Genomic DNA, 72,089 nt, shown 5'->3' on the forward strand with positions numbered 1-72,089 from the left:
AGCCTATGAACACAGTGACTGAGTGTCCTAGACTCCTAGTACAGTAAGAGTAAGTAGTAACAGTAAGTAGAACTAACTAATTACAATAATCAATCAGCGATCAGAAGGAAATAGAGTGTGTGTTGTGTGTGTACACTCAGACAGTGAGTGCGCACACGCAGGAGCTAGTAGCCTATATGAACAGTGACAGTGAGTGTCCCTACGGGTACAGTAAGAGTAAGTAGTAAGTAAGTACAACTAACAATAATCAATCAGTAATCAGAAGGAAATAGAGTGTGTGTACACACAGACAGTGAGTGAGTGCACACACGCAGGAGCTAGCTAGTAGCCTATAAACAGTGACAGTCAGTGAGTGTCCTACTCCTAGTACAGTATAACTACAATACTATTAGTAAAGGACAGCAGAAATACTGGTATAGATGATGAGAGAAATAAACAGAGGACAGCTGCCCACAGAGGCAAGGCCCCCCTGAGGCCTAAACCTGTAAGCTTGCAGCAGCTGCCTGTCTCTAATGTAACACACAAGCTACTAACTAAAATACAATGTCTATCTAAATAACAACAATACAGGTGTATATGGCAGGTGTAGGTGAGCAAAAACGCTAGGTAAATGAACACAATAGAGCACTTGCTAAGCCAAAGCACAAAGGAGCAGATCTCTCTCTGTACAAGTCTCAGGCAAGCATGGAAAACCCGAACATGGCGGCCGCTATTTATAGGGTAGGGGCTGGCCAGGGTCCCCCTCTGTGATTGGCTGCCGTCAGAGGGCCTGGGAGCCCTCTGATTGGCTCTAAGCACATCAATCTGGGCTATGACGCTATTCGAGCTCGGTACCGAGCTCGAATAGCGCCGGTTTGCTCGAATAGCTCGAATAGTGAATGGGCTATTCGAGTGTTCTCGAATAGCCCATTCGAATAGCTACAGCTATTCGGAGCTCGAATACCGAGCTCGAATAGCTGAAAAAGAGCTCGAATATTCGAGCTACTCGAATATTCGAGCTCTGCTGAGCACCACTACAAACCGCCCAAAAAGTTAGCATTTCATGGATTATCTTTACTCATCTCTCAACTGCTATACTGCTATATGCCTAGCCATAAACCCCTCCACCTCTGCCTAACGGTGTCCATAAAGGGTACAATTTTTTCACCAAATGCGATTTTTCGATGCGATTTTTATGATGAAATTGTATAGAAAATTTGCCATTTATGAAGCCAATCGATAGCGAACGATTCTTTGGTCAATTGCTAAATAGGATAAAATCGATCCGAAAGTTGGATTTTATGATCACATTTGAAGAAAGAATCATTCAGTAAATGTGGACAATCGATAATTGCCTTTCAATTAGTTACAATAGTTAAAATCACATTGAGAGATCGCATTTAGTAAAAAATTGTACCGTTAATGGGCACCTTAACATTAATTTTATATTAGCAAATGCTTAACTTTAACTCTCTCACCATAAAATGTATAACTTTACTAGTGATGATCATCATGTGTTAATTATGATTTCCTGAAATTTGGCATAATTTTCACAATCCTGATTACAATCGTAATGCAACCACAAAAAAATGATGTAAAATTTTGTGTAATTTCGAGCATACACAATTTTTTTTGTCAATTTTCATTACAAAATTTTCAGAATTATGAACATTTTCTAAATTACGACTATTTTTCAGGATACGTTTTCGTGTAAAACACGAATTTACAATTTCGTGTTACCCGTAATTTCATTATTTCATGTAGGAAATTACAAGTAACACAAATGTAAACACAAAATTATGATTTAATGTGAAATTACTGCACAAAATTATGAATTACGAAATTATGAATTACGTTTCTTCTGATAATTACAAATTACAATTTCAGGTTGTAATTGCAAATTTTGTGTTGTAATTTGGAAAACGCAAAATTTCGGTTCATCACTAAACCTTACCTCCCACTTATGCCTAACTAAACCTTACACCCTGAAATTGTAAGCAAAATCTTAAAATGTAAAATACATGGAAATACGAAGTAAGTTTATTCCAGAGTAAAATTAGCCATAAATTACTTTTTGTGCTACGTTGCTGTCGCTTACAGTAAGTAGCAGAAATCTGACAGAACTGACAGGTTTTCAGCTAGTCCATCTCTCCATAGGGGGTTCTCAGCATGGCCTTTATTCTTTATAAAGATACTCCTTGAAAAAGATTTATACATAGATGCTGGGCAGCCTCCCTGCTCCCTGCACACTTTTTTGGCAGTTGGACGGAGCAAATGCCATTCACTAAGCACTTTTGAAAATAAAGAAAACCCTGAGAATCCCCCATGAGGAGGTGGGCTAGTCCAAAACCTGTCGGTTCTGTCAGATTTCTACTTACTGTAAGTGACAACAACATAGGAGAAAAGTAATTTATGGCTCATTTTACTCTGGAATAAACTTACTTCTTACCTGTATATGTTTACATTTATTTAAAAGTTTAAGATTTTCGCAATAGAGCATAGAGGTCCCTTAAAACAACGCCTCGCCTTAAAGGGGAACTGTAGTGAAAATAATGTAATGAATAAAATTGCTTATTTTTTATTGAATATTAAGCTATACATGATTTACTCATTGTTTGTAAAATCTTTCATCACCCTAATCTACATTCTGAAATTTCATCACCGGTGGCAATATTTTTCGTCCGGTCAGGTGCAGCTCTGCGGAATGTTTGTTTACTGAGCATTCCAAAGCCAGTGAAAATAACGACTGGTCTCCCAGCATGCTCTGGACGGAGAATTCTGAATAGCTAAACAGCCTAGGCTAAACATCACTGGGAGGGCAGGACTACATAGCAATATAAACAGCAATATGTAGATATAGGGCGCGTTTTTTATGCTGAAACCAGGGAAATTACTGTAAAAGGGGTTTTTCTAAATAACGTACTGCATTCTACTTTGTGTCGCTACAGCTCCCCTATCACCCTGGCGTTCTATTAAAATTGCCAGGGTGGCGGCGCAGCAGTTTGTTTTTTTAAATCATGTAGCTAGCCTAGCGCTAGCTACATGATAGCCGATGTGCAGCGGCATCCCCCCACCCTTTCCGATCGCCTCCGGCGATCAGAGCAAACAGGAAATCCCGTTCAGAACGGGATTTCCTGTTTGGCTTCCCCCGTTGCCATGGCGACGATCGGGATGACGTCATTGACTTCATCCACGTCATGGCGTCAGAGGGAGTCCTGATCCACCCCATAGCGCAGCCTGGCGGTGATTGGCCAGGCTGCACAAGGGGTCTTGGGAGGGGGCCTGTAACATGCCGAGTAGCGGCGCATCAGCGGCGAGCGGCGGCGATCGATCACAACACGCAACACCACCATAGCCCTCCCTGTCCTTTCTAACCCATCATACTAGCCCTAGTACCCAAGTTCTAACAACTGAACATCTGATTAAAAAGCAGCAGAGCCCACTTATGAAGAACAAATAAATGCTAAAATAGGAAATGAATTTTGGGGGAGGGGTCACAGTATGATTGTTGGAGGCGTGTCTTCAAGGACTAATCTAAGCTACTTATCTTTGCGGGCTGCAATAAAGGACATTCCTTTGTAATCACTAAGGTCACTCTCTGCCTTTCTTTGGAGCACCTCACACTTTATGACGGTGAATCCCTCCTTAGCAAGGGCATCTTTCACGAAATCCTCATTGTGGTTAAACAGATGCATCCGCTGATTCCCCACCGTGAAAAAGGTCCCATTTACAGCTCCAACTAAAAGCAGGTATCCTCCGGGTTTCACACAATCCCCAATCTTCTTCAGGTTGCTCTGGTACCTGGCTTCATCTGTGCTGATGACTTCCAGAATCCAGCAGGAGCTTACGCAGTCGGCTTGTGGTAGCTGCAGGGGGTGGGTGAGATATTCTCTATCGCTGTGGCATTTTACAATCTGTTTGATGGCTGATCTCAGAAGGGCATGTTTCGTTTCCAACTGTTTGCTGAAAAATTAATCAAATATTTGATACAGATACGTTTCTGCAAATGTACTATTATAAGCATTTTAAAAAAAATTGAGGATGAATTGGGACTTTAAATGATGGCTTATAGGCCTTGTTCACATTAGAAATCGCCAGCGCAATCGCAAGCGCTGGGTGCTTTTGTGATCGATTTTCTAAGCGCTTTTTCTAGCACTTTCTGCACGATTTGTCTAAGCTCTTTTCAATGTGCTTTTGTTAGTCGATTTGAGCTTTTCTTCGGGAAGTTATGCAGGAGAACAGAGGCGCCAAAAGGATAAAAGGAAGCTAAATGATCTTAAGAAACCAAATTCTTGGTAATTAGAGGAGGTAGTGGTGGACTTACCTCCTCCAAGTAGACACACAACGACTGTAGTAAAGACAGTCAATATATTTTATTTATGAACTCCAAATATGCAACGCGTTTCACAGGCTTGATCCCGCTTCATCAGGCAATAACAACGGAGCAATAGCATATGTGGTCAGTAGAAGAGCCAGGCACCTCTGTTTTTTCTTCAGGAAGTGAGCTCTTTGACCTGGAACTGAATGTAACTAATGCACGCTTTTCAGAGCGCTTTTTATAGCGCTTAGTGATTTTCCTATACTGTGCATAGGAGCCCAATCGCCCAGGAAATGGTGCAGGACCCGCAGTTGCGCTTGGAAAGAAAGCTCATCGCTCATGTGAGAACACAAAGAGCAAAATTGCACAAGCGCTTTTAAAGCAATTTTTAAAAATTGCCAACGCTTAAAAAAAAAAAGTCAAAACGCTCATAGGGCTTGATTCACTAAACCGTGATAAGTCATATCACGCCCGTGCTAGCGTTTTCGCGTGAGTTGTCGAGTTTTGCGCGCAATCACAAATTTTCATTCCAGATTGTGCCCAAGAATTTGCGATTGCACGTGAACAAGCGCACAAAAATGCAAAAACGTGGCCGTGATATGAGTTATTACGGTTTAGTGAATCAAGCCCATAGTGTAAACAATTACTTTGGGCCTTGTACACATCTAAAATCAATTTTTTGCACGATATTTTTGCGCGCTGCAATTTTTAAAAAGCGCTTTTCTAAGCGCTTTTGCGGAGCAATTCTGTTTTTAATACTTCCTGGCGTCAGTCAGGAAGTGAAGTCTTTCAGCCGGAAATGAATAAATACAATGTATTTATTAATGAAAGCGCTGGGGAAACTGCTATACAAAGCGCTTGTACAAGTGATTTGTGATTTCCCTATACTTTCCATTGAGGCAAATCACCCCAAAAATGGTACAGGCAGCACTTTGGTGAGCGGATCAGAATGGAACAGCTCAGATGTGAACACTCCCATAAGGAATCATTACACAAGCGCTTAGTGTGATCAAGCCCTAAATGATGATTTGAAATGCTCAGCACTAGGAGCGTGACTAGAAATTGAGCACTAGGAGCGTGACTAGAAATTGTGGGGCCTGCAGCAAAACTTTGATGGGGCTCCCAGAGTCCACACCCTTTCCCTTGCCTATTCCTGGTGACCCTCACAGCCCAACTTACAAGCGTCATGAAACCATAGCTCCCATCTGTCCCTCTTTTGGAGGGACAGTCCCTCTTTGGGAGCCCTGTCCCTCTGTCCCTTTTTCTTCCTCATTTGTCCCTCTTTGAGGACTTTGTCCCTCTTTCTATGTAAATCTATATATTTCTCTACTAAAAATGTGTTTGATTGACTCTAAGCTTTATTCCCAACCTTTAAATTGATATATTACTAATTTTAAAATGTTAATATGAAGGAAAATGAACCAGGATAGAAAGGATCAGTGTGGTTTGAACTATAAAACAACATATTTTTCTTATGAAATCTTTATGGTATGCATGACTAGGGGTGTGACAGGGGGGGATCAGGGGTGTGGCTTAAGTGTCCCTCTTTCTCATCTCAAAAAGTTGGGAGGTATGATGAAACAAGTGTGGATTATAATCCCCACACCTGTAACAAGTGTAGCCACAAACACACCTGATCTGAAGGATGGGGCCCTTTATCAGAAAGAATAAAGTAGTAGTTGGGGCCCACTTGCAGCTCTGGGCCCCCCTGGCCAGCACTAATGTTTATGATCAAATTTAAATGTATTTTTTTAGTAAGAAGACTTTCTTTCTTAACTTTTTTTTCCACATTACAGAAACACACATTGTTCATCAATTTTAATATATTTTTTAATATATTTTTGTTAAGCGTTTTTCTGACAGTATAAGGCCTTTCGTATTTAACGTATTCAATACAAATGTAGGCATGAAGTCCTGCTGGGACCTAATTAAAGCGGACCTGAACTCAAAACTTCCTCTCTGCTCTAAAAGATAAGCAACAGCATAAGAACCTTTAATTATAAGACAAACATTTCTTTGTTCCAGCTGATAAAAATCCTGAAATAAATCTGCAGCGTGTCTACTTCCTGCTTTCATGGAAGCAGACATAGGGTTAAAATCCTGTGTTTATAAATTAGCTGCTCTGTCGTGGCAGGGGAGATTCCTGAGCTCACACAGCTGTAGAGATCAAATTACACTGGTGATTAGTCACAGATGAGGGGGAATTAGACAGGCTAAACTCTAAATACACACAGGACTCGTTCACACTAGCGGCGTTTTTGTCCTTTTTGCAAACGCAGATTTTCAAAATCGCCCATAAAACGCTTGTGCAATGAATCTCTATTAAAAGGTTCATATAAGCACATTTCGCCCGCTTTGCAGTTGGCAAAGCGGTGCCTGTAACATTTTTGGGACGTTTTTACTACAATGGAAGGTAGGAAAAGCACAAAGCACTCACAAAATCGCTTTAAGCATCGATTGCGTTCGGGTTTTTAAGAAACAACACATGGGGCTTGATTCACTATGCGGTGCTAACCTACTTAGCACGTCTAAAGTCTTTAGGCGCGCTAACCAGGGTGCTAAGTAGGTTAGCACTGGTTTTCTCAATCAGATCGCGCGCTAAGTACCGTGCGCAAAGTTTTGCGCGCGCCAAGTCCCACAGGCTTTAATGGGCACTTCGCTCGGAGCGCCCTGCGCTCTGTGCAATGCGCGCGTGCGTGCATAACTTTGCGTGCAATGTGGTTCGCGCGCAAATTAGCACGCGAAAAGCTCTTTTAGGCGTGCTAAGGGGGTTTTCACAGGCGTGCTAACAGTTAGCACCGCTTTGTGAATCAAGCCCCTTGTATTTATTCTTTTCCGGGTCAAAGAGTTCACTTCCTAACTTGCGTCAGGGAGTGAATTACAAACCCGCTCTGGAAAACCACTTAGAAAAGCATTTTTACCAGAAACGCAGCGTGCAGTGGAGCGCCGGGAGGGGGGAAAAGCGCACAAAATGCAAAACGCATTTTCGATTTTAGGTGTGAATGAGGCCACAGGGTGTATTTCTCTGCTACCCTGAGTTCAGGTCTACTTTAAAGGATAAACAGGTGGTTAAAGGATGTGGTCAATTTACATGCAAACAATCATTAACCATTTGCTATTAAAGTAGAATAACACTTCATATTAACTGAAAAAAAAAATCATTCAAGAAGAAATTCCTTATTTAGCTTACTTATCTGTACTTTACTGTTAGATTTAGGAGAAATGAGATTAAAAAAAAGAAAATAATATTTCTGCTGGTTTCCATCTTTATTGTTTCTCTGTGATGCCAAAAGTGACATCACTTCTGCCCTCTTCTTCTTTCTTCATCCCAGCTCAGTGTTAATTGCCTCTCCCTATTGCCACAACTTACTGTCCCTACCGCAGCAAATATCACCCATACAACAGGCTTACTGTACACCACTGTGTTAAGTCCTCAAGAGTGTGTGTGTGTGTGTGTGTGTGTGTGTGTGTGTGTGTGTGTGTGTGTGGTGGGGGGGGGGGGGGGGGATTCAATTACTTTCATGCTTTAGTGTTAGTGCTAAGCTTATAAACGTATCCAAAATAGGAAGCTTTCTGTCAGTTGCATGCTGAGATACGCTTACTACTGTAGCTGAAAAAAAAAACTTCCCACAATTCCATTGGCACTGCACAGTACATGCAGTTAGTACATGCCCCCAGGCAAGATAAAAAAAGAAGGTGACATAGGAGCCTAATTTTTAGAAAAAAAGTGTTTACATACAGTATACTGTATTTTAGGACACCATTTTGGCAATTTAATGTTAAATAAAAAATATATTGTTATCCCCTCTCTGGATGCTTATCTTAAGCTGAAGGAGCTTTCCAGTGCAGAGCAAAGTGCTGTGTTTAACTGTTTGAGTGCTGTTCTGCTACAATTTTTTTCTGGTAATAGTAGGTTTAAAGAGTAACTGTCAGGAATAAAATAAAAAATCATTCTTTATTTTTGCCTGGGAAACATGTAATGAGGATGCTAACCAAGCAATCCAAAAGTTAAAAATCACTCTTATTTTTCTTCTCCATAAAACATCATTCCTTAGTTTCCCTGACTCTTATTTGGTGCATCTGCTGCACAAAGGAAGTTGCAGGGCATGCTGGGTTATCTTTTTTTCTTCTTTACTTTCTCCTCAGACTTAACTAATGCAGCCTGACTGGCTGAAGCCTCTTTCCCTCCTGTTTTCTCCTCCCACACCTCTGTTCCTCTCTGATTGGCCAATATTGCTCAATGCACTTTCTACTGCAGAGCTGGGTGGGAGTGTATAAAGACTAGGAGGGGGCTGGGCAATGATACACAGACAGAGTAAGGGAGGAAATGATGTCAGGATTGGCTTTAAGACAGACACAGACAAAATGGAAAATCCTAAGAAGGATTTTCTCTTTTTTTACTACAGAAAAATCACTACAATCCAAACGTGGACAGTGCAATACATATGCTATGAAAGTAGAGCAAGTATTTATCTACTTATATATGTGTTTGTTTTCTGAGATAGCATGGCTGACAGCTCCACTTTAAGGTTGTAAATAATCTTTTAGAGCAAAGAAGAAATGCTAAGTCTGGTTGGAGGCTGCAGCTCTCTTGCTCCCATGCCAGCAATGCCCATTTATTTACTGGTGTCAGTGGTACAATGTGTCACTCCCTAGAGAAAGTAGCTGATTAATGCATGATGACAATTCCTTTGTTTAAAATGTAATAATCAGATTTGCCTTAAAGAGGAGCTGTTAGGTATAGGGTCTCAGAGAAAATAAGCACATATATCAGTAGCTAAAGATTGGCTGTACTTACATTACATATGCATTTCACTGCCCACGTTTGTACTTCACAGAATTTTTATATAGTATTTGCAGAGAATGATGCTCCTGACAGCTCATGGCAGGTTCCATGTTTGTCTGTCTCCTATGAAGCCAAATGTGTCGTCATGTCCTCCCTGCTTCCTGATGATTCCACTCACACAAAAGATCCGTAATGAATAACACTACTGTGCAGTGAATATTGATTAGCCATGTGGCTAGGAACAATAGCAGGCTCCTGCAGTGTACTCTGCCCGGAGATTTATCAGTGCTGTGCTGTTGTAACATGAGCCTGTACTTTCTCCCTAGCAGCCGAGGGGAGGACCCAAGCAGCCCCAGAATGCTTTGCAGTATGGTATGCAGCCTGTCATCCTTTTGAGAGCTTGGGTCTAACAGCTTTGCTGATAAGCACACATTAAAAGTAAGAGAGATTTTTAACTTCAGTATTGCCTTTTTGGCTTCCTTCTAAACTGTTTAACACAGGAGAATAGAGGTTTAAATTAGCTTTTGCAGCCTGACAGTTACTCTTTAAAGGGGTTCTCTGGAGTCCCATAATAAACAGACACTGACCTGGGGCTTCTATCAGCCCCCTGTAGCTGTAATGTCCCGCGCCGTCCTCCTCCAATCACTCGTTCCCCATCGCCAGCACCGGGCAATTATTCGTCTAACAAGACGAATAATGCACGCTCCCGCTCTCATCTCCGGGAGCTTACTGTGCAGGCTCAGTACGAGGTTTTGTTGTACTGCGCCTGCGCAGTAAGCTCCCAGAGACGCGAGCGGGAGCGCGCAGGCGCGCGGCCGCAGATGCGTGACATGCGTTATTAGACCGGGACCGGTGCCGGGAAACAAGTGATCGGAGGAGGACGGCGCGGGACATTACAGCTACAGGGGGCTGTATTATCTAGTGTCTGTTTATGTTCACTACACGACTCCACAGAACCCCTTTAAGCCTGAAACTGGGACTAGTTCTACAGAGGGATCTGCAAACCGATGAACTAGCCAAGTACAAAAGTTACTAGTCTTTTTTTGGAAACTAAGATCCTGCATTTGGTAACTCTCACTTGCCTGCATTGCTTTCAGTGTTCCAGCCTGCTGTGAGCCTGTGTTTAGCATGCAGAGGCTTTATCATTTCTTTCCCAGTTGGGTAAACATTCTTTCACTGGAATATACAGTATCTTACCTATCTCCAAACAGACCCGCAGCTATAGATTGAATGTGGGACCAATTAAAAGCTCCGGTGCCATCAATGCACCATTTCCGCAGCTCCAAGATACACCTCTCACTGAACCGCAGCAAGAAGAGCTGTTTGAAGATGTCGCACATCGGGTAGAGATGATGAATCAATGGGCCAATGCTGATGTCTGTTAAAACATCTCCTTTAATGTCACCTAGAGAGTGAAAAAATGTAAGAACTGTGTAAATCAGGACCATAGAAAAAACAAGTCAAGAGTCATAACAGTAGTTAATACAAGGTATGTATTAAAGTGGAACTCCAGTGAACATTTTACTGTTGGCAGGTGATGTAGCTGCTGCATGGTTTTGGCAGTTGGAAACAGCTGTAAACAGCTATTTCCCACAAAAGTTCGAACTTTTCTTGTGGGAGGGGTTACTTGTGGGAGGGGTTTCACCACAATATCAGTCATACAGCGCCTCCTGATGGTCTGTTTGTGAAAAGGAAAAGATTTCTCATGTAAAAGGGGGTATCAGCTACCGATTGGGATAAAGTTAAATTTTTGGTCGGAGTTTCTCTTTAAGTCCTCCTCAATTAACATCACTTTTTATAAAGAGACAATAGAAGAAATCAAGCTGTCATTAAAGGACCACCATCACAAAAAAAAATTAAACTTTAAATTCTATGGCCCATATGCAATTTACTTTTTCACCTGAGTTTTCTCCTCGGTGATATTTTTAAATCCGTCAATAAAATGCCTTTTAAGCCCCCAGAAGGCAAGAATATGCTCAAAATAATTTTAGTAGTACTTTTTTACCAACTTTTTGGTACTTTTTTAGTTGAAAAGTACTGGAAAGTTATTTAAAATCAAAGATGAAAAATTATCTCTTGGGAGAAAACTCAGGTGAAAAAGAGAATTGCATATGGGCCAATGTGTCCATGTACTAATAACATTAAAATGGATTGTAACTTACTTTTCTCTTATGTTTCTGTTGCTTAGAATAGGCACAGGGGTGGATCAATAGCCCCCATGACCCCTGCCATGAAGCAGGAGCTGGGGGCGGTCCTCCAGAGTGGCAGCATAGCGGAGAATTATACAATACCTGTTCCTGGCCGTGATACAGTTCCCATTCACTTCCTGTTTAGTTTACAAGTCTCGTGCACCCAGCCAATCACCATGCAGCTTCTGTCCCTGTCACATGACATTGGACCGAAGCCGCATGGTGATTGGCTGCCTGAGCAGAAGGCGAATAATAAGGTCCTGAGCAGGTCCTGTGCTCAGATTTTCAGGATGGCCTGTTTTCAAAAACAAAAAATTTAAGCCAGAAAACATGGGCGTAACAATAGGGGATGCAGCCCATGCACCCGCGGGGGGGGGCGCTCGTGGCCGTTTTGGGGGCTGGAGGGGTCGCAGCATGAGGGGAAAGCTATGGCCACACTTGGCGGGGACGGTTCCCCCCCTCCCTCACCTCGGGCTTTCCCCTCTGCGCTCCCCTCCAGCTTCAATAGCTATATAAGTGCAGCGGAGCTGCGGGCAGGGGCAGTCAAACATACCTTCCGTGTGTTCCAGCGCGGACACTTCTCGCTCTAGTGACTGACACGACTTCCTGTATAAAACAGGGAGTCGCGTCAGTCACTAGAGCGAGAAGCGTCTGGACGCACGGAAGGTATGTTTGCCTGCCGCTGCCTGCCGCTGCCCGCCGCTCCGCTGCACTTATGTAGGTATTGAAGCTGGAGGGGAGCACAGAGGGGAAAGCTCGAGGTGAGGGAGGGGGGGACCTTCCTCCCTCCCCGCCGAGTGTGTCCATAGCTTTCCCCTCATGCTGCGACCCCTCCAGCCCCCCAAAGCGGCCACGAGCGGGCCCCGGGGGAGGGGGGGCCTGCTCAGAATTTCTGCAGGGGGGCCCGGGGGCTCTTAGTTACCCCCCTGCCAGAAACATTTTTTTGATACTACAGAGGTGACATTTGAGCAATGTGGTTACTAAGCTAATAATTGACTACGAATGTGGTATGAGTGCTTGATAAAATATATATGGTACTAACCAGTAAAAATCTTCTTTTCTAAGCCCTGCCCCCTGTTCAGCAATTTTGCTATATTCAAGCATATATAGACTAGAGTTCAGTGCTGTATCTGTCTGATACCCACCTATGTGGTGCCATACTAGGGATTACCGGTAATTACGAATTCTCATTTTTGCATTTCAAGTTTGCAAATTCAAGTTAAAGTAGGACTATTACAAAAACATTTAAAATTTAAGATCCGTAAATATATTTGTCTCCCTGTGACTTACAGTAGATAGAAATCGGCGCAACGAGCATTACTAGGTTCAGTACAGGCCAGTTATATTCCCATGCAGTGTGCATTGTTATTGGTGCTGTGCACAGTGATGTGCCTTCATGTAAATCTAGGCAGCGAATCAAATCTTAAGTGAGTCTCTCTAGTGCTCACACCCAGTGGTGGAAACATGCAGTGCAAGCAAGTGCATTGACAAAACTTGTTACCGCACATGCGCACCACAATGCGAATGCACAAAAATGTAAAATAGCTGCAGCGCCATTGACTTTGTTCAATACACATTCTCACAGATGTTGACCCATAATGCGCTTTTGCCCACTCGTCAGATCGGATGCTTCCAGCACAACGCATTGCATCTAAGATTTCCAGTAGACTTTACATTACTTTAGCATCACCCTGTGTTAAGAACAGGGCCAGTTCTAGACTTTTTGCCGCCTGAGGCAAATTTGTGAGGATGCGCCCTCATAGGTAGTATAATTTCCGCCAGTATAGGTAGCCTGGAGGAACTAGCAGCCAGGAAGGGGGAGCAGCGGGCCTAGCTGTGGGGAAAGGGGTCAGACCCACCCCTCTTTTACCTCAGGCTCTCCTGCCCGCGCTCCCCTTCCAGCTACTTGCTCGGCATTACTGTCAGAAGCGTGTGGGGCAGCATTGACTCACTTCCTTCTGGTGCAGGCATTGCGTTCCATTGCTCGCGTCACTTCCTGCGTTGCCACCGACTGTACTGCGGAAGTACAGTGGGCAGCATTGCAGGAAGTGACGTGAGCGGTGGAACGCAACACCTGGACCAGAAGGAGGTGAGTCATTGCTCCTTGCTGGGCAAATAGCTAGAGGGGGAATGCGGACGGGAAAGCCTGAGGTGAGAGAGTGGGGGTCTGACCCCCTCCCCACCACTGTGCCCACTGCTCCCACTTCCTGGCTGCTACCCCTTCCTGCTCGGTGCCCCCCCCCACCACGGCCAGGTGGGCAACTCCCCCACAGCTCCTCCACCTGAGAAAGCTGCCTCACCCTGCCTCATGGGTGGGACGGCGGTGGTTAAAACGGTAACGCAACACAATGAAAACGTGGCAGTGCGAAAAGGACCTTAAAGCTTAAAAACGTTTCTGTGCATATCAACAGTAAAGAATTCATGAGGTAGTTCATTTGTTTCAGTTAAAAAGATAAACTTATTACAAAACCTAAATGTTCACTAGGACAGGTTAAGAACAACAAAGCAGTTGCGCACTCGAATATGAATGACTTGTTATGCATAGATGTACTGTATATGTAAATCACCCTACTCTCCAAATATTAGGAAAAGGAAGTTTGCTCTTTTCTAATGGGGGGGGGGGGGGGGCAGGGGAGATGTATTTAGAGGATTTACACTAGGAATGAGCTTCCGATTATGATTTCCAAGATTTCGATCAGAAATCGGCTTTCCAGAAATCGGCTTTCCAGAAATCAGAATTCCACAGAAATACCACAGAAAGACTCGAACAAAAATTACGCCAGAGAATCAGAAAATCAGTATTTCTGTGATCAGATTACCGTGAAAATTGTAGGCCAATCAAAAGACTCGGGAGTATTAAGCCAATGCAAACGTTCACTATGGTTACCTACCAGAAATGGTCCACAAAATAAAGTACATCTACAGAAAAAATTCGGATTCCGACAAATTTTTTAAAATTATTTTTGCAAATAACTAACTTTATTGACAAAGTTAAAAACAAATTCCATTCTGAATCAGAAAAATCAGAAGGACGCTTATCAGAAAGCTGAAACTCGTCGGAAATGGAAATCCGCATTTCCAACTGTCCCTAATTTACCCCTCCTTGGAACCCATAATTTAAAGAGATTATTCCAAATATTTTACAAATATCAGAAACAAATCATGCAAAGCCAAAAGTGACCCGATGTGTTTTGTGAATTACAAGGTTCAAACCCGAATGTAGGACCAGACAAAAGGCCACATGAGCACCATTTCCCCCCTCCCCCATTCCTTATAAGCAACATTCTCTGGCGGTCACCTCTCCTAGGACTTAACTTTAAGTCCTAGGAGAGGTGACCGCCAGAGAATGTTGCTTATGAAGGAGGCGGAATGGATTCACAGGTTGGGAACTTTGGGGAGGGGTGGCCTAAATAGGGAATACAATTTATTGCCATGTATATGAATATAATGTCATGATTCAGTGGGAGGTGTCCTCTTCTGTTAAATGGGTGGGTTGTATTTTAATATTGTGTCTGAACTGTTTTGTTTTTATTTTTCAGATGTTCAAGGTACCTGTGGCCGGAGGACGCAGAGGCAACTTTATTCCCCATCCCCTTTTCTTCAACAGTGTGGGTGGGCTGGTGAGTGATCAGCCGTGGCTGCCCCCTTTTTTGATCTTTATACGTGAAGCTGGCTTGGTTGCCAGGGTCGCGTCTATGTTGCTTTGAAGTGAGCGTTATGCACGCCCCTTTGTTATTATTATGTGGCCATGCGCATCTGAGTAATGAGATGAGCGATTTCCACGCTCCCTGTTGATGCGCATGACCGTGTGGCGAGGCGACGGCGTCTATCTAGGAAACAGCTGTTGCTATGTAAACATGGCCACGCTGTGTAGGTTACCACGAGGAGAGCGTTATATACGCCCTCCTGATAGGAGGATCACGTGACTGCGCGTCATGTGACGCATGATCTTTGGGAGGCGGCCTCGGCTGGGCTCACACGCTGCCATACGCTGTGGGGTAAGCTGAATATGTGAATGCGCAGATGCGCATAAGATTTGCATAAGAGATGAGCGGTTTCCTTCTGAGTCCGTTCATGAGGGGTGGGTCTAGGTTACGTTGTGGACATTATTATGGGATGTCCGAATTTGAATATTAGAAGTTGTAGTCTTCCTTCTGGTCCGCATTGCTGCCTGAGCGTTCTGATAGGCTACAGGTACTTGACACTGATTGGTGAAGGGATATTGAGGGGGCTATTTAAAGGCATGTAGTTGCTGATATGGTGTGACATAACTTTGTACAGCTTGAGAAAGATCTGGTGATCGAAACAGCGCTGCTGTCGCTGTGATAAGCTTGTCATGCTTTTTAAAGAAAAATAAAGAGCTTTACATACTAGGGATGGTGCTGGCTTGACTGTGGAGGAAGCATTGGAACGTCTGGAGCGCAGAGACGCTACAAGCCATAGCACATCTATCCTTTTCTCCCCTTCTTGGGTGCTTGCTTTACACTGATTGATATGTAATATAAGGGAACTGTTCAAATTATCCTTTGAGTATATTCACTTAATTTATCCTTACCCATAGAAATGGTAAGATTGGATGAGAAAAATTGTATCATGTATGGGCACCATTAGATATTTGTAAAAGATAAACATCTTCTAACCCACATAAGTACAGATTACCCGTTTCCTTCTCATATACCCTGAGAGTAGAGGGGTTTACATATTCATATACGCATAACAAGTTCCCTGTACTGGCAAACGTGTACAACTTCAGCTACACTGTTGTTCTTAAAGGGAATGTCCAATGAAAATAAAAAATGAGTTTGACTTACCTGAGGCTTCTACCAGCCCCATGCAGCCATCCTGTGCCCTCGTAGTCACTCACTGCTGCTCCAGTCCCCCGCTGGCAGCTTCCCGACCTCGGAGGTCGGCGGGACGCATTGCGTACATTTTTACACATTCCCGCTAGTGCAGGAACATTAACACATACATTTTTACGCATTACTGGTTCATTGCGTAAAAATGTACGCATTGAACCAGTAACGCGTAAAAATGTATGTGTTAATGTTCCTGCACTAGCGGGAATGCGTAAAAATGTACGCAATGCGGTCCGCCGACCTCCGAGGTCGGGAAGCTGCCAGCGGGGGACTGGAGCAGCAGTGAGTGACTACGAGGGCACAGGATGGCTGTATGGGGCTGGTAGAAGCCCCAGGTAAGTGAAACTCATTTTTTTATTTTGCTTGAACCTTCCCTTTAAAGAGAACCTGTAACAAAAAAAGTTCCTCTGGGGGTACTCACCTCGGGAGGGGGAAGCCTCAGGGTCCCAATGAGGCTTCCCCCTCCCCTGTAGCTGCAAGCAGTCTAGCGCTGACTCCCCCGAAGTGTCCCAGAATCCTCCCTCAACAAGGCTGACTAGCGCTGATAAGCGCTGATTTATTTATCTTTCCTAGCTCCAGCGGGGGCGCTGTTGCGGCTCTCCGCACGGAGATAGGTGAAAAGGAGACTTGCGTCTGCACAGTAGAGCGGCTCAACAGCGATCGGCTATTTACGCCTATCTCCGAACGGAGAGCCAATACTGCGCCTGCGCTTGAGCTGGGTAAGGTAAATATTTATTGCCACTGCCGTGGGACCGAGGAGGACGGGAGAAGCCTAAATAGGATCCGGAGGCTTCCCCCACCCGATGTGAATACCCTCCAGGGGAGTTTTTTTTCATTACAGGTTTCCTGTAAAGGACACCTGATGCGAAAATAAACGAATTAAATAAACGATTGTATCTATCTTCCTTCTCTTAAAAATGACTTTTTAAGATACCGTATATACTAGCATATAAGCCGACCCGCATATAAGCCAACCCCCAACATTTCCCTGAAAAACCAGGGAAAAATGATTGACCCCCATATAAGCCGGGGGTAAGAAATGCTGGATTGGTGCAGCCCCCCAGTGTGTCCCAGTATAGCTAGTATAGAGCCCAGTATGGGTAGGTAGTGCCTCAGTATAGCTAGTATAGTGCCCAGTATGGCTAGTATAGTGCCCAGTTTAGCTAGTATAGTGCCTAGTATAGCTAGTAAAGCGTCCAGTATAGCTAGTAAAGTGCCCAGTATAGCTAGTAAAGTGCCCAGTATAGCCAGTATAGTGCCCAGTATAGGTAGGTAGTGTCCAGTATAGCTAGTATAGTGGCCAGTATAGCTAGTAAAGTGCCCAGTATAGCTAGTATAGTGCCCAGTATAGCTAGTAAAGTGCCCAGTATAGCTAGTATAGTGCCCAGTATAGCCAGTATAGTGCCCAGTATAGGTAGGTAGTGTCCAGTATAGCTAGTATAGTGCCCAGTATAGCTAGTAAAGTGCCCAGTATAGCTAGTAAAGTGCACAGTTTAACTAGTATAGTGCCCAGTTTAGCTAGTATAGTACCCCAGTATGGCTAGTATAGTGCCCCAGTTTGGCTAGTATAGTGCCCCAATATGGCTAGTAAAGTGTCCAGTTTAGCCAGCATAGTGCCCAGTATAGGTAGGTAGTGTCCAGTATAGCTAGTATAGTGCCCAGTATAGCTAGTAAAATGCCCAGTATAGCTAGTATAGTGCCCAGTATAGGTAGGTAGTTGCAGTATAGCGCTCCCCGCTCCCCCAGCGGCCGCCGCTGCTATTACCTGCTTAGGCAGCGGCTTCCTCTAATCCGCGTTCCCCTTCTCATGTTGCATACAAGTGTATCACAGCAGCGCGCCTGGCGCTGCTGCTGTGACGATGCAGGGGGCAGGAAAGAGCGCGGCTCCCTGTAGCGGCGATCTATATTGCCGTTACCAGGGGAACCGCTCTTTCCTGCCCCCTGCATCGTCACAGCAGCAGCGCCGGGCGCGCTGCTGTGATACACTTATATGCAACATGAGAGGGGAACGCGGATTAGGAAGCGGCCGCTGCCTAAGCAGGTAATAGCAGCGGCAGCCGCTGGAGGAGCGGGGAGCGAGGAGGGGGGCGCGGACCACCCGACCACCAGTCCACCAGGAAAGACTCGCATACAAGCCGACCCCCCAACTTTTGACCCCCTTTTTGGGGGTCAAAAATTCGGCTTGTATGCGAGTATATATGGTATTCCACAGTTTTAATTTATGTTTAAATCTACTTTTTAAGTTTTAACTGTTTTATTATTTTTGCTCAATGACAAATTCCTTGAATCAGAATCAGAATCATTTATTTCGCCAAGTACAACGGGGGTTGTACCCGGAATTATTTTTGGCACATACAGGGTCGGTGATGGTACAGCAAAAAAACGCAAGCAGTAATGTACATTACATTAGTAGGGAGTACACAGTGCATGGGACATGATACTTAGTTACAAAGTTACGTAGTGGAAGGTCCCGAGGAGACATCCAGTGCTATGTGAGTGGAGCGCTACCTTCTCTGCAGCGCTCAACAGCTCTGCAGCTATTTGGATGCCCCCCCAGGAAAGAAGCGTAAAGAGATATAGAGAATAGAAACTTACAGATGGACCCAGGAGAAGGACTGGAGGGGGTAATCCGCTGCCGTATATGGCACTCAAACGCTTCTGCAGCGATACTTGAATCAGATGCCCCCCCAGTCCAACCCTGGGGAAGAGAGAGAGAGAGAGAGATGCGAGAGAAAGGTAGGAAGATAAAGATAGAGTGCGAGAGAAAGTGAGTCCCCTTGTGCAGGGCACCCATCAGATGGATCAGGCGGGGAAGTGGCTCGTCAGATGGATCAGGCATCGAGGTGGCTGGGGTCGATACGGCCCAGGAGGAGGAGACCACGCGGTGAGCCAGTCAGGGCAGGGAAGCCGGTGAGACTTACCCCACGCAGGTGGCAAACGCCGTTTTGTGTTTATTGTCCCTTGGCAGTGGGGGGGTCTGGAGTCAGCACGGACCGCTGTGGAAAACTGTCCCGTCTGGAGCAGCTGGATCCCCAGTGATCTTGAGCTGCGTGGGGGCCCTGGGGGAGATGCCAGCCTGAGGTGCTTCAGATGGAGGCAGGCTGTGAGGCACACTGGCCGCAGCGATCTGAAGGGCCTGGAGGAGAGGAGCTCCACGTGGGTGGCCGAGCAGGCTGGAGGCCGGTGGTGGAGCCGATCCGGAGGGCCTGGAGGAGAGGAGCTCCACGCGGGTGGTCTGAAGTATGTCAGAGCTAAAATCTATGAACTATTGACCTTTTTATCTCTTTCTTGCTCTCAGAAGCCATTTTCTGCTAGGAAAATGTTTTATAGTTGGAATTTCTTGTCAGTGAGGGTCACACTGCAGTCACTTCCTGTCTGAGTCAGGACTGAGTCAGCCACTTACATACCTGATATTTAACTCTTTCAGGCAGAGAAAGAAAAAAAGGAACACAGCATAGTTATTAGTGTGCTAGGCACTGTACATACACATGTCTATCTCATCATGTCACACGTCACTTTGGGTATATCCTTTAACCTGTCCTGTTGAATTTTATTGTTTGATTGCCCCAATTACAAGTTGAATAACATTTGTATCCAAGTCAGAATTATTAGCATCTCATTGACCAACCCCACTAAGGATAAATATTGGGGGAGTGCATTTATTTAATATAATAATAGTCAAAAACACCATCATCCTCACTTTAGTGAGATTGGCCCATATGCAGTTCACTTTTTCTCCTAACTTTTCTCCTAGATAATATTTTCACACCCGTAACCATATGCAAATAATTTTTTTTCTCCTAGGAGATACTTTTCTTATTCTCTTTAAAATAATTTTTTAGCATTTTACAATTGAAAAAGTACCCAAAAGTTAGGGAAAAAGTATTATCAAAATTATTATGAATATTTTTTTTTTTTACTTGCTGGTGGTTTAACTATTTCTGCCGCCCGGACGTGAAGCTCACGTCCGGGCGGCAGCTCTGCTGCGGTGCCGCGCTTCGGCGCACTCCTGCGTACAATCGAGGGCGCGCCCTCATCCCCCCGTGGTGTCCCCTGGTAGCCCTGGGATCAGTGAACGGGAACATGGTTCCCAATCACCGATCTGTGTCCCCCGCAGAAAAACCAAAGCGCTCTCACAAGAGGTTTCAGTTTCAATTTCCGCATCCCCCTTGTGCTTCCGCTTAGCGAGAAGCACAAGGAGGGAAAACAAATTTAAGGTGGCCATCTTGTGGCCAAATAGTAAAACTACATCTACATATTTTTTACATTACAATTTACACATATAATAACATTAAAAATTAACTGTTTATTTCTCACACCAAAATATTACCCAAATAAAATTTTTAATGGAAAAAAAAATTACAATAATAAAAAAAAAGACATAAATAGTTACCTAAGGGTCTGAACTTTTTAAATACGCATTTAAAGGGGGTATACTACAAACATTTTTTAAATTATAAGCTTGTAAATAGTGATGGACGCAAAATGGAAAAAATGCACCTTTATTTCCGAATAAAATATTGGCGCCATACATTGTGATAGGGACAAAATTTAAATGGTGTCATAACTGAGACAAACGGGCAAATAAAATAGATACGTTTTAATTATGGTAGCGTGGATTATTTTAAAGCTATAATGGCCGAAAACTGAGAAATAATGATTTTTTCCATTTTTTTCTAATTAATCCTGTTTAAATGCATTTATAAAAAAATAATTCTTAGCAAAATGTGCCACCCAAAGAAAACCTAATTAGTGGCGGAAAAAACAAGATATAGATCAATAAATTGTGATAAGTAGTGATAAAGTTAATAGCAAATGAATGGGAGGTGAAAATTGCTCGGATGCATAAGGTGAAAAATCCCTGCGGGCTGAAATGGTTAAAGGCACTTTATAACAAGGTGTGAAAATATTACCTAACCTAAGTAAAAACTCAGGAGACAAAATAATTTGCACGTGGGTTCTTGTCAATAAAATGTCTTTTAAACCCCTAGCAACTAGCAAGAAAATACTCAGAATAAATTTGACAGTACTTTTTCTCACTTACTTTTGGTACTCTTTCATTTGCAATTGCTGAAAAGTTATTTGAAACAGAAGATGAAAAGATATTGCCTAGGTGAAAACTCAGGAGAAAAAGTAAATTGCCTGTGGGCCTTGTCTAAAAAAATGTCTTTTAAACCCTTAGCAAGCAAGAAAATACTCAGAATATTTTTGACAGTACTTTTTCACTTTCTTTTGGTACTCTTTCATTTGCAAAGCACTGAAAAGTTATTTTAAACAGAAGATGAAAAAATATCACCTACACAGTGATCTGCAAACTTGACTCTCAGCTGTTAAGGAACTACAAGTCACACAATAAATTGCAGGAGTCTGACAGCCAAAGTCATGATTCATTAAGGCAAATGCATTGTGGGACTTAGTTCCTTAACAGCCTGTGAGCCAAGTTTGCAGATCACTGGCCTAGGAGAAAAGTCAGGTGAAAAAGTGAATTGCAAATGGACCCTTGGCCCATATGCAATTAATTTTTTCTCTTGAGTTTTCTCCTAGGTGATATTTTTAAACTTGTCAATAAAATGCATTTTAACCACTTTACCCCCGCCCGTACGAATTTCTCCGTCCCTTTTTCCATCCTTTAACCCCCAGGGACGGAGAAATCCGTACTTTCCGCGCTCCCGCCGCTGCCCGCGCTCCCGCTCGTAAACACGCCGCCCGCCGCTAGTAAACACGCCACCGCCTGCTCGCCCGGAGATCAATGAACGGGAAAATCCATTCCCGTTCGTTGATCTAAGCCCCGCAATGATCCGCTGCTCTCCGATGGGCAGCGCGATCATTGTGAAAAACAAACAAACACTCACAGCCTCCTACTACTTTTCGCAATAAACAAAAAGTTACTGTTGCCATCTTGTGGCCAAATAGTAAAACTACACCCTAAGCATTTTTTACATAGAAATAAATTACTGTTACACAAAAAATTAACTCATTACCTCCCACACTCCCCCTTTTTTTTTTGTAATTAAAATTTTTTTAAAAAATTTACAATTAAAAAAATACATAAATAGTTACCTTAGGAACTGAACTTTTTAAATATTTATGTCAAGAGGGTATAACACTGTTGCTTTATAAACTATGGGCTTGTAATTAGGGATGGACGCAAAACTGAAAAAAATGCACCTTTATTTCCAAATAAAATATTGGCGCCAAACATTGTGATAGGGACATAATTTAAATGGTTTTATAACCGGGACAAAAGGGCAAATAAATTTCATGGGTTTTAATTACAGTAGCATGCATTATTTAAAAACTATTATGACCGAAAACTGAAAAATAATTAATTTTTTTCCCACATTTTTCCTATTTTCCCATTAAAACACATTTAGAATAAAATAATTCTTGGCATAATGTCCCACCTAAAGAAAAGCCTAATTGGTGGTGGAAAAAACAAGATATAGTTCATTTCATTGCGATAAGTAATGTTAAAGTTATAGACGAATGAATGGAAGGAGCGCTGAAAGGTGAAAATTGCTCTGGTGCTCAGGGGGTAAAACCCCTCAGTGGTGAAGTGGTTAGGCCACCAGAAAGCAATGAAATACTCAAAATAACTTTGATAGTACTTTTTCATTAACTTTTTGTTACTTTTTTTGTTGAAAAGTGCTGGAAAGTTATTTTTAATAGAGGATGAAAAATTATCTCCTAGGAGAAAACTCGGGTGAAAAAATTTATTGCATATGGGCCCCTTGGCCCATATGCAATTCTCTTTTTCACCTGAGTTTTCACCTAAGAGATAATTTTTCACCTTTGATTTTAAATAACTAAAAAAGTACCAAAAAGTTGGTGAAAAAGTACTATCAAAATTATTTTAATCATTGTCTTGCCTTCTTGGGGCTTAAAAGGCATTTTATTGACAACAAGTTTAAAAATATCACCTAGGAGAAAACACAGGTGAAAAAGTGAATTGCATATGGGCCCTTGTCTCTAACTTTTGTCTTGCCTGTGGAGCAGGAAGTGAAGAAAAATCTTTTTATTGTGAACGCTGATCCCAGGTAAATTCTAACCAATGTTCTAAGCTTTTCCAATACTAAATAGCAAAGAAAGAACACATTCTGCTTGTAACCCTATACATACCAGAGGCACACATTTCATTCATTTTCTCTATAGGAAACTTCATTGTCTCATCTCCAAACACCATGGTTGAGTTTTCTGAAAAGTACGTCTCAAGAAATGACTTTGAACAAAATCCATGCTCATGATAAAGTTTGGTTTCTGAGCAATCCATCTTACAAAAATCCCGGTTGACTCTCAAGTCTTGGACTATGTTGCTTTCAGGGTGATGGCTGAGGGACCTGTCTGTGTTTATATAGAGCTGCATGGAAGTCATGAGTTTGTCATGTAAACCTATGTGAAAAACATTTTACGTTGCTTTTTAGACTGACGTGGCTGGTTTTGCCCAAAGGCCTCCGAGCAAACATGACTCGAGGCAGAGTGCGTGATCGAGGAACAGATCCTGTCAGCAGATAAGGTTAATAAATTCTATTCTGATAGTGGTAGACATGACTAATGTGATAAATAGAGATGTCCCAAACTTCCGTTTTCTTTTGCGAAAAAGTTTGCGAACATGCAAACCTGGCGAACCGCAATAGACTTCAATGGGCAGGCAATTTCTTAAAAACTGCAAAAATTGTTTCTGGCCACAAAAGTGATGGAAAATTGGTTTCAAGGGGCCTAACACCTGGAGGAGGGCATGGCGGAGTGGGATACATGCCAAAAGTCCCAGGGAAAATTACGTATTTGACGCAGAGTAGGGTTATAATCCCTAAAGGGCAGAAATCGCATTACATTGCTAAACTGGAGGCATAAAGTGCTTTAAAACATCTTGCGTGTGTATACATGGATCAGGTAGTGTAAGCAGTGTACTGCTTCACACTGACAGACCAAACTCACTGTTTAACGCACCACCGCAAACAGCCGCAAAGGCTGTTTATATTTGTGTGCTGCTTTTATTAATGTGTGCATACCATTGGTGTTTGTGTTTTGCGATCAGGTGCCTTCGCAAAACAGTTGTCCCTAGTTGTGTGTTGGGCTTCCTACAACTCAGTTTCTTTTGGCAGAGGTTGCAGATGGCATTGCTGGTATCAGAGGCACACAAATAAAAAAAAAAAATGCCACACTGGTTGAGCTTTGGAATGTCGGCATTCTGGTGGTGGCAACAGCAGGCGTTGAAGGGCGTGTTGGCTGGATGACCCCAAGTGTATTTCTAAATGCATTATGTGTGAATAACTCCTCTGACACATTAAGTGGAGCAGCTGAGTTGCTAGTGTTAAAGGGAACCTGAAGCGAGTCAAATTATTTAAAATAAACACATGACGTAGCTGCAGATGAATATTACATACTAATCTCACCATCAGTTCCTCTCAGAAGCTCACCATTTCCTTCTTACAATGATCCCTTCCAGTTCTGACAACATTTTGTTAGAACTGAAATATACCAGTTGCTGTCAGTTATATATCAGCAGCTGTCAGTTACACCTGAATGTGCAAGGTAATGTCTATGTTTTCCTATGGCTCAAGTGGGTAATATTACATTTTAACAGTGTGCTGACCAGGAAGCTGTTAGGGGATAATGGCCATTTTCAAAATAGAGGACGGAGAAATCCATTGTTCACAGTGGACAAATGGGACGCAGGAGAGGAGAAATAGATTGAGTAGAAGACTACACAGGAGGTAAGTATGATCTGTGTATGGTTATTCTGACTTTTTTATTTTCCTTTCAGGTTCTCTTTAAGCCTTTAGTAGTATACACATACGTGTAACACACATGCAGCCACTGGAAGTCAGACATGAATCGACAGTAATAAGAGGTGCTGAACCGGTGAGTAACCAGTAATAGAATCCAAGGGTTTCACACAGTCAGTAGAATAAAAAGCAGTGTTTATTCACATGGTACGTCAGATGTCCATTCCAGTCATCGACAGAGATGCTCAAATCCGATTCGGATTTCATCCAGTTAAACTCAAATCACCTGAGCGGGCTGGGCGGGGGGTTTAATCTTACCTAATATGGCGTCTTCTTTGTCCGTCCCTTGGCACCTCCCACGATGCGCTCCAATCCGGCATCACATGACTAAAAACACTTTCTCCTTCCGGGTTGAAGGAGGAAGTGTATAGTCACGTGATGCCGGATTGGAGCGCATCGTGGGAGGCGCCGAGGGACGGACGAAGAAGACGTCATGATAGGTAAGATTAAACCCCCCGCCCAGCCCGCACAGGTGATTTGAGTTTAACCGGATGAAATCCGAATAGCTACTATCCGGATTTAATCTGGATCGGATTTGAGCATCTCTAGTCATCAACCACCGTTTCGGAGCCTCGGTGTGCCCCCTTTGTCAAGGTATTCAAACAGAAGGGTAACAATTTTCGTTTGAATACCTTTCATGCTATTATTTGCAAATAGATACTGAAGCTGCACCCAGAATTTCATGCATGCTGTTAGGGCTGGTTCACACTTGGTGCTTTTTTAGCGCTTTGCTGATCGCCAGTGATCAGCAAAGCGCTGCTCCTAATGTATACATTCACACTGCGGCACTTGCAATTTGGATCAATCACAAACGCGCTGCATGCAGCGTCTTTGGGATGATTGTGCTGTGATTCTCGTTCTATTGACGGTAATCACAAGCGCAAATCGTGCTGAATCGCAAGATTTTGCCCGCAAATCGTGATTGTGGAGGCAAACGTGATCGTTGGGAAGTAGCGGGCAAGCACCCAATGTTAACCGGCCCTTAGCTGTGTCAGACTTCGGTAAGAGAGAGCTTGTGGTCCTTTTTACACCTGCCTGCTGCGTATCACCAGGTTACGCTTTCCTTCCACATCCCCGCTGAAAGGGCCATGCAAGTCTATGGAGATTTGCACACTTAACGTGATGCAACGCGGTGCACCTGAAGGATTCCAATTGCTGCATTCCCAATGCAAAGGCTGCAGTGCGTTGCTGCATGATCCGTGCCTACGAATGGGCAACACAGCAAGTGTGAGTGGCGGGAGTGCAGTGTGACGAGGCATGTGTGGACCGACAGGAATCTACTTCCTGTGCAGCAAGAAGTTGGTTATTAGCCAGGGGGCAGCGTGATGCATATAACCCTGTTTCTGCACTGAGGGGCAAGCTCATATGAAGGCTGGTTTGTGAAGTGCAATGCGGTGCTCTTAAAGAGACTCCGTAACAAAAATTTCATCCGGTTTTCTTCCATCCTACAAGTTCCAAAATCTATTCTAATGTGCTCTGGCTTACTGCAACACGTTCTACTATCACCATCTCTGTAATAAATCAACTTATCTCTCTCTTGTCAGACTTGTCAGCCTGTGTCTGGAAGGCTGCCAAGTTCTTCAGTGTTGTGGTTCTGTGATGCATCTCCCCCCTCCAGGCCCCTCTCTGCACACTGCCTGTGTGTTATTTAGATTAGTGCAGCTTCTCTCTGCTCTATTATCTTTTACAAGCTGGATAAATCCTCCTCTGAGCTGGCTGGGCTTTCACATACTGAGGAATTACATACAGGCAGAGCTGTCTGCACTCTGCAGGAAGAAACAGCCTGACACTTCAGTGGAAGATAGCTGCAGGGGAAAAGAAACACACAAATGATCTCTTGAGATTAAAAAGGAAGGCTGTATACAGCCTGCTTGTGTATGGATGTATTTTCTATGTGTGGACATACTGTACATCAACCTACTTCCTGTTTTGGTGGCCATTTTGCTTGTTTATAAACAAACTTTTTAAAACTGTTTTTAACCACTTTTAATGTGGCGGGGAGCAGCAAAATTGTGACAGAGGGTAATAGGAAATATCCCCTAACGCACTGGTATGTTTACTTTTGTGCGATTTTAACAATACAGATTCTCTTTAAGTGTTAAACCGGCCTAAAGGAAGAAAAACTGTCCCCAAAGAATATTGACATATTGACATCTGTGTGCCTCACACATGTGCAGTAGCTGCTTGCCGCTCGGGCTACAGTGGAAATAGCTGAAGTCCACTCTATTGTGCAGACATCCGTGGGGGCTATTACTATTCCCCTGATACCACCTCTCCAATTAAAGGATACCCAAAGTGACATGTGACATGATGAGATAGACATGTGTATGTACAGTGCCTAGCACACAAATAACTAGGCTCTGTTTCCAGGGGTGCTAGACTGGTTACTCACCGGCCCAGCACCCCTTACTACTGCATGGTGTGCGATTCTCCATCTTCTATTTGCAAATAAGCTAAATGGCCTACACCTACGTTTTGCCCCTAGAGGAATGAGGACAAACACTCTTGATCATACGTGTACTCACTGTCTACTCAGAACTAGAACAACAAACATGATTTTGGTAAGCTAAGAGAGGAGTTAAAACACAACATTGTCATTTTCTTTTTTTGGGATTAGAACAACAAATATAATTTTGTTAAGTAAAGAGAACAGCTATAGCTCACCACTGTCACATGTTTGTTAAGCTAAGAGAACCGGTAGAACACATTGTGCCTGTGACTATAAACAGTAGAACATGCATATACAAGCTTGACATTGTCAATTCACAATATTTCAAACAGGGCTGTAGGAAAAATTAGTCACAGACACGGTTTGTAAAACAAAAAAATCTATTTACCAATGTGTTGGGTGTTTATCATGTTTCTCATGATGTTAGCATTTCAGTAAATCATGACCTACAAAGCCTAAATCAAAGCTCACCTGTTGGCACCTCTAGTAGCTATTATTAGCACCTCCAGTAGCAGAAGTAGAGGCGTATCTATAGGGGGAGCAGTCCTTGTAGCCACAGGAGGGCTTAGGGCTGTAGGGAGCTCCAACTTTTTATCATACCTTCTTAGGGCCACCTCTCTAGAGTAAATGTTGTGGTGGCCATGCTTTTCATAGGTGGGGGAATCATGGTTCCACATTGTTATGGAGGTGTCGCAGAGGTTCCACTTGCATGATTACTGGCATTTGGGCCTGTTAACCATAGGTGTCAGCTCAGGGAAAGGGAAGTGGACAGTTGGTGGAAAAAGAGAAGGAAAAGGGCATCAAAGTTTTGTTCTGGGGCAGGGCCGGGTCAAAGCAGACACTTGAGAGTAGCCAGCCTTGGGGCACAGAGCCATGAGGGTGCATTACTATCCCCCCAGCCATCCCAGGGCCACCATCAGGGCAGTAGAACAGGTACTGCAGTATGGGACCTGGCCAGGCTGGCATTCAAAGGTATGCAGGGAAGGGGGGGCGATTAATTTCCTCCCTCTCTTTGGGCGTCCCCTCTCGTGCTTCCCCCTATGTGTAGAATTATGCACAGTGGGCTGGGTTTACAGTAGAGACTTAGATACCCCAGGCCCCAGCTGCTAGAAGTCTTGCCTGTTCTCTGCAGTGTCATCCGCTCTCTGCCTCTCAGAAAATTAGGTAGTGTAGAGTGGATGGCACTGGAGAAGACAGGTGGGACATCTAGCGGAAAGAACCTGGAGGAGGTGAGTCTCTATTGTAAACCCCGTCCACTATGTGTAACTCTGCATATGGGAGGAGCATATCACGGGGTCCATCAAACCACAACCCGGATACTATGGGGGTGGGGGGGGAACTACTAGACCACCTTTAGGGAATGCTGTGGGGGAGCAGGGGACCACTAGGCCACCTCCAGGACCAAGGAATGTTGTGGGGGATAGGGGAACCACCATTAGACCACCGCCAGGGAATACTGTGGGGGACAGGGCCGCTAGACAACCAGGTAATATTGTAATATTGTGACGGGATTGGCGAACAACCACTATGCTACCAAGGAGAGCTACATGTTTTGGAGAGAGGATATGACACTGTTCAGGTTCACTTTAAATGTATTGCTTTATTGCTTCAGCACATATTGGTAAATGATAGTGCATGTGAATACATGCAGTTTAGGCATTGGTGGGTGTTAAGGGTGTGGGGGGCAGACAGTCAACAATCACTTCAAAAATGAAATTGGCTTGGAAGAAGTGGTTTGGCGGGGCCTTCCAACCCCTCAGCCAGGGGAGGACTGGTACCTTTTGGCTTGGGGGGAAAACACAACCTAGAGGCCCTTTTACAGCAGCCCCATCCCAAATGCATATATATCTTGTGTGCACATGTATGAAATGTATAGCAGCAATACATTTTACAGCTACATTAAAGGGAACCTTAACTGTGATAAGAAAATCTTTGTATGCATTCCTGTTGTCAAGCGTGTCCTGCGTAGACGCAGTATAAGGTATATCTTGCTGTGTGGCCAGAGACCAACACTCAGTCTACCGAAAACAAAACTAACCCGCGGCGAGGGACCAGAGAATAGTCGAGGACCGAGGACAGCACTGGACGGCTGTAGGGGACTTGGGGAAGCCTCAGGTAAGTAAAACTTTTTTTTCTTATCACAGTTAAGGTTCCCTTTAACTAGTTCCTGCAAAACTAATGTTTTAAATCTATCTATTCTTGAGGAGATAGAATGGGAATACACCTGCGGGCGCTGTGTGTGTGTGTGTGTGTGTGGGGGGGGGGGGGGGTATACATTGCTAACCATACCAATCCCTTCATGACCACAGTGTACCTGATGGCTTCTGAAGGCTTCCTCCAGCAGGATAAGGCACCATGTCACAAAGCACAGATGATCTAAGGACTAGTGCACTCCAAAAATCCGTAGGACTAATCACAAACTCTTTAATCACAAACTTTAAAGAGAACCCGAGGTGGGAATTACTAATACTATTGGGGCACAGAGGCTGGTTGCGTACACTAAGACCAGCCTCTGTTGCCCCATCGTATGCCTCCATGTCCCTCCTGCTCGCCGCTATAGACCCCGCAGTGCTGGCGACACGCAGCGTGTCGCCAGCACAATGTTTACCTTAACGCTGTCTGTCAGCGCCGCTCCCCCGCCTCCTCCGCATCGCCGCTACCCGCCCGCGTCACTTTCCTCCTATCAGTGGGAGGGAAGGGACACGGGCGGGTGCGCCGATGCAGAGGAGGCGGAGGAGCGGCGCTGACAGACAGCGCTTAGGTAAACATTGTGCTGGCGACACGCTGCGTGTCGCCAGCACTGCGGGGTCTGTAGCGGCGAGCAGGGGGGACATGGAGGCACACGATGGGGCAACAGAGGCTGGTCTTAGTGTGCGCAACCAGCCTCTGTGCCCCAATAGTATTAGTAATTCCCACCTCGGGTTCTCTTTAAGCAATTTTCCTAAGCAATTTCCAGCATTTTCCTAGCAATTTTACAAATATGTGTAGTGTTTTTTGGAGTGTTTTGTTGTAACGATTTTGTAGTTCTTGTCAACTTTGATCTGGAAGTGAACAGCTTTGGGCAAAAAAACACTTTAAAAATTGCTCTGTTTTAGAGCGACTCTCCACTTTTCCTACATTTTACTCTGAGGTGTAATAGCCTCCAAAATGCTGCAGGACTCGCATTTGTGGAAAAAAATCATATCGCTCTGGTGTGATCTACCCCAAACAAACTTGACACATACTTGAACATGATAATGTGTTTACTGTGCTTTTATGGCCTCCATAGTCATCAGATTTCTATCCAGTAGAGCACTTTTGGGATGTGGTGGAATGGGAGATACACATCGTAGATATGAAGCTGATAAATCTGATGCAACTACGTAATGTTATCATGTCAATATAGACCAAAATCTAGACAAAAAGTTCAGGTAGTCTGGGAGCAAAAGGGGGTCCAATTCGGCACTAGCAAATTGTATGGCTGTGAGATATATGAATTTTCCTATTATTGTGTTTCTTTTGGGTCATGCATCAGACTTCTATTCGGTTACTATGTGATTAGGATCCCCTCAATGGCAAATGGAGAAACATTAACTCCAAAATATCAAATGCAGCAGTCAGTTTCCCTTATATGAAAGAATAATACATTTAGAAATGCAGCAGACATTGCTTCACATAAGAAATGCAAAGATTCCCCACACATGAAAATGCAGCAGTCATTACACCACATGTGAAAGCAGCACATATAAAAGCATCAGTTATTACTCCACATATAAAAGCAGCAGCCATTACCCCACATATGAAAGCAGCAGTCATTACCCCACATATGGAAGCAGCAGTCATTACCCCACATATAAAAAGAACAGTGCACAACAGCAATACCAAACCTCCTAGAAAAAAAAGACACTTTAATACATGTCTCTGCCACACCTCAAGCAATGTCCCAAACTTCGAGCCACGGTGAAAAAGAGATTGTGATCATTAAAGGTTGTGAGTAGTGCTCATGAGAGGAATAAGGGCTCTTTCACAGTGCAACGTTAAAGTCCCACGTTTTCAAATACTTTAACGCAGAGTAACGCACAGCAATGCAAAGTCTGTGCGACATTCACAGTGCACACGTTGCGTTAGTGTGTAACGTGTAGTGTTCTTAAAAAGTGCTGCATGCTGTGCGTTTAGCAATGTATCTGCTGCGTTATGTGTGTTGCACATGCTCAGTAATGTTTTTTGTTTTTTTTAAATGTAACGCATGCGCCGTTTTCATTCCATCAGTATGCAACGAAAACGGCGCACCAAGAGACACATAACGCAGTGCAAAATAACGTCTAATTTCATAACCTACATGCGCTGCGTTAGGGGCACATTGCGTCCCACTGTGAAAGAGGCTTAAATGTACATAAATCTAGCAGCAGTGGTCCCCTCTTCCTGAAGAGAAAATAAGGCCCTAGATACATTATAAACAGACATATGCAATGTAGCAAAAATAAATCTACTCTATAGTAAACTGTTCTTAGATAATATTCAAGAAAAAATATCTCCCACACAAAAAATATGCAGCATATTCCCCCCACAAAGAAGACAGTGTTTCCCCGTGAAGAAAAAAAAAAACATAATTAGGCAGTTTGTTCCCCAAACATAATTATGGGACATTTCACGTCAATGAGCAGGGATTCAACCAAACTTGCTGGGTCAGTTGCCCAGGAAGCTGCTATGGTACTGCTGGCCCTGATGTTAGGTGTAGCAGAGGGAAGGTTAGTGTTAGAAGCAGCAGTAGTGAGAAGCGTTAGTAGGAGGATTAGTGTTAGGTGTAGCAGCAGTGAGGTTAGTGTTATGTGTGGCGCCAGAAAGGTAGGTTGGCAGTGAGTTTAGCGTTAAGTGCGGCAGCAGTGAGTTTGGTGCCAGTGCCAGTGAGTTGTATTGACAGTGAGGTTCGTGTTAGTGCCAGCACCAGTGAGTTGTAATGGCAGTGAGGTTAGTGTTAGGTGCGGCACCAGTGAGGTGTGGCGGCAGTGAGGTCAGCGCTAGGTGTGGCGGTAGTGAGGTTGTCATTAGGTGTGGTGGCAGTGAGGTTAGTGTTATTTGCGGGGCAGTAAGGTTAGCGTTAGGTGTGGAGGTTAGGTTAGTGTTAGGTGTGGCGGTAAGGTTAGCTTTAGGAGGTTAATGTTAGGTGCATCATCAGTGAGGTTAGTGTTAGGTGCTGTGGTAGTGAGGTAAGGCTTAGGTGCTGTGGTAAGGTTAGTGTTAGGTGCTGCAGCGGTGAAGTTAGTGTTAGGTGTGTTAGAGGTTAGCAGTAGCACTAGTTGTGATGGTGGTTAAGTTAGGGTTAGGTGCGGCAGTGGTGAGAATAGCGTCAGGTGTGGCGGCGATAAGGTTAACGTTAGGTGCTGTGGCGGTGAGGTTAGCGTTAGGTGCGGCGAAAGTGAGGTTAGCGTTTGTTGCAGCGGCAATAAGGTTAACATTAGGTGCAGTGGCAGTGGGGTTAGCAATAGATGCGGCAGCAGTGAGGTCAGTGTTAGGTGCGGTGGTGAGGTTAGTGTTGGGTGCGGCGGCAGTGGTATTAGTATTAGGTGCAGCAGAGCTGAGGATAGCGTTAGGTGTGATGATGAGGTTAGCGTTAGGTGCAGCGGTGGTGAGTTTAGTGATAGGTGTGGGGCCAGTGAGGCTAGAAATAGGTGCAGCAGTGAAGTTAGTGTTCAGTGCCATGGCGGAGAGGATAGCATTAGATGTGGTTAGCATTAGGTGCGGCGGTGAGGTTAGCGTTAGTTGCAGCAAACGGTGAGGTTAGCATTAGGTGCGGCAGTGGGGTTACCGTTATATGTGGTGGCAATTAAATTAGCCCCCCCAAATATACGTAGCCATAGAGCCCAATATAGGAAGCCAGGGAAACCCCCCCGGATGAGTATCAGAGACCCCCCCATTAGTAAGCCAGAGAGTCCCCTCCCAGTATAGGTAGCAAGTAAAGCTTCCAGTTTATGTGGTGGAAGAGAGGGAGTCTCCAATGCAGGGTGTGTAAGGGAGGGAAGGGTATCTCACCACTCTACTCTAGACTTCTACAGAATGCTCCGCAGTCTGGGGCGGGGCTTTGGTACGGTTTGCGCGAGCGTAGCTTTGCAGTATTTTGGGGCAGGACTTTACCATCATTTTGGCGCCCATGTTTGGCCTCTCAGCAGCCGGGGTACCCTGCAGTTCCTAAAGCACTGGAGGTCTACAGCTCTGCCGTGCCTCTATTCTAAAAGTTCCAGGCTGGAGAGATGGAGTTTGGATGTCATGGATGTCAGAGTAGCCAGCCAGCCCAGGACCATTCTCAGGGCTGGCTCAGGGGAGGAGCAGGAGCCTACTCACCCAATGCCCTGGCTTCCAGCCCGACATGAAGGCATAGCTACTGTCAGGGCCGGATTTGTACTCTTTACTACCCTAGGCCACTGTCACCAGCCGCCCCCCTTCAGTATAGGTAGCGAGATGACCCCTCCATCAGGGGCGTAGCAATAGGGGTTGCAGAGGTTGCAACCGCATCGGGGCCCTTGGGCCAGAGGGGCCCCGAAGGGCCCTCCCTCAACTACAGTATTAGCTCTCTATTGGTCCTGTGCTCATAGTAATCACTTCTATGGATACTTTGAACAGTGGTAATCATTAACAAACTGTTCCCTATCCCCTTCCTGCACCGACACTGTAGTTGCCATTGGCAGATTTTGGTGCACCGTATCAATTGTTATGTATAAGGCGCATGGGGGGCCCCATTGTAAAACTTGCATCGGGGCCCACAGCGCCTTAGCTACGCCACTGCCCTCCATCCTTCCCTCTAGTATATGTAGCCTAATGAGCCCCTCAGTATAGATAGCCAGATGACTCCTCCCCCCTACTTCTAGTATATGTAGCCAGATGACTCCTCCCCCCTTTCTCTCCAGTATAGGTAGCCAGATGACTCCCTTAATTCCTCCTTTTCCCACCCCCCTTTCAGTATAGGTATCCAGCTCACCTTCACACTGCAGCAACCATCAGTGTCACTCATTTAGTCTCCGCTCGTCTCCAGTGCAGAAGCTTTCTCTTCCTTTCCGTCTTCAATGCTGCCCAAATCCATAGCCGCCGGCCACAATGCAAACGTGCACAGAGAGCAAGCTGGCTGCTGCACAGGCGGCTAGCAGCAGAGTACCACAATCAGGCGCTCACCTAATCCCCCTGCATTGCAGCATTTGCAAGCTTGCAAATGCTACACCAGTTTAGTCTGTTGCTTTGGTGCCCCTGCTCCTGTGGTGCCCTAGGCCATGGCCTAAATCCGGCCCTGGATACTGTAGGGGTAAGGCTCAATCCAGATCGAGCGGCCAGAGCTGCAAACAAGTGAAGTTATGTTGACATAACTGTTGCTGCCCAGCCGGTCCTGTATGTGTGAGGAGGCAGCAGTCCGGGGGAGGGGGAAAAGTCTCCCCATCTCCCCCGGGCCAGTCTGCCCCTGCCCTTAGCACCCACAAACGCTTGAACAGTAGTGCTGTATCCTCTTTCCAAAACTTTTTATGAGCTTCTGTACCTTTTATGCTGAGGATGCTGAAAAAAAATCACAAGACTCTGAATCTTTTGAGTCTAGTGATTGGGTTAAAATTTTTGCTGCATTCCAATTTCTGCAGTAAACCTCATCCTCTGAATGATCCAATACTTCAGACTCGGAAGTCTTTGGCCAATCACAGAATTTGTAAATGTGCCACAGATGTCCCCGTAATAGCGTACATCCACATAATATAGCGGATTCCACAAAAAAAGAAAAATAATTACCTAAGTGCAGAATCGGAAATGGGCCTTGGCAGAAATTGGAATTCCGTCGAAAAGTGGCATTTCGGACCATTCCTAGTGGCCAGTATAAGAGTATCTAATTCCTCTCTCCCCCCATAGCAAATGGGCTCAGTTAAACTCAACCCCACTTTAAACAAAAGTTAATAACAAGAAACATTACTCCAAAAAAATGTTTTATTGGCTTTGTTTAGCCTGGTGAGGTTGGAGGTTCATGGAGAACTTGAGCCTAAAGACAAATTTACCACAAACTAACAAACATCACATGTTGACAAAGTCAAATAGATAATTAGAAAGTAATGTTCTACTGTTTTCTTGATAGAGAGTTATCCTGTTTATGAGACTGGTATTTTTATTTCTCATGAGAAAGTCCTTGGGATTCAGGCATGTTGACAAAAGGACACAAGACTCTAGTGTCATATGTGCACTTTTTACACTAGGTATGTTCTTGAGGATATATAAAAGCTGAAGATCGCAGAAGGAGGTGTAACACCTTCACAGCAGATATTCCATACTGATCATGGCTACCCTTGACTACAAGACTTTTCACGATGAGGTCTTGGATGCAAAGGAATTGGCCGAGAGTCACTTTTCTCATGGGCAGGTCTCAATGATTGAAGAGAATGTGGTCTACCCTTTGAGGGTACTGCACAAACTAACTTCAAAGGGTATGTAGGCACTCCATAAATCCTTTGCTACCTTCTATAACAAATAATCAGTCACATACTAGAAATTGTGAAATATTTTACTTAGTATTTATATATGTTACGGCCAGAACCCGAAGTCTGGCCACTTCGGGTTCTGGCCAGTCAAAACGCGAAGTGGCCGTGCACCTGCGGCCAATGTTAGAAATTAAAAGATTCCCGGCTGCATAAGTGCATTTTGTGGCCGTCTCGACAAATGTATCCAAGGGAGTTAATTCCTCCGGCGGCAATGTGATCAGATGAAGCCGCCTCTTCGGCTGTGCCTCCTCCCCCTGCCCCTCTCTTATACAGCTGTAAGAGCCGGGGACACGCGTGTTGTTCGTAGCGGCAGTGAAGCAGAGCGGGAAGGCTGCAGACATGGCTTCTGTCAGCACCCGCTCTGCAGGAACGAACGGAAGGATTCTCTGCCGCTATGAACGACTCTGTCTGTCCCCGGCGGCCTAACTTGCATAGGAAAAGAGCAGGAGGAGGGGAGGAGAGGAGGCATAGCCGAAGAGGCGGCTTCATGTGATCACATTACCGACGGAGAAATTAACTAAATTAACCCTCTTGGATACATTTGGCCACAGCGAGACGGCCACAAAATGCACTTATGCGGCCGGGAATCTTTTCATTTCTAACACTGGCCGCAGGGGCACGGCCACTTCACGTTTTGACCGGCCAGAAACCAAAGTGGCCAGAACTTCGGGTTCTGTCCGTAACATATACACCACAGGGCTTTATAGGGATGGTCAGTGAGATGCAAATAATACAGCGTTGATGCTAGATCATACACATTTTGTGCACAAACGTATGCAGCTTGAAAATAACTAATCAAATCCCACCAAGGTGAAATCTGATTGGTTCATTTCAAGCTGCATACATTTGCATGCAAAATTTCCATAAATCTACATAAGCTCAGAATTTGAATCTCATTGACCATCATTAATTCTTTACAGAGTCTTGTCACTAACTACCCCTTACACAGGGAACTTGCAATCTAATTTCTACCATTATCATCTGTTCCTACAACAGTCTACGGCCAATTTTTTGGAAAGCTGATTGGATTGAACCTTAGCCATATTTCAAAGAGGAAATCTAAAAATTTAAAACACATACAAATAAGAAGTACATTTCTTCCAGAGTAAAATGAGCCAAAAATTACTTTTCTCCTATGTATGCCTCATTTTACTCTGGAAGAAACATACTTCTTATTTGTATATGTTTACATGTATTTTAAATTGTAACATTTTCGCGACAGAGGTCTTTTAAATTGCTGAATGTATGCTAAAATCACCTAGATTCTGTGACTCTAACTCCAGATAGCTCTCCAGGATCAGGGAGGTCCCTGCAGCCATCTTGATAATGCCATAGCCCAAATTGGAGCTTGTTATAGCTGATAAACATCCTGCTATGGGAGTTTACTGGCATAGTATGGCAGGAGAGTACTGGCTGTGGATGGGCATCGAGGAGATCGTCAGTCAAGTTAACTGAGGATATTGATGTGGGATTAGTAATAAATATTTACTGTCAATTAAGAATATTACAAAGATTTTTTTTAAAACTGTGAGTGTTTTACTTCATGTAATCCTCGGTTGAACTGGGAAATGTGTACTAATTTCACTTGGGGGAGGGGGGCAGACATCTAGAAATCCCCTAGATATTAAAGCAAGCTTTCAAATTCCGCCATAAGCTACCTTCCAAATCCTACTTCCACATAGGGTAGTTATGCACACATCCTCCTGGACACTGGATGTTGTCCATATTCTCTGCTGAGGGGGGTTATGATGGTGGTGGTAGTGGTGGGGGGTCTTTGTTGCCTCCCTTTTGTAGGGTACTCTCTAATTTTATGACCCATGTCGGTTGGTACTGCTCAGGTAGCAGATCCCCACGGCTGGAACCTGTGAACTCCTCAGGGAACACCAGCATGCATGGGGGACAGAGGAAGCTTCTCACTATTCATAATCATGACTAGATTTTAGCCAGTTGCTTTGACTCTAGAGATAGCCAATGAATGTTCCAGGTTCTTATTAATTCATGAGCAGCTGGGCATGCAACAGATGTCAGCCAAGTAGGTTCTAAATGGTTAAATGCTGATGATATGAATATAAAATGAATTTAAAGGATACCCGAAGTGACATGTGACAGGATGAGATAGACATGTGTATGTACAGTGCCTAGCACACAAATAACTAGGCTGTGTTCCTTTTTTTCTTTCTCGACCTGAAAGAGTTAAATATCAGGTATGTAAGTGGCTGACTCAGTCCTGGATCAGACAGGAAGTGACTACAGTGTGACCCTCACTGATAAGAAAGAAATTCCAACTATAAAACACTTTTCTAGCAGAAAATGGCTTCTGAGAGCAAGAAAGAGATAAAAAGGGGAATTTCTTATCAGTGAGGGTCACACTGTAGTCACTTTCTGTCTGAGGCAGGACTGAGTCAGCCACTTACATACCTGATATTTAACTCTTTCAGGCAGAGAAAGAAAAAAAGGAACGCAGCATAGTTATTTGTGTGCTTGGCACTGTCCATACACATGTCTATCTCATCATGTCACATGTCACCTCGGGTATCCTTTAACCTGTCCTGTTGAATTTAATTGTTTGATTGCCCCAATTACATGTTGAATAACATTTGTATCCAAGTCAGAATTATGTCTGAGGCAGGACTGAGTCAGCCACTTACATACCTGATATTTAACTCTTTCAGGCAGAGAAAGAAAAAAAAGGAACACAGCAAAGGTATTTGTGTTCTTGGCACTGTCCATACACATGTCTATCTCATCATGTCACATGTCACTTCGGGTATCCTTTAAAGCATTTTGAGTGATCTAGTGATTTTCTTTTGAAACACCATATTCTAGATCAGTGTTTCTCAACATTTTATTGGTATGTACCTCTTTTAAAACCCTGTACTCACCAAGTACCCCCTAGCATAGTAAACATTATCACACGTACCCCTTGACAAATATATCTAATTAACATGTATAAATACATTAGAGGGCAATATAATAGCTTGGCGGATGAGCTTTTTGTCCCTAGGCCTTCTCAAAGGACTAGAGGACATGAGCTGCGCATGGAGGAAAAACGTTTTAGCCATTTATTTAGGAAAGGGTTCTTTACAGTAAGAGTGGTTAAGATGTGGAATGCATTGCCACAGGAAGTCGTTATGGCAAACTCTATACCTGCATTTAAAGGGGGCTTAGATGCTTTCCTTGCGTTGAAAGACATCCATGGCTACAATTACTAGGTTATGCCTAGTGATGTTGATCCAGGGATTTTATCTAATTGCCATCTGGAGTCAGGAAGGAATTTTTCCCATTTGGGGCTAATTGGACCATGCCTGGTGGGGTTTTTTTCGCCTTCCTCTGGATCAACAGGGGTATGTGGGGGACGGGCTGGAGTTGTACTTTGTACTGGTTGAACTCGATGGACGTATGTCTTTTTTCAGCCAAAATAACTGTGTAACTATGTATATATTTAATCGTAGTACATTATAATTGGTTCTAAACCATTTCCAATCATTTAGTATTGCTTTTAATTAGCTAAAATACTAATTTGGTGCTGTTTAAATAAGATTTATCATTTTTCTAAAACTCTAAATTTGTTATTTTTGGTTAAGTATATCAAGCCCGAGTACCCCCTAGAACCCTCAGAAGTACCCCCTGGGGTACGCGTACCACACGTTGAGAACCTATGTTCTAGATGATAGCACATTATTGTGCCACTCGAGATTTGAAGATAAAATAACACTGTGGTAGGCACTCATGCTGTCCATGGGTCAACGAAATGTATGACCCCAAATTCAGCAGAAAGGTTATAACCCCAGATTTTGTGGAATAAAGAAGGTACTGTATTTTGATGATGGACTATCTTCAGAAGTGCAAAGTAGTTACTGTAAAACACTGCTTTAACTTGCTCTGTTGAATGAAGAAAGCATTGAAGGGTAAATAGTGAGGGATAGGTTTAGTAAATGTTTTTTTGCGAGACAGGACCCGCATACAAGGCTGTCAATGCGAAGGATGTTTCGAAGAGTATGGCATTTCACTAAATAGACCATGAATAGACCATCCAATCTAATCAGAAGATTTTGCCTTACTATTTCCAGACCTTTAGGCCTGGAACACACTACAAAATGCTGTCGCTAATCCCAATCACTAATGTTTTGAATGAGCAGTTTGTAAGCGATTTCATGAGCGATTGTGATTTTGGTAGCATTTTTAAAAGGTGTCAGCTTTTTGCCAGCGATTGTGTAGCGATTAGCGGTTAGCGTTTTTAATTCTGATTGGTCTTTTCAATTCATTTTAATTTTTTTTACAGTGTGCAGTAATGAGAAAAATGCTAGCAAAATCGCTCTGTGTAGGTTTTGATTACGCCAGCGTTTATATACTTTACATTGCAGAAACGCTAACGCTAATCACTAAAGATGCTGCATGTCCTGCATTCGCGATTTTGGGAATCGCAATCGTTCCAGTGGAATTTGGCCCATCCATTAACATTAGCTGAGCGTTTAGGGAAATCGCTAGTGTTTTGAATCGCTCCCTAAACGCCCACAAAATCGCTCTAGTGGGGTCCAGCCCTAAAAAGAGTTTGCAAAGGAGGAAGTCTTTGAATAGTTTGAAGATGATAGAAGCAACAGAGCGAATAGAGTACGAGAGGATTCACCGGCGGGAGACTTGGGCATAGGATACAGCCGGTATGGCTTATCCTGCTGCTGCACAAGTTCCCGGTGACGTTAATTACTATTCCCCCTCTAGGTCGACATGGATAGTGGGGAATGGTGTCATTTGGCTTCCAAATATTGCTGGAGGCCGAATTACAGTGTTTTAAAAGTAACATCAGCTCCATCTTCTGACGGCTTACTTACTGTGCGCTGCTATAGCTGTAATTCCTATTACGGTCTATGGTGGCGCCGGCTACACCCAATTCTCCTGCGCTGGATTGCGAGTGTTCGGAGCAAATGCGGGAGTGGATGCAAGAGTGAATATTTGAAATAGCATAAATGTTTTACACCTCTAAATTATTCCTTTCCTAGTAGATCCTAGAACTTTTCAGCATCCCTTTAGACATTAATTACGCCATACTGCATTTAGTCATTAATAATAACTAATACAGAACTTACTGAAAATGTAAAGTAAATAATGCAAGATTTTGAATATAGCTTTCCTTGATGAATCTGATCTTGTTTGTGCATGTACTTATCAACTGTGAAATAAAAAAATTCTATAGCAATGGTGAGGTTATTTGAAAAAATGCTACAGAATTTGTTAACATTTCTTTTTTAACAGAGTATCGAGAAAGCAGACTTGGTAAACCAGAAATACAAAAATTTTGTTAGGAACTAACAGGAGCATCCTCCAGGTAGCACTGTAACCCTGTAAAGAGTTTGCCAATGGCAATCTCACCAGAGTGATTCAGAGCCTGGGAGGACAGGAAGGAGAATGGCTACCGACATCTGGACCCCCCGGGAGATGAGTAAATACACCCGCTGCACGCTATACTCTGTATTGAGCTCCTGGTGGCTAGCCTGACAGGGGAGGACTGGGAACTTTTGGCCTGGGGGGAAAACACAACCCATAGGCCCTGGGGGCGTGGTTATAAAATGATATGGGCGGGGCCAACTGCATGATGCTATGATGTCAATAGGGACATACTGATCCTCCGGGCCCCCGCTCCGGGACATACTGATCCTCCGGGCCCCCGCACCGGGACATACCAATCCTCCGGGCCCCCGCACCGGGACATACCGATCCTCCGGGCCCCCGCACCGGGACATACCGATCCTCCGGGCCCCCGCACCGGGACATACCGATCCTCCGGGCCCCCGCACCGGGACATACCGATCCTCCGGGCCCCCGCACCGGGACATACCGATCCTCCGGGCCCCCACACCGGGACATACCGATCCTCTGGGCCCCTGCACCGGGACATACTGATCCTCCGGGCCCCCGCACTGGGACATACCGATCCTCCGGGCCCCCGCACCGGGACATACCGATCCCCCGGGCCCCCGCAGCACTTTTTTTTTCTTCTGGATGTGCGGCCCCAGTCCGTGCACCTCCTGATCATGCGTGGACGGGAAATGTATAATAATAGTAATCGAAACATTTGTATAGCGCTTTTCTCCTGTCAGACTCAATGCGCTCAAGAGCTGCAGCCACTGGGACGTGCTCAGGAGGCCATCCTGCAGTGTTAGGGAGTCTTATCTTGAACTCCTTACTAGCCAGGATTCAAACCCTGGTCTCCCATGTCAAAGGCAGGACCCTTAACCAGTACACTATCCAGCCACTCCAAATCTCTACTACGTATCCGCAGAACACTTCCAAGGAAGGGAGCACGGCCAGGGCTGCGCATGTGCAGTGGTCGTCGAGTCGCCTGGCCGGAAGAGGGGCACTGCTAGGAACCAGATGATTGTTCAGTGACAGGGCAGGCACAGGGCGGCTGCAGGGAGCTGGTAGAAGCCCCAGGTAAGTTAAACTTTTTTTTCCTCCGGTTAAGGTTCCCTTTAAAAGGATACCGTAAGTGAATCTAAGGTGCCCAGTGTAACTTATCTGGGGCTTCTTCTAGCCCCCTGCAGTCCTTCAGGCCCCTTGCTGACATTCCAGTCCAGAGCAGTGCTTTTCAGCGCTGCTAGATTTGGGCGCAGCCAGCGCCAACATAGACTATTATAGGAATCAGTCCTATAGCGGCGCTCAGTGAGTAACGTCGGCGCCGTCAGAAGACGGAGCTGAAGTTGCTTAAAAACACAATAATTCGGCCTCCAGCAATCTCTGGAAGCCGAATTATTTCATTCCCCACTATCCATGGCGGCCTGGAGGGGGAATAGTAATTAACACGGCCCGGACTTGTGCAGAAGCAGGATCAGCCGTATAACAGCTGTATCCTGCGCCCAAGTCTACCAGCACCGATTTCAAATGCATGCTTCCAGTCTGATCCATTCAGCAGTTGTGCCTCTCTGAAAGCTGCCAGACTAAGTCAGCTACTGGCTATTACACATGCGCGGCCACATGCCTCCCCGATCGCGCTCCCATAGTTGGAAATATTCGGCACATGCGCAGTAGCAATTTTTACAAACTGTGCAAATACAGAATGCTCCCAGCTTTGGGAGCGCAATTGAGGAGGCACATGCAGCTTTCGGAGGGAACAGCTGCTGAATGGATAGCAGAGAGGGACCAGAAGTACTACAGCGGGCTAGTAGAAGCCCTTGGTAAATTACACTGACCACATTAGGTTTACTTAAAGGAAACCAGAGACGTTTTAAAATAAAAGTTTTATACATACATGGGGCTTCCTCCAGCCGCATCCGCTCTGATCGCTCCCACGCTGCCGTCATCAGCCTTCTCTATCGCCGGCACCAGGTCCCGTGACTTCCTCTAGTCGCGGCCAGTCTGCGGCTGCCGGAGAGAGACGTAGACGGCGCACTTCTTTTGCGCAGACTGGCCACTGCTGGAGGAAGTTACGGTATCAGAGCTGCAGAAGGCTGAGGATGGCGGCGTGGGAACGATTGGTGCGGAGGGGGCTGGAGGAAGCATTAGGTATGTATAAAACCTTTATTTTAAAATGTCTCTGGTACACTTGAAGGAAGACTAAAATAACTTAAAAAAAAAAAAAAAAAAAATCAATTACCTGGGGCTTCTGCCAGGCCCCTGCTGCCGCCCTCTGCCCACGCTGTCTTGGAACGATCCCCCAGTCCCCTGTAGTGGCTACATTTCCATCTCGCCGACTTGCAAATCAATAGCCACTGCACCTGCACAGCCCTCGTTGCACGCATTCATTCATGCAGAGAAAACATATTGCAGCTGCGCAGGATGCTCCCGGTTTGGCGAACATGAATAAGGTTGCGTACGGCCAGGGCCACGCAGATGCAGTGGCCGTTGGGTTGCGATTATAAAACTGAGCTGCGGCGCTGGACCGTTCAGCATGGCTGCAGGGGGTGGCCAAAGCCCCAGGTTAGTGAAACCTTTTTACTTTTAAACAAACTTTAAACAAAACTTCCATTGCTGCAACAAGCCAAATTGGCTAACAGGGCACCAGCAGTGAAAGGGTTACACACATAGAAGAGAGACAGAGATACGGGGAGGGGGCAGCTGTGTGAGCACAGGGCTGGACAAATGGGCAGAGGAAGTGTCAGCTTACCAGGAAGAGTGTCCGGAGCTGAAGTCTGCATGCATGGCCAGTGTCCCTGTCCTTTTGTGTTTCAAGCAAGCGGCAGGAGGCTGGGACTGAGGGCACATTTGGCACTCCACACGCACCGCAGGAAAGCTGCAGACATCAGGCAGGACTGGGACAGCAGCCCCTCTGCCATTTCAAATGACGCGCTCCATGCGCCTCTGTGCTTACTGACTGGCTGTGTCTGCAGGCAGGGGGCAGGACCTCTGCTGCCTAGCAGCCAGTCACAGCAGCAGCCACAACAGGGAGAAAGAAGGTCCCGCAGTTTAAAGAGCGCTGTGGGACCAACATAGATTAGATGTAAAACGTGGTCCTGAGCGGCCCTGATACAGGACACAGGAGGCGGCCCGGGGGGAGATTGGCCCCCTTCCCCCCAGGCCAGTCCGCCCCTGTAGCCTGAACATATCTCGGGATTACCCCCAGGGAGGTTAAAAAGAGAGTTTTTGGAATTATTTATCAGTACAAGAGCAAGAAAGCACTCCCATGATGCATCACTTCCGCTCAGTGAGTAAAACGCAAATCATTCCTTTATGTCCACAAAGAGCCAAGCACATATCCAGAGCCATTGGTGTGCAGTGTGCCTACAGTGTGCAGTGTGCCTATAAAGCCCTATTACATTTGCAGACAATTGTTTCAGCCTTAAAATGGCCTTCTTCAGGATTGACATGGCTCTATGGGTAGGACATGGGAATTAGAAGTTTTACCGAGTAACCACTGAATTCATTTATCTATGTTGGCATTAATGGACCAAAGTGAGCAGATGTTATGGGCTACTTTCTTTTTCTGGCCATCATTCTGCCAACACCAAGAATGGAAATTGAAAGCATCTCATTGGCCCCTAAGAATAGACATGGACAGAGGTTAATGTTCTTCAGTCACGGTCACTGAGCTGCTCCATGTTCTTTGTACCACAGGTTTGCTAAAGGGATCAAAGATGCTTGTTCTCAATGTTGGATCAACAGTCTTTCAGCTGTTTCCAGTCTGCGACAAATACAAGGAGATCTATGTGATGGAATTTACCGACACTAACAAGAAGCACTTGAAACTTTGGTTGAATGGAGATGAAAGTGCTGCTAATTGGACGTTTGCTGCCAAACGGGTGTGTCTATTTGATGGAAACAGGTATGTGCACAAAAACTTGTCATTATTTACACTTTCTATGACTTCTCTCCGTGACAGACAATTGCCATAATGGCCTCAATTCACTAACCTTAACTCCTGTCTTTAATAACTCTTCTGAGCTGTTTTACAGTTATCACCATGGTGATATAATTGTGATAACTGTAAAACAGCTCAGAAGAGTTATTAAAGACAGGAGTTAAGGTTAGTGAATTGAGGCCAATGTCTTGTGTAATGCTAGCCAAAAACACTCATCGATTTCTGCTAGAACTGGCTAGAAATTGATGCAGCAGGCAGCATGAACAATCCACTGATCGATTTCTGGCTGAATTCGATCGATTTGCTTGATCGGTCCGAACAAAATTTCTAGGTCAATCGCTGCTGTGGCAAATTGATGGCCCATATCATTGCATTGGATCGAATAGCACAACACTGCATTTCAACGTTTTTTAAAATATATTTCATACTGAAATATATTGGGAATCTGTTTCTAGTGTGTAGCACACATCAGATCAGTAATCCCTATTTTTAGGGCTACTTTGGGTTGGTACAGCAAAGAGGTAAAGAGAGAGAGAGCTTTAAAGCAAAAATGGGATTTCTGTGAAATGTTGTACCTCATATTCTAGAAGATGTTTCAAAACTTACCTAGTGGCTGCCTTCCTCAGTTCATATTTGGTGAAAAAATACCCGTTATTTGTATATAGTTATATAGTTAGATGATGAGTCCCAATAAAATAATGAAGTCCCAATAAAATAATTCCCCCTGGACCTGATTTTACTAAGGCGGGAGTCACACTGTGCATGTTGCATAACATACAATGGGCCATATGCAATTCACTTTTCCCCTGAGTTTTCTCCTAGGAGGTAAAATTTCATCTTTTACTTTCCAGGATTTTTCAACTAAAAATTATCAAAAAAATAGGTGAAAAGGCACTATCAAAATTATTTTGAGAATGTTCTTGTTGTCTGCTGGCTTGAAAAGCATTTTATTGACAAGTTTAAATACATTACTTAAGAGAAAACGCAGGAGAAAAAGTTAATTGCATATGGGCCCATGGCTTATATTCAATTACGGTAACTTTTTCTCCTGAGTTTTCTCCTTGGTGATATGTTTACAACTTGTTAATTAAAAGCCTTTTAAGCCACCAGCAAGCAACAAAACATTCAGACAGTAGTTCCATCAAATCATAGCAAACATTCAAACAGTAGATCCATCAAATCACAGCAAACATTCAGACAGTAGTTCCATCAAATCATAGCAAACATTCAGACAGTAGTTCCATCAAATCACAGCAAACATTCAGACAGTAGTTCCAACAAATCACAGCAAACATTCAGACAGTAGTTCCATCAAATCATAGCAAACATTCAGACAGTAGTTCCAACAAATTACAGCAAACATTCAGACAGTAGTTCCAACAAATTACAGCAAACATTCAGACAGTAGTTCCAACAAATTACAGCAAACATTCAGACAGTAGTTCCAACAAATTACAGCAAACATTCAGACAGTAGTTCCAACAAATTACAGCAAACAATTCAGACAGAAGTTCCAACAAATCACAGCACACATTCAGACAGTAGTTCCATCAAATCATAGCAAACATTCAGACAGTAGATCCATCAAATCACAGCAGACATTCAGGCAGTAGTTCCAACAAATCACAGCAAACATTCAGACAGTAGTTCCAACAAATTACAGCAAACATTCAGACAGTAGTTCCAACAAATTACAGCAAACATTCAGACAGTAGTTCCAACAAATTACAGCAAACATTCAGACAGTAGTTCCAACAAATTACAGCAAACATTCAGACAGTAGTTCCAACAAATTACAGCAAACATTCAGACAGTAGTTCCAACAAATTACAGCAAACATTCAGACAGTAGTTCCAACAAATCACAGCAAACAATTCAGACAGAAGTTCCAACAAATCACATCAAACATTCACACAGTAGTTCCATCAAATCATAGCAAACATTCAGACAGTAGATCCATCAAATCACAGCAGACATTTAGGCAGTAGTTCCAACAAATCACAGCAAACATTCAGACAGTAGTTCCAACAAATTACAGCAAACATTCAGACAGTAGTTTCAACAAATTACAGCAAACATTCAGACAGTAGTTCCAACAAATTACAGCAAACATTCAGTCAGTAGTTCCAACAAATTACAGCAAACATTCAGACAGTAGTTCCAACAAATTACTGCAAACATTCAGACAGTAGTTCCAACAAATCACAGCAAACATTCAGACAGAAGTTCCAACAAATCACAGCAAACATTCAGACAGTAGATCCATCTAATCACAGCAAACTTTCAGACAGTAGATCCATCAAATCACAGCAAACATTCAGACAGTAGTTCCAACAAATTACAGCAAATATTCAGACAGTAGTTCCATCAAATCACAGCACACATTCAGACATTAGTTCCATCAAATCACAGCAAACATTCAGACAGTAGTTCCATCAAATCACAGCAAACATTCAGACAGAAGTTCCAACAAATCACAGCACATTTTCAGACAGTAGTTCCATCAAATCATAGCAATCATTCAGACAGTAGTTCCATCAAATCACAGCAAACATTCAGACAGTAGTTCCAACAAATCACAGCAAACATTCAGACAGTAGTTCCATCAAATCACAGCAAACATTCAGACAGTAGATCCATCTAATCACACCAAACATTCAGACAGTAGATCCAACAAATCACAGCAAACATTCAGACAGTAGATCCATCTAATCACAGCAAACATTCAGACAGTAGATCCATCAAATCACAGCAAACATTCAGACAGTAGTTCCATCAAATCACAGCAAACATTCAGACAGTAGATCCAACAAATCACAGCAAACATTCAGACAGTAGATCCATCTAATCACAGCAAACATTCAGACAGTAGATCCATCAAATCACAGCAAACATTCAGACAGTAGATCCATCAAATCTCAGCAAACATTCAGACGGTAGTTCCAACAAATCACAGCAAACATTCAGACGGTAGTTCCAACAAATCACAGCAAACATTCAGACAGTAGAGCCATTAAATCTCAGCAAACATTCAGACGGTGGTTCCAACAAATCACAGCAAACATTCAGACGGTATTTCCTTTAAATCACAACAAACATTCAGACGGTAGTTCCAACAAATCACAGCAAACATTCAGACAGTAGTTCCAACAAATCACAGCAAACATTAAGATGGTAGTTCCATCAAATCAAAACACACATTCAGACAGTAGTTCCATCAAATCAAAACAAACATTAAGACAGTAGATCCATCAAATCACAGCAAACTATCTGACAGTAGTTCTACCATGTGCATAGTAAGGGTAATATGTGTAAATCAAAGAAGCAAGTTTACAGAAATGTATTGTCTTAAACATTTTCTTTAGTGGCCAAGTTATAAAAGATTTTTTTTTTTCTTTTTACCATTTTCATTTTCCTTGACTTTTTACATTATTTTTGACTTTGCATCATTATTAAGGAGTTTGTATGTTCTCCCAAAGTTTCCTCCAGGTGCTCCAGGGTCCTCCCACGTCTCAAATAAATGCAGATAGGCTAATTGAGCAGAAGAGGGGAGGAGTGTTCCATAGTGTGTTATCGTTTATTATGTAAAAACAATGCACATACAAAATTGCACTTACTAGATGCAGGTTGAAACAAACATATAAAACTGGCTAAAAAGCCCTGTCAGCAGTAACCAGCACGGGAAACCTGGGAACAGCTGTGGCCAATAGCCGTCCTGGTCCAGATGGTGAAGGAGACCTGAGGTGCCCAACATGGTGCTCTACGTGTGCTGGATGGCGTCACAACGCGTATCCACGCCTTCGTCAGTGGCCTTTTGCCAGTATTTATGCAAATTATTTATACAATGGGTACATTTCTAGCATATTTTGCAATTTTGCATTACACTAATCACATAACAGGCTCGATTCACTAAAATTTGCTGCCACGCGCAAAGGTTTGCGTGCGAACAGCGTTACTTCGCATGAAAAGCGCACGTGAATGCGTGCAAACCTTCGCTTATCACAAGCCCAACTAATGATAATCGTAATCAGCTAAATACAACATTTTTGCAATTATGCCCATAAGTAATTACTATTTGTCAATTCAATTGATTTTGTGTAATCATTCATAATTTCAAGTAATTTTTGCATAATTTCATGCCAAATTTAGCTGTGAAAAGCAAAGCCCCCATACATTCTATTGTCACCAAAATTGCTACACATGTTAAGGAGAATATTGGGTACAAGGCACATTTTTCTTTTTCAAAAAGACCTTGTAGTTTTTGAGAAAATCGATTTAAAAAATGAAAAGGAAAAATGATTTTTAAAAAATGACAGTTGAAAAACATTTTCCTTTGCATTTTCAATTGATTATATCAAAACCTATAAGGTTTTAAAAACATTTTTTTTTTACTTTTTTTACTTTTACCCACTATTGTCCTCAACATATTTAGCAATAGAGATGGCTTCGCAAGTGAGCACTATTCAGCGAAGATCAGGCAATCGCGCTCGCCGCAACTGGTGAGAACATGGCGCTAATCGACCCGCCCCTATACATCATCATTGGGCTAAACTTGAACCCTTACATCACAGTCAGCAGGCACATGGCAGCCAATCAGCCTGCACTCCCTCACGGACCTCTGCCCCCTATAAAAACGCACTTGCTCCCGCCATGTTCCAGTCTGTCTTCGGCTGGAATAGTTAGAGGAAGGGACAGAGCTTGCTGGAGATAGGGAAAGCGTTAGCTAGGCTTGTTTATTTTATCCTCGCTGGCTGATTGCTGTTTAATCATCCCAAACAGCCCTTCTGAGGGACAATGTAAGAGTGAACAGAGGCGCCAGCAGGATAAAAGGTTCTAAAAGGCTTAAAATCCCTCAGGAGGTGGTGGTGGACTCGCCTTCCCGAAGCAGACAAGATACCGTTTTATGACAACAGGTTTATTAATATACTCCAAAACAAACAGTGCAACGCGTTTCACGGGTATGTTCCCGCTTCCTCAGGCAATAAACAGATAGGAGTACACAGTATAGTCTCAAGGTCACGAATAGCGCCTCTGTGAACAGTACACTGTTTGTTTTGGAGTATATTAATAAACCTGTTGTCATAAAACTGACGGTATCTTGTCTGCCTCGGGAAGGCGAGTCCACCACCACCTCCTGAGGGATTTTAAGCCTTTTAGAACCTTTTATCCTGCTGGCGCCTCTGTTCACTCTTACATTATCAATATCCACCCCTGGTGGAGGGGTGTTTTTTTTTTTTATTATTATTATTTAGTATTTATATAGCGCCGACATATTACGCAGCGCTGTACAGTGTATATATATATATCACTTGTCACTATCTGTCCCTCAAAGGAGCTCACAATCTAATCCCTACCATTGCCATATGTCTATATTATGTAGTGTAAGTACTGTAGTCTAGGGCCAATTTTAGGGGGAGCCAATTAACTTATCCGTATGTTTTTGGAATGTGGGAGGAAACCGGAGTGCCCGGAGGAAACCCACACAGACACGGAGAGAACATACAAACTCTTTGCAGATAGTGCCCTGGCTGGGATTCGAACCAGGGACCCAGCGCTGCAAGGCGAGAGAGCTAACCACTACGCCACCGTGCTGCCCGTGTTGCCCCTTATTTCCTTATCTACAGAGAGCGACTTTTAATCCTGAGTGAGGACAGGTCTAATCTCCTCACCTGCCTATACAGTGGTTACCTAGGAGGTAACCCACGTTTGTGAGTTACATTATATACTTTTCATTTCCAACCCCTTGTTTTGCATACTACACTATATTGGGCTCTCGGTATTTCTTTTGTCTTCTGAGGGACACTTCATCTTTCTGGTGTGTGTGTGAGTGTGTGTGCGTTCGTGTGTGTGTGCGTGCGTGCGTGTGTGTGACACTCCACAGCCTGTGTGTGTGTGTATGTATGTGTGTGTGTGTGTGTGACACTCCACAGCCTGAGTGTGTGTGTGCGTGCGTGCGTGCGTGTGTGTGTGAGACACTCCACAGACCGTGTGTGTGTGTGCGTGCGTGCGTCCACAGACCGTGTGTGTGTGTGCGTGCGTGTGTGTGTGTGTGAGACACTCCACAGACCGTGTGTGTGTGTGTGTGTGTATGTGCGTGTGTGCGTGCGTGCGTGCGAGACACTCCACAGACCGTGTGTGAGTGTGTGTGTGTGTGTGTGTGTCCACAGCCCACAGGCACCCACCATTGTACTCAGTACCCACTATAATTGTGTGTCACAAGAGACACAAGCACAAAATTGCTCTAGGGCCTCTGTTATTATCACTAAATTGTGTTTGATCTGTTGCATATTCTCAGTGTCTGTCTGACAGGCACAGTGCACAGACAGAGCCCACTGGCACTGACTTGTGTGCCACATAACAGCACACAAGCAGAGCACTATTACCACTGCTCTAGGGCCTGTGTTATCACTGTATTGTATTTGAACTCACATGTTGCATATCCTCAGTGTCTGTCTGATAGAGCACAGGCAGAGCCCACTTGCACTGACCCACACCTGTGCCCACTTCTAGAGATATAATTGTGTGCCACCTTACATTACCACTCTGGGCATTTAAAAGCAGCCCTTTATTCCTCAAATGTAGGAATGTACTGTGATTTCTGACCTTTAGGGATTAAAACCTGACTCTGTATCAACTCCGTAATTTTTGGTGGGACTTTTGTCATGGATCCCCGTCTGGCATGCCCCTATCCAGCTGTTAGACCCTTTAAAACAAGTTTGCCATCACTTCTGTGGCTAGAAACAGTCTTTGTAGGTTTCTAAATTCGCCTGCTAATTGAAGTCTATGGAGGTTCGCCGGTTCACGTGAACTCAAACTTTTCCGAAAGTTCGAGTTCGCCGTTCGCCAACAGGAAATTTGATGTTCGTGCATCACTATTTAGCAATAGCTTGTATGGGGTCTTTGCTATTAACTGCGAAAGTCGGCACAAAATTATGCAAAAATTACACAAAATTACCAATGATTAGAAATACAGACAAAATTAATTATCATTTTTCCTGGAATATTACGTTATGATTTTGCATCGTTATTTGTGAATTTCGATGCAAATTACGTCTATGCAAAATTTGTGCTCATTATTACACATAACCCATGTTATACCAGCAATGTGCGCATTGTGCGAGTTGCACTATTTGCACAGGTAACTTGCATAAGTAGAGCAGAGTCCAAAAGTCCAAAAGTTCACAGAAGTAGGGATTGGTCGGCCATTTCAAGAACTGGACGAATTTGTCCCAGTCTAAATAGAATTTGCATTTCCTATACGGTGATATGGAATGATGCGTGGGAGCAGAGGGGGCACAGACAGATGTACAGAGGGGACACAGGGAGAGAAGCAGAGGGGGCACAGAGAGAGGAGCAGAGGGGGACACAGAGAGGAGCAGAGGGGGACACTGAGAGGAGCAGAGGGGGACAATGAGAGGAGCAGAGGGGGACACTGAAAAAGGAACAGAGGGGGCACAGAGAGAGGAGCAGAGGGGACACAGAGAGATGTACAGAGGGGACACGGGGAGAGGAGCAGAGGGGGACACCGAGAGAGAGGAGCAAAGGGGGACACAGTGAGAGAGGAGCAGAGGGGGCACAGAGAGATGTACAGAGTGGACACGGGGAGAGGAGCAGAGGGGGACACCGAGAGAGAGGAGCAGAGGGGGACACCGAGAGAGAGGAGCAAAAGGGGCACAGAGAGAGGAGCAGAGGGGACACGGGGAGAGGAGCAGAGGGGGACACCAAGAGAGAGGAGCAGAGGGGGACACAGAGAGAGAGGAGCAGAGGGGGCACAGAGAGATGTACAGAGGGGACACGGGGAGAGGAGCAGAGGGGGACACCGAGAGAGAGGAGCAGAGGGGGACACAGAGAGAGAGGAGCAGAGGGGGACACCAAGAGAGAGGAGCAGAGGGGGACACCGAGAGAGAGGAGAAGAGGGGGCACGGGGAGAGAAGCAGAGGGGGACACCGAGAGAGAGGAGCAGAGGGGGCACGGGAAGAGAAGCAGAGGGGACACAGAGAGAGAGGAGCAGAGGGGGCACAGAGAGAGGAGCAGAGGGGGCACAGAGAGATGTACAGAGGGTACACGGGGAGAGGAGCAGAGGGGGACACCGAGAGAGAGGAGCAGAGGGGGCACGGGGAGAGAAGCAGAGGGGACACAGAGAGAGAGGAGCAGAGGGGACACAGAGAGAGGAGCAGAGGGGGCACAGAGAGATGTACAGAGGGGACATGGGGAGAGGAGCAGAGGGGGACACCGAGAGAGAGGAGCAGAGGGGGCACGGGGAGAGAAGCAGAGGGGACACAGAGAGAGAGGAGCAGAGGGGGCACAGAGAGAGGAGCAGAGGGGGCACAGAGAGATGTACAGAGGGGACACGGGGAGAGGAGCAGAGGGGGACACCGAGAGAGAGGAGCAGAGGGGGCACGGGGAGAGAAGCAGAGGGGACACAGAGAGAGAGGAGCAGAGGGGGCACAGAGAGAGGAGCAGAGGGGGCACAGAGAGAGGAGCAGAGGGGGCACAGAGAGATGTACAGAGGGGACACGGGGAGAGGAGCAGAGGGGGCACGGGGAGAGAAGCAGAGGGGACACAGAGAGAGAGGAGCAGAGGGGGCACAGAGAGAGGAGCAGAGGGGGCACAGAGAGATGTACAGAGGAGACACGGGGAGAGGAGCAGAGGGGGACACCGAGAGAGAGGAGCAGAGGGGGCATGGGGAGAGAAGCAGAGGGAACACAGAGAGAGAGGAGCAGAGGGGGCACAGAGAGATGTACAGAGGGGACACGGGGAGAGGAGCAGAGGGGGACACCGAGAGAGAGGAGCAGAGGGGGCACAGAGAGAGGAGCAGAGGGGAAATGGGGAGAGGAGCAGAGGGGGCACGGAGAGCAGTGATGATCATAATCAGCTAATTACGATTACAATAAAAAATATGTATACATTTTGCAATTACGACTATACTTAATTACAAATTCGTAATCCAACTGACTTTGTTTAATCATTCATAACTACGCATAAATGTATGCGTAACTTATACGTAATTATGTGCTGACTTTGGTGGTGAATAGCAAAACCCCCATACAGGCTATTGCTACCAAAATTGCTACATATGTTAAGGAGACCCGGTCATTTTTGAGAAAATCGATTTTCAAATGCAAAGAAGAACGGTTTTTAAATTCAGAAAAATTACAGTTTAAAAACCATTTTCTTTGTATTTCTAAAATCAATTTTCTCAAAAACCACAAGGTCTTTTTGAACAACTTATTTTAACCTTTTACCCACTATTCTTCTTAACATATGTAGAAAATTTGGTAGCAGTAGCATGTATGAGGGCTTTGCTATTCACCGCCAAAGTCGGCAATGAATTATGCATAAATTACGTGTAAATTCATGCGTAATTACGAATGCTTACAATTACATTTGAAATTAATTATGCCTTTTTCCCAAAATTTTGCATTACAATTAATGTGTAATTGCGAATTACAATGCTTAATTTTGCATAGGCTTAATTTCTGCTCATCACTAACGGAGAGAGGAGCAGTGGGGACTTGGGGAGACATGGGGAGAGGAGCAGAGGGGGGTATCGAGAAAGGAGCAGATGGGACATGGGGAGAGACGCAGAGGGGACATGGGGAGAGGAGCAGAGAAGGGTACGGAGAGAGGAGCAGCCAGAGGGGACATGGAGAGTGGAGCAAAGGGGGGCACAGGAAGAGGAGCAAAGGGGGCATGTAGAGAGGAGCAGAGGGGACATGGGGAGAGGAGCAGAGGGGGACATGGGGAGAGGAGCAGAGGGGGGCATGGAGGGGGGAGCAGAGGGGGGCATGGAGAGAAGAGCAGAGGGGACATGGGGAGAGGAGCAAAGGAGGCACAGAGAGAGGAGCAGAGGGGGGCATGGAGGGAGGAGCAGAGGGGGGCATGAAGAGAAGAGCAGAAGGGACATGGGGAGAGGAGCAGAGGGGACATGGGGAGAGGAGCAGAGGGGACATGGGGAGAGGAGCAAAGGAGGCACAGAGAGAGGAGCAGAGGGGGGCATGGAGAGAAGAGCAGAGGGGGCACAGATAGAGGAGCAGAGGGGACACAGATAGAGGAGCAGAGGGGACACAGAGAGAGGAACAAAGGGGACATGGGGAGAGGAACAGAGGGGGCATGGGGAGAGGAACATAGGTACAATGAAGGGGACACAGAGATGTTTTCAAAGGGGGACATAGTGAGATGGGACACAGGAAGATGATCGGAAATTGGCCAGCTAATTTGTGAATGGGTGTAGGTAAACCATCACATTTGTTGTACAATGGATTTGGCCTCATTACTTTGCCAGTTCCATAATTGCCTGGTTAAGTTGGAAAATGGCTTCAGGGTTTGGACATAACAATGTTGTAATCCTAGGGTGTTCTCTAAAACGTGAAAGAAAATTGTTAAAGCTTCAAGGGCTCCTCTGTGTGGAGAAATGAAGTATTGCAACCTCAATATTAATTCACTGCATATCTGCGCTCAACTTCCAGTGATCCAGTCTTTAATGTAAACATGTTGTGGCTTAGCATGGATACAGAGGTGCCAAAAGGATGAAAGAATCTAAAAAGTTTAAAACATGAGGAGGCAGTGGTGGACTTACCTCCTCCAAGCAGACACAAAAATTACCAATGTGTTTGTCAAATACAACAAGTTTATTTACATACTCCAGGGGACAATGCAACGCGTTTCGCAGGTGTGATCCTGCTTCATAAGGCAACAACAACGGAGCAATAGCATATGTGTTCAGTAGAAGAGCCAGGCACCATGTTGTGATTGTCCATTAACTCAATAAGGTTTTCAAAAAAGGTTGTAATATTTTTATTTTTTTTATACTGGATTGTTGATATATTAAATAAACTCCTGAAACCAGTATTGTTTTATGTTGTAGGGAACTATTTTTTATGTACTTTATGGTGTACTAAAAACGAAAATGCAAGTCAAATGGACTAGACATTACTTTTTTCCTATGACACCGTTACTTACAGTAGTTAATAAAAATGTGACTGCTCTGACAGGTTTTGCATGCTAATGAGTCACCTGACTATGGCATGGATATACCGAACGCGCTGTGACATCACTGGCGCGTGGAAGTCTGTCAGCAGCGCCCCTCTGGCTCTTGTTACATCTGAGTTTTCATTCTACTGGCCACAGCATTGACTGACCTGGCAGAATTTGCCAGAAAGGGTAGATGCCCATGTGGGTTTTTTTTCTGGCTTTTTTTGTAACTGGATTTTTTATCTTTTTATTTTAGTCTGTAGCCATATGGGTTGGAGGAGCAGCACAGAGTGTGTGTTCTGACACTCCTCTCCACAGGGGGTAGAGCAGGCATGGGCAAACTTGACCCTCCAGCTGTTAAGGAACTACAAGTCCCACAATGCATTGCAGGAGTCTGACAGCCACAGTCATGACTCATAAAGACAAATGCATTGTGGGACTTGTAGTTCCGTAACAGCTGGAGGGCCGAGTTTGCCCATGCCTGGGGTAGAGTCATCATATTTCCTAAAACCCTAGTACACTGACCTATCATTTATTTTCAATCAGGTTGATTTCAGCCATCAATCGATCAATCGATTCAATAGAATAGATCGATCAGAAATAGATTCTATCAAATCTATTGATCGATCGATTTGCGGCCACTTTCGATCGATTTGATCTATTTGACAGGATGGAAAATCTAGGTTGATCTGCTGCCAGCATGGCCCATAGAGTTGCATTGGATCTAATGGTGCAGTAATGCTTTTAGATAGATTTCCAACAGATTTCATTCTGAAATCTGTTGGAAATCTGTTCCTAGTGTGTGGCACACATGAGATAGAGTCCTGTCAGATTCGACCTGACAGGCATCTGACAGAAATCTATCTGATGGTCGAAATCTGCTGCAAATCTATAAGTGTATGGCCACGTTTAGACTATTCCATTTCCTTAGGGGGGAAAGTATTTCCTTTATTCTTTACAAAAGCCCTCATTTGGAAAGACCTATACAAAGATGGCAGCTGGCCTTCCTTCTTACTAATTTGTCAGTTGGACAGAGCAACTGCCAGTTAGTAAGTGCTTTTGAGAATTAAAAACAAAACTAAACTTTTTAATACCCTATGAGGAGATGGAAAAGTCCAAAATATGACAGAATTTTCCAGTCCACTGTAAGTGACAACGGTATAAAAAAATTGTAATTTATGGGGACAAATGTTCATCTTCTATGTACAGTATGTATTATAAATGTTACACTGTTTCACAATAGTCATCCTTTGAGTGACTCAAAATCCCCTAAAAAATCTTTGTGCTATTGTAGGATATTTCCCACACTCCCATCCAAGGGGACCCAAGTTTAGAAGGAACTCAATGTGTTACCCCATTTTTTTTTTCTTGTTTTTCATCCCAGGCAAGACTGGAAGGACAAGGAATTTCAAGTGAGGCAAGCTGTTAAAGGGGTCTTCTTATGGGAAGACCATCATACTACCACTATCGATCCTAAACTAGTGCCAGAAGTTGATTGTGTGCTCATCACATATATATTAAATGTTATCTGCAAGACGAAAGAAGAGTTCCTGAACAGCCTGAAAAAATCTGTTTCCCGACTGAAGGCTGGAGGTCATCTGGTCATGTTTACGCCACTAAACATGTCCTACTTTATGGTTGGCCAGCACCGTTTCTTCGCTCTATCCATGGACGAGAAGACAGTGCAAGAGTTAGTGATTAGTGCAGGACTTGTAATAGAAGAATCAGGCTTGATGAAAAGTGTAGAAAAGAATGATATGGTTGACTTTAGTCATGTGTGTTATATTCTGGCCCGTTGGGATAAAACAGTCTAAACGTCAGGGCCAGGGTCTTATAGCCCAACTAAAGCCTAAATTTTTATTTTTGTCTAGCTTTTATAAGAAATGATTAGAAGCTATGTTGGGTTTTTGACTGCTTATTGATTTTGTGACCTTTATGGGGAAACAGCCTAGATAAGTGACATGTTTCTACAGGAAAGGAAATTAATGTGACCCTCTCCAGAAGAAACAGGTCCTCTGCTTGTCCTCCTTTCCTGGGTTTGGTTCTGCTCCAAGTTGTATTTTCAACTAGCAAACTTTATCTTGATAAGTAATAGCAACACTCCAGGGAGGGTGGGTGCTGATAAGCCTTTAGTGAAAGCAGCCTTGTCCCTCTTTAAAGTCTTTTGTAGTGTGGACAAAACTTCTGATCTCCAGGGTGACCTACTCCAGATTCACAGAGGGGGCTTGTGCCATGATTGCCAACAAGCTACACAGAGGAGCTGATTCAGATGCCTAGAGTAAGCCAGAGTGTGGGGTGACTTTTCTGCTTTGCTGAAAGCCTGTTATGCAATCTATATTACTGTTTAATCCTGCTTACAATTTACTGTTGTATTATTTGTACTGTATCTTTAGCCAGTATCACCAAACTTTAGTGCTACCAGGAATTTTTTTTCCCTGAACTGCCAGGCTTTAATAAACGACACTAAACAATTTTGTGCAAAATGTCTCCTGTGTCTCATTCCCCTGCTGTGCACTTTATTGTAAAATGTAAAGATGCAGACAAGCTCTTCAGATGAGTACTGTCACCATTGTGAGTGGAGAAACCAAGCATCTTGGAATGACCCAAACCACTAGGAAATGTGAGTGGATAGAAGAAAAATTGGGTACATACTGGACTCTCACTGGTTAGAGTGAACTCCAGTCAATTCCTTCAGTTCAGCTCTGTAATTTGCATTGATCCGTAGTAAATCTCAACTTAAGGGACAGCTATCAAAGCTAATTAAAATTCTAAATGCCACTTATGCTGGGAATACACGTTTTGTTTTTGCCTTCGTTTTAGCCTTCGATTCGTTCGGTAAACGAATCGAGTGTTGAAAACGTATGTGAAAATAGTCATAATCTCATTATAGTTTTGATTAATAGACCCCAAAAACGAACGACTAGTGATTGAACATGTTTGATATTATCTCTCTTTATCCATCTAATCGAGCCATTGGTAGGCTTGATGGCTGTTCAGATCGATTATATGTTCGTTTGTGTTAGTCCGTCCCTGTAAAAAGGGATTTTCGTTTCGTTTCTTTGCAGCCTTCGATTATTGGAAAAACGAAACCATCAGAATCGAAAAAAAAACCGAAACCGTGGGTGGTGATATTAACCGTACGTTCGATTATTTCGGGAACGAAAAGGACAAAAGGCACAATCGAAACGAAGGTTTAAACGAAGGCAAAAACGAATTGTGTATTCCCAGCATTATATTTCCAGTAATTACTAGTAAATAGCAATACAAAGGCTTTTGGTTATCTTTTCATGTTTTATGCAAAGAAAATGAAATTTACAGAGAACAGTTTTCATTGTGGGCATTACTATGGAGGACTGGGTCCAGCACATCCAGCATACAGAAGCAATCTTCACTGACTCTAATACTGTGAGTAAAATGTGCTCAGAATGATAGAAAGCAGAAATACTGTATAGCTTCAAATATGTGTAAATAATCATCAGCTGCAGTTCTGTGTGTCTGATCCTGTGTCTCTCTCTCTTTCTGCCTCACAGCGTAAAGTAAACACTTTACAGCCAGGTTAGAGTTCAGCTCTGCCTCCCCTGATGCGAACAGTTATGCAGTGACTGGTATATAAAACTGCGTGCTGTCGCACAGGTGCAGTGAACAGGTATGCACGGACTGGTATCAATACAATGTGCAGCTGTCACACACACAGGTAACGTGAACAGGCATGTACGGACTGGTATTACAAATGTGCAGCTGTCACACACACAGGTACACTGAACAGGTATGCAGTGACTGGTATATAACACTGCATGCTGTCACGCAGGTGCAGTGAACATGAACAGGTATGCACGGACTGGTATTACAAATGTGCAGCTGTCACACACAGGTGCAGTGAACAGTTATGCTGTGACTGGTATATAACATTGCGTGCTGTCACGCAGGTGCAGTGAACTTGAACAGGTATGCACGGACTGGTATTACAAATGTGCAGCTGTCACACACACAGATACCATGAACAGGTATGCAGTGACGGGTATATAACACTGCGCGCTGTCAAGCAGGTGCAGTGAACATGAACAGGTATGCACGGACTGGTATTACAAATGTGCAGCTGTCACACACAGGTGCAGTGAACAGTTATGCTGTGACTGGTATATAACATTGCGTGCTGTCACGCAGGTGCAGTGAACATGAACAGGTATGCACGGACTGGTATTACAAATGTGCAGCTGTCACACACACAGATACCATGAACAGGTATGCAGTGACGGGTATATAACACTGCGCGCTGTCAAGCAGGTGCAGTGAACATGAACAGGTATGCACGGACTGGTATTACAAATGTGCAGCTGTCACACACAGGTGCAGTGAACAGTTATGCTGTGACTGGTATATAACATTGCGTGCTGTCACGCAGGTGCAGTGAAAATGAACAGGTATTCACGGACTGGTATTACAAATGTGCAGCTGTCACACACACAGATACCATGAACAGGTATGCAGTGACGGGTATATAACACTGCACGCTGTCAAGCAGGTGCAGTGAACATGAACAGGTATGCACGGACTGGTATTACAAATGTGCAGCTGTCACACACACAGATACCATGAACAGGTATGCAGTGACGGGTATATAACACTGCGCGCTGTCAAGCAGGTGCAGTGAACATGAACAGGTATGCACGGACTGGTATTACAAATGTGCAGCTGTCACACACAGGTGCAGTGAACAGTTATGCTGTGACTGGTATATAACATTGCGTGCTGTCACGCAGGTGCAGTGAACATGAACAGGTATGCACGGACTGGTATTACAAATGTGCAGCTGTCACACACACAGATACCATGAACAGGTATGCAGTGACGGGTATATAACACTGCGCGCTGTCAAGCAGGTGCAGTGAACATGAACAGGTATGCACGGACTGGTATTACAAATGTGCAGCTGTCACACACAGGTGCAGTGAACAGTTATGCTGTGACTGGTATATAACATTGCGTGCTGTCACGCAGGTGCAGTGAACATGAACAGGTATGCACAGTCGGACTGGTATTAGAAATGGGCAGCTGTCACACACAGGTGCAGTGAAAAGGTAGTCACTGAATGTGCTAGGCCTTGCACAGTATAGCAATTAGCAAGGGCCAGCTGCGACTGACAGGGCTGTATATGCAGTCAGTGTCAGTGGGCCACAAAAAACAACAACACATCACAAGAATATTAGCTCTCAAAAGAGCTGTTTTGGGGTGCTTCTTAGCAATAAGTATCAGCAAGGAGCAAGCTAACAACAGCCTAACTAAGCTTTCCCTAATCTCTGCAGCAAACTCTCTTCCTTGTCTCGCTAACTACGCTGCACACAGGGTGAGGAAATAGCCTACGATGCTTCCTTTTATACTGGGGGGGGGGGGGGGGTTCCAGGAGGGAGTGTAGCCTGATTGGCTTCCATGTGTCTGCTGACTGTGATGATGTAGTATAGGGGGCAGGTTGAACTTGCATAAAGTTCTTGTTTTGATGCGAACGCAAACCACCGATTTTTGCGAACAGTTCGGGGCCATCTCTACACCTAAGAGAACAAATGGAGAAAAACACGAGAGACTTCAGAATAAAGTAATGTAACTCCCTGTGTGGTTTATTATAGTAAATCTGAGGCATCCATAAGAAAATATCATATACTTACCTGGGGCTCCCTCCAGCCCCCTGTGCCCAGTTAGCTCCTTCGATGTATGTCCATCTTCTTCGCTCTACCACTGTGGAGTCCACAATTCAGCAGGGCTGCAGGCCATTGTGCATGCCAGTCCTGGCTGCATGTCCCCTGTTTGCGCTCCCGCCATTGGGAGCATTCTGCACAAGCGCAGTTGCTGTCTACATTTCTGTGCACACGCAGGATGATCCTGCGCATGGTAGCTTGATCTGGGGGTGCACAGGGCTGGGACCTCGCATGTGCAGTTGTGCTTGACAGGCTCATTTGGGGACTTTACCGGTTCCACCAGCAGAAGAACGGGGGGGGGGGGGGGGGCAGGAGGACAGCGAGGGGGCTGGAAGAAGCCTCAAGTAAGTATAGATCCTTTTCTTACAAATGTCTCACAGAGGTTCACAGACCGCAAACTATCAGGACCATGGTCATAACATCACACTGTGGGAGGGGTTTCACCACAATATCAGTCATACAGAGCCCCCTGATGATCTATTTGAGAAAAGGAAAACATTTCTCATGGGAAAGGGGGTATCAGCTACTGATTGGGATGAAGTTCAATCCTTGGTTAAAATTCCTCTTTAACTGTTAATTTCATGAATAATTCATGAAAAAAGTTTTGTGTATCAATCCCTTTGCCTCTAAGTGTCCATAACCCCTCTATAGGAATGCTGCTGGCCTGCTGCATAGTGTAAGTGCTGCATGGTGAGCAGGGCCGGATTTACCATAAGGCAATGTAGGCAAGTCCCTACAGGCGCCTGATGATGGAAAGGTGGCTAACTCTGTTCCCCAAGCGCCTCTTTCCCTTCTTCCCTATGCAGACTCCTGAGCAGCACAATGAGAGGTTACTCACCCAGCTCACTGCATTCCACTGACCAGATCTCCTTTCGTTCAGGGGCTAGCTATCTAATACTTGAGGGCACCTCTATCTACTTAGCATTGAGGGTACCTCTGGATACCTAATACTAAGGGCAACCTGTAGCTACCTATGACGGGAAAGGGAAGGAAGGGAGAAGTGACAGCAGGGTCAGCCAGCACACTTGTGGTGCGGTTCAGTGGGTGTTTATAGGTTCATGGAGGGTGAAGTCTAAGGTGCCAGGACATCTGTACCTATAGGCTTCTGTGAGGTAAATCCGGCCCTGATGTTGAGTGGAGGTGGGGGTAGGATCTTGAATTAGTTTATGCATATTACAAGTACACTTAGAGGCAGTTCAAATTATGATGGACGCGACCAGAGTGTCAGTGGTAATGGCAACGCATCTCCTGTCTGTAACAGTCATGTAGGGCCAGGAATGCGGTAACACAACAGGCAAACCCAAATTTTGTGAATGTGGACTTTGTGAAAGAGATCATAGGAAAGCATGGAACAACTTAGCATGTCTATGACATACGTTTGATAAATTTGAAGAAAAACTTGGTCAGCACTGCAAGCATAAACGGTTTATTCAATTCCTGAGGTACAATCAGCAGCATTCCAGATTCAACACATGCAACAAAACAGTAAACTGGTGCACATACCGGTCCTGGTGCGCAGTTCAGTGGGTGGTGGGTGCAGGGTACAGCCGGATCAGTGAATAATGGCGCCCAGCGCCTATGCATAAAAGTGGCGCCGCATTAAAAAGATACGCTTATCGCTATTTATCGTTAGTACTGCATAATAATGGCGCACAGGGAAAAAAGCAGAAAAACGGCACACACTAAGGTTATTTATCAATAGTGGCTCACACTAACGTTATTTACCAATAGTGGCACACACTAACGTTATTTATCAATAGCGCCCTACATAAGCCAAACTGCAGACGTTATTTAACTGCAAAACGGTGAATGGATTTAATGTAACACTGTCAAGGTTAGGGTTAGGCACCACCAGGGGAGATTTAGGGTTAGACACCACCGGTGGGGGGGGGGTCTTAGGGTTAGGCACCATCAGGGGGGTGGTTAAGGTTAGACACCACCAGGGGGGTCTTAGGGTTAGGCACCACCAGGGGGGTCTTAGGGTTAGGCACCACCAGGGGGTCTTAGGGTTAGGGATAGGTAAAGGGAGGGTTCTGTGTGAGAGTAGGGTTAGGTATAGTTACAGTACAATATACACCACCAGGGGGGTGGTTAAGGTTAGGCACCACCAGGGGGGGTGAGGGTTAGGCACCACCAGAGGGGTGGTTAGGGTTAGGCACCACCAGGGGGGGTTTATGGGTTAGGGGTAGGTACAGAGAGGGTTCTGTGTGTTAACGCTAAATAACAATAAGGTTTTAACGCTAAATAACAATAAGGCTTTAACGTTAAATAGCGATAAGCGGCAAACGGATTAGCAGCAACACCGTGCGCCATTATTCTCAGGCGCCATTTTCAGATGTAGCATCCATCTGAAAATGGCGCCTGTGAATAATGGCGCACAGTGTTGCCGCTAATCCGTTTGCGGCTTATCGCTATTTAACGTTAAAGCCTTATTGTTATTTAGCGTTAAAGCCTTATCGTTATTTAGCGTTAACACACAGAACCCTCTCTGTACCTATCCCTAACCCCCTAAACCCCCCCGGTGGTGCCTAACCCTAACCACCCCCCTGGTGGTGCCTAATCCTAACCACCCCCCTGGTGGTGTATATTGTACTGTAACTATACCTAACCCTACTCTCACACAGAACCCTCCCTGTACCTAACCCTAACCACCCCCTTGGTGGTGCCTAACCCTAAGAACCCCCTGGTGGTGCCTAAGACCCCCCCCCCCCACCCCCCAGTGGTGCCTAACCCTAACCTTGACAGTGGTACATTAAATCCATTCACCGTTTGCAGTTAAATAACGTCTTCAGTTTGGCTTACATAGGGCGCTATTGATAAATAACGTTAGTGTGTGCCACTATTGATAAATAACGTTAGTGTGTGCCACTATTGATAAATAACGTTAGTGTGTGCCGTTTTTCTTCTTTTTTCCCTGTGCGCCATTATTATGCAGAACTAACAATAAATAGCAATAAGCATATCTTTTTAATGCGGCGCCATTTTTATGCATAGGCGCTGTGCGCCATTATTCACTGATCCCCATCGGGGAACTACCATAAGTCCATTACACCTCCAGAGATCACACATGGATGTTTTGTGCCTAAATGTGCAGCTCAGTGCACCAAAAAGACGCAAAGGGACTCTCTCAGTGGAAAGATTCTGAAGGCACTTTATTGGTATAAAAGATTCCAAAATACAGCAAGTCTCACTCACAGTAAGAGGTTCCTACTCCAGTAGGAACCCTCTCCCCAATACACACTTCCCACTCTATGTGGTACTCCGCAGAGATACTTGCAGTCAGTTGTGCAGCATTGCCTGCTCTCGTCCCTTTTTACTAGTTTTGGCGTTCCACCGTCATCAGGGGATAGTGTGTATTGCGGAGAGGGTTCTTACTGGAGTAGGACCCTCTGACTGTGAGTGAGACTTGCTGTATTTTGGAATCTTTTATACCAATAAAGTGTCTTCAGAATCTTTCCACTGAGAGAATCACTTTTTGTCTTTTTGGTGCACTGAGCTGCACATTTAGGTACAAAACATTCATGTGGGATCTCTGGAGGTGGAATGGACTTATGGTAGTACCCCAATGTGGATCACATAGCGCTGTTGCTCTTTTGTGACCAGGGATGGTCGTAATTAGCCAACTTCGCTACACTGGAACTACGCGTATTTTTACGCAAATACGCTTCGCAATCTACGGCTATCTTAAATTTCCGCAATAATCTTCACCCTATTTGCAAATATAAACTAATATAAGCGTACATTCCACCTTTCAATGCGGAATTGTATGCGTATAAAAGGGCAATAATATTTCTGCGCATGCGCAATGATCCATATAGATGCAGTTACCGCACGCGTAGTTGACTTCGCAATACATACGTCAACTACGCGTAGCGGGCGAAGCTTCACATAGCGGGACTATGACTACGCGGCAATGCGTACATGTAGCTTTTAAACTTCGCCTACGAACTACGATGCGTATTTGCGTACTACGACGCGTAGATTCACGCTGGCGTAGTTTACGAGCAACCCTGTTTGTGACCAACTCAGAAATATTTGCCCAATGAGCGAAAGCAAAAAATGACAAAATAAAAACTCCTTAGATATTGAAAATCGGCAGAATCGGCATTGGCGGAAATCAGAATTTCTGCAAAAGCGGCATTACCAACCATACCTGCTGGTAAATATGTAAAGTGTTCTACACTTCCATGCACCCCACAGTCAAAATCAATTGTTAGAAACTTTGAGTGATATATTTCGGAATTTTTTGTTTGTTTTCTATCTACTAGCATAATCTAATTATACTCTGTCCTGTGTACTTCTTAAGCTGCATACACATGTCCAACTAGCACACAACGTGTCATGACCACGTGCATGGCCCGACAAACCACACAAACTGACTTACTGCGCACGCAAGCGGAATGACCGACTACACTTTCAAAACAAGTACAAGTTGTTTACGAGTCGTTCAAACAACTTGAAAACACGCATGAACTGCAGGATATCAGACCAACAGTCGTGTGATTAGATCCGACAGTTGGATCGTGAAAAAATCCTCTTATCAGTCGCTCGTCCAGTCGTTTGTGTGTGTACACATGCCTGATTGTCATCCAACAGTCTGAAACAGATTAAAGTCGAACCACAATCAGGCAGTTTGGTTGTGCATGTGTACGGACTCGTACACACATCCAACATGCACACAACCACACGACCAACACGACAAACCACACAACCTGACGAACCACACGACCTGTATGTCCAGACGCCTAGATGGCTAAACAACTAACTCAATAACTGCGCATGTAAGAGGACTGATGGACTACACATTCAAAACAAGTACAAGTCTTTTAAACAACTTGTACACACGCACCAACTGCGCACCTACTGCATGATATCAGACCAACATAGATGCTACAGTTGGATTGGGCAAATCGACTGTTATCAGCTGCTCATCAAGTTGTTTGCGCACGTAAACATGCCTGATTATCATCCAACAGACTAAAGTCAGATGATAATCAGGCTGCAGGTTGATCTGTGTGTACTTAGCTTTATTGTGTACTTAGCTTTATTAAAGAGGAACTCCAGCCTAAACAAACATACTATCATTAAGTTACATTAGTTATGTTAATTAAAATAGATAGGTAATATAATCTCTTACCCACACTGTTTTAAAAGAACAGGCAAATATTTGATTGCATGATGGCAGCCATCTTTTTGGTTGAAAGGAGGTGACAGGGAGCATGAGACACAGTTCCAACTGTCCTGTGTCCTGAGCACCTCTCCCAGTTGCTAGGCAAAGTGAATAACAACATAGAAAATCCCATCATGCTCTGCACAGCATCAGGAAAAAAAAAACTGGGCTTTTTTTCTTTGATGGGTGGAGCTTAGCTAAAAATGCAGCTAAAAATGATACTTTGGTAAGAAAAACAAAGTTCTGATGCTGTGAAACTGTTAAAGAAACACCAAGCCTTTTCAGTTCTGCCGAGTAGATTTTTAGTCCAGAGGTTCACTTTAACTAAGTACACACAAACCAACCTGCAGCCTGATTATCATCTGTCTGTCCATCAGTCCTCTTGCGTGTGCAGTATGTTAATTGAGTTGGTTGTTTAGCTGTCTAGGCGTGTAGACATACAGGTTGTGTGGTTCATCAGCTTGTGTGGTTTGTCATGTTGGTCATGTGGTTGTGTGCATGTTGGACGTGTGTATCAGCTTTAAAGGATACCACAACTGAACATGTGTGGTTAAAATGAGTGCAGCACTGTATAGGTTGTAATACGCACATACCGACTGTTCCTCCCGCCCCCCTCCGTCTGCCGCCGTTCACACACTATACACTCCGGTGTGCGGCGACTTGCTTGACCTCTGCCCCGGACATACTCCGCCCTGTGTGCGCAGTATGTCCTTCCCCCTTCACTTCTGGCCGTCGCACAGTGCGAGGCTCAGAAGCTGCTGTCCCCTCTGCGCTGCGTGTGCGCTCCATTACACCGAGCGTCACATGCTAATTATGTGACGCTCGGTGTAATGGAGCGCACACGCAGCGCAGGAACAGTCGGTATGTGCGTATTACAACCTATACAGTGCTGCACTCATTTTAACCACACATGTTCAGTTGTGGTATCCTTTAAGGCTCATACACCCCTACCAACAATCTGTGCAACTATCTTCCAAACTTGTCTGTTGGAAGATAAGTTGTGTGTGTGTACAGCTGACAAACAACCAGATGACCAACTGATAACAGGTTGTTTACCAAATCACACCGGTGGATCAATCTGACCAATTATCATGCAGGTGAATGTGTGTACAAGTCTTTTGAACAACTTTATTGCTTTTGAATGCAGACATGTTGTGAAGATTGTCATTTAGCTTGCACGCTAAGGGCTCGATTCACAAAGCGGTGATAACCCAGTTAAAGACTTTAGACGTGATAACCATTTTTATCATGCCTTAACTCAGTTTAGGCATGATAAGCTTAGGCATGATAAGTTTAGGCATGATAAGTTTAGATAAGTTTAGATTGCGCGCAAAGTCCCACACGCAAAGCAGCGCCATTAAACTCTATGCAAAGTGCACCAGACTTTGCTAGCGCAAAACTTTTGATCAGCTGTGCACTGCGGTGCTAACCCAGTTGGTGCTTAAACTTATCACGCCTAAAAACTTATCACACCTAAACTTATCACACCTAAACTTATCATGCCTAAACAGAGTTTAGGCGTGATAAAGGGCTTTTCACCAGAGTGCTAACTGTTAGCACCGCTTTGTGAATCAGGCCCTAAGTATTTAATTGAGTTCGTTGTTTAGTTGGTTGGCGTGTGTGTACGTACTTGTCAGGTATACAACTTGTTGTGTGGTTGGTCATGTTGTGCTGTTGGTTGTGCATTAAGTTGGACGTGTGTATAAGCCTAGGCTCAACACACACCATACAATCTTGGTTGTTCAATCTTACCACTTTCATGTAGTATAAAGGTGCCCATACACTCGTCAGATTGGCAGCAGACAGATAAGAAATGCATCTGATGATCTATCTGATGCGTTTTTAGAACATTTTTTACCAGGATAGAATTCCAATAGATTTCAGTTTGAAATCTGTTGAAATTCGATCTGATGGCATTTTTTTGCCATCAGATTTCCATTAAGGCCAATGCAAACTGATAAGCAATCTCATCAGATCGACCTAAATTTTCCACCCTGCTAGTTCGATGGAAATCCATCGAAATCGATCGAAATCGGCCGTCGATCGGTCGATTGGCCAACCGATTTGCGATCGATCGATCGATCGATCGCGATCGATCGGTCGGCCAGAAAATCGGCTGAGTGTATGGGCTGCTTAAGAGCTTATTTTCAATCTGTTGACCCTTATACTACATAGATTTGGTACATCTGTACAACCAAGATTGTGTGGTGTGTGTTGAGCTTAACACTAGAATTACAGAGTTTTCTATTTTCTGTTGCAAGGCTAGAGGTGTTATTCACCCCTGCTGAGATGTTCACAGGTCTTCAGGGTTGATTATCTTCAATCTATTGTTGTGCAAACCACCCATTACCTGTAAGGCCTTGCACATTTGCATTTGTGTACACAGAGTAGCTGTGTGAGACTTGGAAACCTTCAGAAATGCCTGCCCTATCTATACAAAATATTCCCCACATTCACTGACCTGCAAATTCACAATATATGGAAACACAAGTCTTTTATAAGAAATTGTGTGAAAACAATGAAAAGTTGCTGATACAATGACATGAATACAATGAAAACTTGCAGATTTTATTTAAGTATTTATATAGTGCCATCATATTACGCAGCACTGTACAGATTATATTGTCCCGTCACTAACTGTCCCTCAGAGGGGCTCACAATCTAGTCCCTGTCATAATCATATAGTATGTCTATGTATGTATCATGTAGTCATATGTATTTATCTATATAAAAAAATGCAAGTGCACTCTAATCAGTTCCAAGGGCCATTCACACACACAAGAAAGCATGCAATTTTTCGTATATATGATTCTGTGTTTGAGATGTTTGTATTTTTTTTTTACTTAACATACAATGTGATGCCATTAAAGGACAACTGGAGCGAGAAGAATATAGAGGCTGCCATGTTTATTTCCTTTTTAAACAACAACAGTTGCCTGGCAACCCTGCTCATCTATTTGGCTGCAGTAGTATCCAAATAGCACCAGAAACAAGCATGCAGCTAATCTTGTCAGTTCTCAGATAATAATCTCAAAAACACCTGATCTGCTGCATGCTTGTTCAAGGGCTAGAACTGGTATTGCTTAAAAGGAAATAAATATGGCAGCCTCCATATCCTTCTCACTTCAGCTGTCCTTTAAGATATCTTACATCTGCAGCTGACGTGTTTATGCAATTTCACAAATCAAAGGACAATTTTATATGCCAATGGTGAAGGCTTGTATAAAAAAACTTAAAGGAACACTGTCACGAAAATCTTAAAATTTTAAATATATATAAAAACATAAAAATAAGGGCTGGTTCACACGGGCTTCTGCCGAGCTTTCGCCAGCGTTTAGACGCTAGCTTTTGAAGGCATTTGGGAAGCGTTCAAGGCTAGCAGCTCTGGTCTCTGCTATTGTTTCCTGGCAGTTACCGCCTCTGAAAGCAACATGTTGCTTTTGAGACTAGACACAACGCCGGGATCTACCGCCAGGCTTTCATGAAAGCCTGCAAAAGCCAGCTCTAAACGGTTGAATGGGACGGAGGTAGATCCCAAAAAACATTGCGCCTTAAACGCCGCATTAAATGCCACACAAACGCCCGTGTGAACCAGCCCTAAAATGAGCCATAAATTAATGTTCTCCTATGTTGCTGTCACTTACAGTAGGTAGTAGAAATCTGACAGAACCAACAGGTTTGAGCTAGTCCATCTCTTCATGGGAGACTCTGAGCATGACCTTTATTCTTTATAAAGTCATTCCCTGAAAAAGATTTATACAAAGATGCTAGCCAGCTTATCTGCTCACCGCACACTTTTTTGTCAGTTGGACAAAGCAACTGCAATTCACTAAGAGCTTTTGAAAATAAAGAAATCCCTGAGAATCCCCCGTAAGGAGATGGGCTAGTCCAAAACCTGTCAGTTCTGTCAGATTTCTACTACCTACTGTAAGTGACAACAACATAAGAGAAAAGTAATGTATGGCTCATTTTACTCTGGGAGAAATGCACTTCTTATCTGTATATGTTTACATGTATTTTAAATTTTAAGATTTTCGCGACAGTGGTCCTTTAAGCACATTCTGTGATGCAGTAGCTTATAAAACCACATTCAGCAGGAATAACTTAAAGAGGGACCTCTAGGGATCTAGTGCAGGATGTAATACATTATTAATGGGAACCTGAAGTGGAAGGCAGGTGCATCGCTAGGTGTAAAGATCCGGGCTTTAATCCTATTAAATGTTCAGGGATGCAGGTTGCTATGGCAGTGCTTCTCCACAATCACAGTGGGCGGTTTGCAGTGCAGTCTTGCACTCCTCTTTCATGCAGGCGTTAAAGGGGACCTGAACTCAGAACTTCATCTCTGCTCTAAAGGAGCAGCAATGGCTTTAAAGAATTTTATTTATTTTTTTGTTACAGCTGATACAAATCCTTAAATAAATCTATAGTGTGACTACTATCTGCTTTCATGGAAGCACACATTAAACTCCTGTGTTTACAAATGAGCTCTCTGCCGTGGCAATAAGCTGACACCGCTGAGGGATCAAATTACAACTTGTGCTTAGTCACAGATGAGGGGGAATAAGACAGGCTAAACGCTCTAAATGGACTTGAGATGGACATCAAGGCCTTAAAGCGGACCCAAACCAAACATCAAAATATTTAGTTGCATCGCTCTGACACATACAAAGATAAATAAACACTCCTTTAAGCCTATGAGCATTTCAGTGCATGCTTTTCACCCTTCTCTTTCATAACTGGGATTATACAGGTGTCAGCCATTACTTCTGAGCTTAGTAGGAGGTTTTAGATCATGTGTGTGGTTGTCATCAGCTACCCTCCCTCACAGGGGCGTCGTCTATGTGAAATCTCACACAAGCTGAGATCAGCTCACCTGTGACATCATCAGTAGCAGCCTGTGTTTTGTTTTTGTTTTTTTATCTCCTCCACCAGTCTGCCGGATACTGTCCCGGCAATATGAAAGGAAGGGAGCGGTTCCTCCAATAAATGTAAAATATTTTATATTTGTCATCATGCAGCTGAAAAAAGGCTGCTATTTATCATTATAATTTAGAAAATAGATTTTATTTCTGAAATCTTGTATTTTTAATTTGGGTCCACTTTAAGGGGCATCAAGGGGAGGCAAG

At 44.2% G+C, this 72,089-nt stretch overlaps 2 protein-coding genes and 1 long non-coding RNA gene across 3 annotated transcripts in view; 2 read left to right on the top strand and 1 right to left on the bottom strand.

The window, feature by feature from the left end:
- Positions 1 to 2,105: 2,105 nt before the first annotated feature.
- On the bottom strand, positions 2,106 to 23,461 carry LOC137562805 (nicotinamide N-methyltransferase-like). Its single transcript, XM_068274512.1, has 3 exons — positions 23,248 to 23,461; positions 10,281 to 10,488; positions 2,106 to 3,942 (listed from the first exon to the last, which is right to left on the bottom strand). Exons 1-3 carry the CDS (start codon positions 23,396 to 23,398, stop codon positions 3,519 to 3,521), a joined length of 783 nt encoding a protein of 260 aa, XP_068130613.1. The 5' UTR covers positions 23,399 to 23,461; the 3' UTR covers positions 2,106 to 3,518.
- Positions 23,462 to 35,621: 12,160 nt separating this feature from the next.
- On the top strand, positions 35,622 to 58,576 carry LOC137562804 (indolethylamine N-methyltransferase-like). The gene is made up of 3 exons (XM_068274510.1): positions 35,622 to 35,786; positions 44,886 to 45,093; positions 57,488 to 58,576. Exons 1-3 carry the CDS (start codon positions 35,639 to 35,641, stop codon positions 57,915 to 57,917), a joined length of 786 nt encoding a protein of 261 aa, XP_068130611.1. The 5' UTR covers positions 35,622 to 35,638; the 3' UTR covers positions 57,918 to 58,576.
- A 9,397-nt stretch (positions 58,577 to 67,973) lies between these two features.
- Positions 67,974 to 72,089, top strand: part of LOC137562795 (uncharacterized) — a 14,098-nt gene continuing 9,982 nt past the window's right edge. The window contains exon 1 of the long non-coding RNA XR_011030190.1: positions 67,974 to 68,010. This is a non-coding gene — a long non-coding RNA (uncharacterized lncRNA). The remainder of the gene's footprint in view (positions 68,011 to 72,089) is intronic.

Source organism: Hyperolius riggenbachi, chromosome 3 (genome assembly GCF_040937935.1).
Source record: "Hyperolius riggenbachi isolate aHypRig1 chromosome 3, aHypRig1.pri, whole genome shotgun sequence".
Classification (NCBI taxonomy): Eukaryota; Metazoa; Chordata; class Amphibia; order Anura; family Hyperoliidae; genus Hyperolius; species Hyperolius riggenbachi.

Bases quoted from the DNA above. Each gene is read 5' to 3' on its own strand.
- LOC137562805 (XM_068274512.1), bottom strand. From the start codon at position 23,398: ATGGATTGCTCAGAAACCAAACTTTATCATGAGCATGGATTTTGTTCA. The intron at 10,489-23,247 runs GTATGTATAGGG...TTCACTCTCTAG, and splicing joins GAATGAAATGTGTGCCTCTG to GTGACATTAAAGGAGATGTT. The intron at 3,943-10,280 runs GTAAGATACTGT...TTAATTTTTCAG, and splicing joins GCGGGTCTGTTTGGAGATAG to CAAACAGTTGGAAACGAAAC.
- LOC137562804 (XM_068274510.1), top strand. From the start codon at position 35,639: ATGGCTACCCTTGACTACAAGACTTTTCACGATGAGGTCTTGGATGCA. The intron at 35,787-44,885 runs GTATGTAGGCAC...TTTGTACCACAG, and splicing joins GCACAAACTAACTTCAAAGG to GTTTGCTAAAGGGATCAAAG. The intron at 45,094-57,487 runs GTATGTGCACAA...TTTTCATCCCAG, and splicing joins TGTCTATTTGATGGAAACAG to GCAAGACTGGAAGGACAAGG.